This window comes from Heterodontus francisci, chromosome 6 (genome assembly GCF_036365525.1).
Source record: "Heterodontus francisci isolate sHetFra1 chromosome 6, sHetFra1.hap1, whole genome shotgun sequence".
Taxonomy (NCBI): domain Eukaryota; kingdom Metazoa; phylum Chordata; class Chondrichthyes; order Heterodontiformes; family Heterodontidae; genus Heterodontus; species Heterodontus francisci.
In genome coordinates this window covers 137,255,060-137,327,148 of record NC_090376.1, presented here as the reverse complement: position 1 = coordinate 137,327,148, position 72,089 = coordinate 137,255,060, and positions in this window count along the sequence as shown.

The window sequence follows — 72,089 nt, the reverse complement described above, 5'->3', positions numbered from 1 at the left end:
GGAATTGAAAACAATAACCATCACCAGGGAAGGCGTACTGAGAAATTTATTAGAACTAAAAACTGACAAGTCCCCAGGTCCTGATGGACTTCATTCTCGGATTTTAAAAGAAGAGGCTGCTGAGATATGGATGCATTGGATTTAGTTTTCCAAAATTCCCTAGATTCTGGAAAGATCCCTTCAGATTGGATAATAGCAAATGAAACTCGGCTATTCAAGAAAAGAGGAAGACAGAAAACAGGAAACTATAGGCCAGTTAGATAAATATCTGTCATAGGGAAAATGCTGGAATCTATTATTAAGGAGGTTAAAGCAAGTCATTTAGAAAATCTCAATGCAATCAGGCAGAGCCAACATGGTTTTGTGAAAGGGAAATTGTGTTTGACTAATTTATTAGAATTCTTTTTGGAAGGAACAGGCAACGTGGATAAAGGGGAACCTGTGGATGTGGTGTACTTCGATTTCCTGAAGGCATTTGACAAGAAGCCACATCAAAGGTTTCTAAACAAAATAATAGCCCATGGTTTATGGGCTAACATATTAGCATGGATAGAGTTAGCTGAAAGGAAACAGAGATTAGGCATAAATGGGTCGTTTTAGGTTGACAAACTGTAGCTAGTGGAGCGCCACAGGGATCAGTGCTGGGGCCTCGACTATTTACAATCTATATCAATGGCTTGGATGAAGGGACAGAATGTATACTTGCGAACTTTGCTGATGACACAAAGATAGGTATGAGAGTAAATTGTGAAGAAGACACAAGGAGTCTGCAAAGGGATATAGATAGGTTAAGTGCATGGGCAAAGATTTGGCAGATGGAGTATAACGTGGGAAAATATGAACTTGTCCATTTTGTCCTGGTACACGAAACACAAAAAGTTAGTATGCAGGTGCAGCAAGTAATTAGGAAGGCAAATGCTATGTTGCAAAGGGAATGGAATATAAAATTAGAGATGTTTTGCGACAGTTGTACAGAGCATTGGTGAGACCACATCTAGAGTATTATGGACAGTTTTGCTGTCCTTACTTAAGAAAAGATATAATTGCATTGGAAGCAATTCAGAGAAGATTCACTCGACTGATTCCTGGGATGAGAGGGTTATCTTATGAGGAAAGGTTGGACATGTTGGGTCTTATCGGAGTTTAGAAGGATGAGAGGTGATCTTATTGAAACATATATGATCCTGAGGGGACTTGACAGGGTGGAAGTTGAAATGATGTTTCCACTTGTGGGAGAGACTAAAACTAGGGGGCAAAGTTTAAAAATAGGGGGTCTCCCATTTAAGACAGAAATAAGGATAATTTTTTTCTCTCAGAGAGTCGTGAGTCTGTGGAACTCTCTTCCCCAGAGAGCGGCGAAGGCAGGGCTATTGAATGTTTTTATGGCCAAGGTAGACAGATTCTTGACAAACAAGAGAGTTCCAGCACAGCTACAACACTGGCATCTGTGGGAGTAGTTTATAGGCCCACTAACAGTAACCACACTGTAAGACGTGGTGTACAGGAAGAAATAATGGGGACTTGTGAGAAAGGTACGGTGATAATCATGGGTAATTTTAATTTGCAGAAAGATTGGATGAATCAGATTGGCAAAGGTAGCCTGGAAGATGGGTCCCTGGAGTATTTTTGGGACAGTTTCTTAGAGCAGCACATTCTAGAGCCAACCAGAGAGCAGCTACTCTAGATCTGGTAATGTGTAATGAGACAGGATTAATTAATGACCTTAATGTAGAGGTGTCCCCAGGTAGCAGTGATCACAACATGATTGAATTTTGCATTCAGTTTGAAGGTGAGAAGACTGGATCGAAGACTACTGTTTTAAACTTAAATAAGGGTAATTATGAGGGTTTGAGGACAAAGCTGGCTAAAGTAAACTGGGAAATTAAGTTAAGGGATCGGTCATTCAAGATGCAGTGGCAGACATTTAAGGAGATATTTCATAACACTCAGCAAAGATGCATTCCAGTGAAAAAGAAAGACTCTAGGGGAAGGACGCACATCTGTGGCTAATGAAGGAAGTTAAAGACAGTATCAAATTGAAAGAAAAAGCGTACAATTCAATGAAGAATAGTGGCAGCTCAGAAGATGAACAGAATGTAAAAAAAACAGCAAAGAATGACTAAAAGAATAATGAGAGAGAAATTAGAGTACAAGAAAAAGCTAGCTGGAAATATAAAAATGGGTAGTAAGAGCTTCTACAGGTATTTAAAAAGGAAAAGAGTAAGTAAAGTGAGTGTTGATTCTCTAGAGAGTGAGTCTAGGGCATTAATAATGGAAAATAAGGAAATAATGGAGGAATTGAACAGATTTTTTTGCATATGCTTTCACTGTAGAGAATACAAATAACATGCCAGAAATAACTGTGAATCAAGAGTTGAAAGGGAGCGAGGAACTTAAAACAATTGCCATCACTAGAGAAAGGTACTGAGAAAATTATTAGAACTAAAAGCTGACATGTCCCCAGGTCTTGATGGGCTTCATCCTATGGTTTTAAAAGAAGTGGCTGCTGAGATAATGGATGCACTGGTTTTAATTTTCCAAAATTCCATAGATTCTGGAGAAGTCCCATCAGATTGGAAGATAGCAAATGTAACTCAGAAGATAGAAAGCAGAAAACTACAGGTCAGTTAGCTTAACATCTGTCACAGGGAAAATGCTGGCATTTAACATTAAGGAGGTTATATCAGGTCATTTAGAAAATTTCAATGCAATCAGGCAGAGTCAACATGATTTTGTGAAAGGGAAATCATGTTTAACTAATTTATTAGAGTTCTTTGAGGAAGTAGCAAGCAATGTGGATAAAGGGGAACCTGTGAATGTGGGGTACTTGGATTTCCAGAAGGCATTAGACAAGGTGTCATATCAAAGGTTATGAAACAAAATAAGAGCCCATGGTACAGGTGGTAACACATTAGCATGGATAGAGAATTGGTTAGCTAACAGGAAACAGAGAGTTGGCATAAAGGGGTTGTTTTCAGGTTGGCAAGCTGTAACTAGTGAAGTACCCCAGGGATCAGTGCTTGGACCTCAACTATTTACAATCTATATCAATGACTTGGATGAAGGGACAGAATGTATGGTTGCTAAATTTGCTGATGACAAAATGATAGGTAGGAGAGTAAGTTGTGAGGAATCAGCAAAAGGATATAGATAGGTTAAGTGTGTGAGCAAAGATTTTGCAGATAGAGTATAACGTGGGAAAGTGTGAACTTATCCGCTTTGGCCAGAAGAAAAGAAGAGCAACATATTATTTAAATAGAGAAAAATTGCAGAATTCTGAGATGCAGAGGGATCTGGGTGTCCTAGTACACAGAACACAACAAGTTAGTATTCAGGTACAGCACGTGATTAAGAAGGCAAATTTAATGTTGTTGTTTATTGCAAGGTGAATGGAATATAAAAAGAGATGTTTTGCTACAGTTGTACAGGGCCAAATCTAGAGTATTGTGTACAGTTTTGGTCTTCTTACTTAAGAAAGGATATAATTGCATTGGAAGCAATTCAGAGAAGGTCCACTTAACTGATTCCTGAGATGAGAGGATTATCTTACGAGGAAAGGTGGGACATATTGGGTCTGTATTCACTGGAGTTTAGAAGGAGGAGAGGTGATCTTATTGAAACATATAAGATCCTGAGGGACTCTACAGGGTGGATGTTGAAAGGATGTTTCTCCCTATGGGAGAGACTAAAACTAGGGGCACAGTTTAAAAATAAGACAGAGATGAGGAGAATTTTTTTTCTCTCAGAAGGTCGTGAATCTGTGGAACTCTCTTCCCTGGAGACTGAGTAGGCAGGGTCATTGAATGTTTTTAAGGCAGAGGTAGATAGATTCGTGTCAAACAAGGGAGTCAAAGCGTGTCGGGGATAGGCAGGAAAGTGGAGTTGTGTCCATAAACAGATCAGTCATGATCTTATAGAATGGCGGAGCAGGCTCGAGGGGCCGAATAGCCTACTCCTGCTCCTAGTTCATATTCATATGTTTGTAAGGAAGTAGATATAAGTACTCAGTACTTATTGGTATATTTTCCTGTCATGGTTTCAGCCCCCTTAATTGCCACTGTCTTCTTATCTTGTTTTCGCTGATGAATTCCAAGAAACAATGGAGTCAAGGTTCAACTGCAAAACCTACATCAATATCACTCTAATTGAGCGATTAACATATTGTCATTGAGAATCTGCCCTTCCCGAGAGCCTAATGCATTGGTGTGAAATATCGAGGTCAGTGGGTTAGATTAGAGCAGACTTCCTGATATGCGTGCATTTTTCTAGGATTTCTCCTGCCACCTGCACCCAAACCCACACACTCACTCATGTTAACGTTTCCCCCATAGTGGGGGGGGGGGGGGTGTTAACCCCCAAAAACGGATGGATTTGGCTCGGATGTGAGGTTAAAAAGTTAAAAATCTGAAATAGGAACCCAACCCACTTCAATCCCACCATTTCTAGTTCAACCAACAAGGGATAAGAGACAGGCAACTAATCACATCTCAGGAGCCAGGTTGGTCTTTTAAATATTATAATGAAGTTACATGCCTTCATTTTAACTGTCATTCTATTTTTAACCACAGGTCATCAGGTTTCTTATGCCTCAGGAACCCAGCAGGTGCAAGGAGGTGAGAAGAGCTGAATAGATGAGGTAATTGCCTATACAGCACTGCTTGTGGGCCAGCAGCAGCAGAAGTGTTTGCTCCAGGCCCTACAAACATACCAGTAAACCTCACTCCCCCACAATCGGAACCTCCGCAATTGGACTTCCCCGGCAATCAGGCCCCCAAAATTGGACCACCCCCCAATGATTGGACACCCCTCAAGTTCCACCATCCCTCCCCGCACCCATGATCTCTTCAACCCCTCCACTAGACCTATCTGACCTCATACCAGCTCAGCTGTGGCTTTGTGCTGCAGGATTTCCCACCTGACAAGCCTCTAGCCTGTCACTCAGGCTGGCTATGGGCGACAACAAATTTTAAAGATGCTCGGAAAACCTATATTTCTGGGTTTCTGACCTTAAAACAGTACCCAAAAACCTCCACAACTCCAAGCTAATATCCACCCCTTAGTTGCATCTTGCTTCATGCATGTGTCTGCATCCATAGCAGTGATTTTATCCTTACCCATCTGGTGAAAATCGGCCAGGTTACTCACAAACCCTGAAGCCTTCAGGACCAGACCGTTACCAATTTTAACCTCCTCTTCAGAACAGTCAGCAAGGACACCCACCCATTAATCCTTTCATGCATATGCATGTTGGGTCCCAATGGCATCTTAGAGACCTGACTGCAATTTTGATTCGGTGGAAGAGGATCAGATCCAGAAGAAGCCCGAACTGGTAAGATTTTATATTAATTGCTTTGGACTTATGATGCCACCCTTCCCGATCATGTGACCCCCCTCCCCCTCGAGATGGCCCCTGTTGCTGATTCCACCACCTATCTGGTGTTACGGGGCTGCCAGCAGGCTTTGCAATTTTGCACCGCTTCCCGCCTGGAATGGATAGGAAGTTGACTGATGGGATTTAAATGAGGCCTGGAGTTAAAATAGCCCAAAACCTGTCTGCAGTTAAAATCAGGTTCTATGTCTGTATAAAGAGGAAAAATCATGCATAACATTCATGAAAAGAAATATAATATTACAGCAATTACCACGCATCCTGTGAAAAGCAGTGCAAGACCTGTAAAGATTGTGTGAGGGCTATGCATGGGTGAGCAATAAATTTGCATCAAGCTGAAAGGAAATGTTTTCCAGCATGTAGGCTTGGGCTACCTAGCTTGGTGCACAACATTGTTGGATACTTCTATCTTGACATTCCTTAAAGTATACCACCTTCTTCCACTTCTGTTTCCAGCTCCTCAATTATTGTGGACAACATTCAGCCAGGCCAGCACATCTGACCAGTTGTAGTGCACTGCCATCCTCTGGACAGACTGTCCACAGAGTGATGGAAATGACTGACCTCTTAGAACCTACTGCATGAAGCAGTGTTACGACCAATTGAGAAGGGGTCTAAGGCTTCTCTCTCAGCCTCTGCCTGGTTTAACCATAACAGGGTTTAATTTTTAAAACATTGTGTTTTTAGCTTCCCCTCAGTGAGTCCTTGTTCACTGCTTTCCAATTGCAAGGCAAATAAATCAAATCAGACAGGTTTTCATAGATTTAAACAAGAAAGGTGGAAGTTTATTAATCTTAAACTCTAATCCAGTTAATGACTACGAATACGCGACACAACCACACTATCATGCATACGTGATAAACACACACGCAGATAGAGATAGAAAAAGTAGAAAGAATAAAAGGGAAAAGTTTGAGGCAATATCTGGGTTGTAATTACAGTCCTTTGAGTTCGATGTGGAGTCTTTGACTCCGCTAAGTCTTGCCGTTCGTTGTGGTCCAGCGCATGCTTTAACTTGTTTCGATGTAGGAGTCTCTTCTCTCTTGAGGTTTAAGCGATTTCAGTGGATCCGGAGGCTTGTGAGAAAGCGAGAGCCAGTCAGGAGAGAGACTGTCTTGTTCCAGGTTCAGTTACAATCTGCAGTCTCTGCCGTCAAACTGTCCTGTGAGCACAATTCAAAACCAGACCTGGGTCAGCAGGTTAGTCATGTGACTCAGTGATTAAGCAAACTCCTGCATTGGTGGATTTCAAAGCTCTCGGTGGGGGTTGGAGGCAGTGGCTGCGCAGTGTAGTGCTGTCTCTTACCCTGACAAGATGTGGATCACCAATACCCAGCCCAATCTCTGTTAATTGAATCAGTGAGCAGTTCTTTTGTCTCTCCAAGCACTGTCTCTTAGTATGCAAATATTCTCCAGCCAAATGTCTGGTGATCTCTTTAAACCAGTCATTTCTTCACTCCAGCAACAGTTTAAAATTAAAAGTCATATGACAAAATTAATATGCCTCATTCTTGACAGGTGGGGGTCTTCATGACAAGCAGAATGTCCACTTCACCACTCATCAAACAGCAGGATCAGGTGTAGTGCAGCTTTGCCAATTATTCTCTGATTCCATGTTGGGTTTTCCATATTTTCCTTCTCACCTGTCACTCCTTTCCACCACCACCCCTGCCCCTTGTCTGACATCCCCATTAGCCATACAGAAGCTACAAAGCTGAAAATGTAAAATGGCTGCAACAATTGGGGCGGCACAGTGGCGCACTGGTTAGCACTGCAGCCTCACAGCTCCAGGGACCCGGGTTCAGTTCCGGGTACTGCCTGTGCGGAGTTTGCAAGTTCTTCCTGTGACTGCGTGGGTTTTCGCCGGGTGTTCCGGTTTCCTCCCACCGCTAGAGACTTGCAGGTTGATAGGTAAATTGGCCATTGTAAATTGTCCCTAGTGTAGGTAGGTGATAGGGAATATGGGATTACTGCAGGGTTAGTATAAATGGGTGGTTGTTGGTCGGCACAGACCCGGTGAGCCGAAGGGCCTGTTTCAGTGCTGTACCTCTAAATAAATAAATTTTTACCTCCGCGTGCGGTTGTTTAGTTTTAATAAGAGGAGATAAGAAATAGGAGCAGGAGTACACCATTCAGCCCTTCGAGCCTGCTCTGCCATTCAATGAGGTCATGGCTGATCTTCTACTTCAACACCATTTTCCTACACGATCCCTGTATCAGCTGATGTTTTTAATATGTAGAAATCTATTGATTTCTGTCTTGAATATACGCAACGACTGAGCCTCCATAGCCCTCTGGGGCAGAGAATTCCAAAGATTCACCACCCTCAGTGAAGAAATTCCTCCTCATCTCAATCCTAAATGGCCTGCCCCTTGTTCTGAGACTGTGTCCCCTGGTTTTAGCCTCCCTAGCCAGGGAAAACAGGCTTACTGCATCTACCCTGTTAAGTCTTGTAAGACGCGTGATCTTATCTCCTGGATAACACCTCCCTGACGTGTGGCCGTTCAACTCCCCTTTTTAGTTCTTAAGCACTAGAATTACATGATGATACAATTATGCCAGAATTTGGTTTCAAATCTGTTCTCAATTCTCTTTATTGAGTAAAACACAATTGACAGAATTTGCTTACAGTGTTCAGGTATACTCACTGCCACCCGCTGGGTCGGTCTTCCGTCAGTGAAATGGGTTCCGTGGAGTGAGTGAGCAGCCAAACTTCTCTTCCTGTGTCTGTCAGCTGTCTTCTTTCTTCTTCCTTTCTTTTCTCTTTCTCTCCTTCTGGCTTAAAGCTGACAGGTTTTTCTCCCCTTTTTGCCGCAGGGTATTTTTTTTCATGTAAGATTTCGAGTGACCACTGTGATCTAATCAGTTGGTGGGTGACCTCGTCCATTGTGGCCACAGTTCACTGTGATCTAATTAGTTCTGTACTTTTTGGACACAATTCACTGTGATCTAATTACTTCCGTACTTCAGCAACTTTTGTATTTTGATAGAATTTGATTATTTATTATAATAGGGCACAGTAATGGCTGAAACAGAAGAAAATATCAGTGTTGGATAATGCTAAATGGTTTAGCAATACCCTCTTTTTCCGGGGTCAAAGTTCCTTCAGTAGGTTGCTGAGGCCAGCTAAATTGTCCCAGGTCAATGGCCTCTACAACTCCTATACTAAAATCCTTGTAATGAAGGCCAACATACCATTTGCCTTCTTAATTGTTTGCCGTACCTGCATGTTAACTTGCAGTGACTCATGAACAAGGACACCCAAGTTCCTTTGAAGTTCAACACTTCCCAACCGCTCACCATTTAAATACTCTGTATTTCTGTTTTTCCTACCAAAATGGATAACCTCACATTTCTGCACATTGTATTCCATCTGCCAAATTTTTACCCATTCGTTTAGCATCTCCAAATCCCCTTGAAGTGTCTTTGCATCCTCCTCACAACTCACACTTCACCTAGTTTTGCATCTTCTGCAAACTTGGAAATATTACATTAAAACCCTACATCCAAATCATTGATATAGATTATGAATAGATGGGGCCCAAGCACTGATCCTTGTGGTACCCAACTAGTCACAGTCTGCTAACCTGAAAATTGCCCAATTATTCCTATTCTCTGTTTTCTGTCCGTTAACCAGTTCTCAATCCATGCCAGTATTTTCCCTTCAATCCCATGTGCTCTAATTTTGTTTACTAACCTCTTGTGTAGGATGTTATCAAAAACCTTCTGAAAATCTAATATACCACATCCACTGGTTCCATCTTATCGATTTTGCTAGATACATCCTCAAAAAAGCTCCAACAGCTTTATTAAACATGATTTCTCTTTCATAAATCCATGTTGACTCTTCCCAATCCTACCATTATTTTCTAAGTGTCCTGTTATCACATCCTTTATTGTAGATTCTAGCATTTTCCCTACAACTGATGTTAGACCTGCAGGTCTGCAGTTTCCCGTTTTCTCTCTCCCTCCTTTCTTAAATAGTGGAGTTACATTTACTACCTTCCAATCTGCAGGAATCATTTCAGAGTCTATAGAATTTTGAAAGACGACCACCAATGCATCCACCTCTTTTAACATGCTGGGATGTAGATCATCAGGTCTAGGGGACTTTTCTGGCAACTTTATATGCCTCTTCCTTTGATCTGATATAATCCTTGATTTTGTTTTTTTACCCATGGTTGGAACACTTTCCTTGCTCGGTTTTTGTGCATTAAAGGAATGCATTTTTGTTCGAAACTATGTATTAGTTCTTTAAATATTAGCCATTGTCTGTCCACCGTCATACCTTTTAATATGGTTTCCCAATCCACCGTAGCCAATTTGCCCCTCATACCTTCATAGTTCCTTTGATTAGATTTAGGACCCTAGTTTAAGATTGCACTACATCACTTTCAAACTTAAGGTATAATTCTATCATATTATGGTCACTCTTTCCTAAAGGCTTCATTACAAAAGATTATTAATTAGCCCTTTTTCATTGCACAATACTAGATCTAAAATAGCCTGTTCCCTAGTTGGTTTCTCAACGTACTGCTCTAGAAAACCCTTTTGCATACATTTCAAGAATTTGTCCTCCACAACATTAGTACTAATAAAGTTTACCCAGTCTAAATGTAGATTGAAATCCCCCATGATTACTGTTATTACTCTTGTTATACGCACATCTAATTTCCTGACTTATACTGTGATTTACATTACCCCTGCTGTTTGGGGGCCTATAAACAACTCCGACCAATGTTTTTTGTACTTGATATTTCTTAGTTTCACCAAAACTGATTCTACATCTTGATCTTGTCTCACTACGGTACTAATGCCCTCTTTAATTAACAGAGCTACCCCAACACCTCTTCCAAGTTTCCTGTCCTTGCTGAATGTCTCATACCCTTGAATATTCAGGTCCCAGCTTTGTTTTCCTTGTAGCCACATATCTGTAATGGTTATCAGGTCATACATCTGAATTTCTATTTGAGCTGCCAAGTCATCTGTTTTATTGTGAATATTGTGGGCATTCAGATAAAAAAGCCCTTAATTCAGTTTTTTTTTTAAACTGTTTTTTGTAAACTCTGGCACTATCTACTGGCACAATCTTAAGTTTGCAATCACTGTCCCTTCCTGCCAAACACTCATTATCATGACTTTTATTGCTACCTTAATCTATTACCTTATCACTTCCCTTTCATTTACTCAATCTTACCCAACATGATTCCTCCCCCCCTCTATTTAGTTTAAAGCCCTCTCTACTTCCCTAGTTGTATAACTTGCTAGAACACAGGTCCCAGCACAGTTCAGCTCAATTACGTTCCAGTGGTGCAGCTCTTATTTTCCCCAGTACTGGTGCCAGTGCCCCATGAACTGGAACCCACTTTTCCCACACCAGTCTTTGAGCCACGCATTCATCTTTCTAATCTTATTTACCATATGCCATTTTGGATGTGGCTGAGGTAATAATCTAGAGATTATTACCTTTGAGATTTGTATTCAGATAAAAAAGCCCTTAATTCAGTTTTTTTTAAACTGTTTTTTGTAAACTCTGGCACTATCTGCTGACACAATCTTAAGTTTGCCATTACTGTCCCTTCCTGCCATACGCTAATTATCATGACCTTTATTGCTACCTTAATCTATTACCTTATCATTTCCCTTTCATTTACTCGATCTTCCCTGCATGATCTCGTCCCCCCTCTATTTAGTTTAAAGCCCTTTCAACTTCCCTAGTTACATGACTTGCTAGAACACAGGTCCCAGCATGGTTCAGGTGAATTACTTTCCAATGGTACAGCTCTTATTTTCCCACAGTACTGGTATCAGTGCCCCAACAACTGGAACCCAATTCTCCCACACCAGTCTTTGAGCCACGAACCTTATTTACCGTAAGCCAATTTGCACGTGGCAGAGATTATTACCTTTGAGGTTTTGCTTCTTAATTTGGTGCCTAGTTCCTCATACTGACTATGCAGAACCTCTTTCCTTGTCCTGCCTATGTTGCTGGTACCTACGTGGACCACGACTACTGGATCCTCCCCTTCCCACTGTAAGTTCCTCTCCAGCCCTTAGCGGATGTCCTGAACCCTGGCACTGGGCAGGCAACACAGTCTTCTGGACTCTCACCTTTGACTGCATAGAGCTGTGTCTTTCCTCCTGTCCCCTACTACCAATACACTCCTTTTAACTTACTGGTCATAAAAATGTGCTATGCTGAATGATGATTTTTAATTCATTGGTTGGAAACCTAAATTAAACTTTTAAATGGAATGCTGGAATCCTAAGTTCAACTTTTAAAAAGACAGCAGCGAACGTGGCCACTGCAATTTACATTGAAATATCTCACATTCCAAGGTATCGAGGACATGTTTTTGAATAGCTTTCATCGAGAACAATGGCTTGAGCAGTTTAAGTGCTATCTGGTATCGCCTTCGTTGGAAAGACACTCAAAGCAATCTTGGAACATTAACACTAGTGGAGATGAACCTCCAGGGGGTAAACATTGAAACAATAAGGCCTGAGAGAGATTAGAATTTTTAGACTTGGATTTCATTAAACTGCAGAAAGAAAATACACTGGGTTAATCATATGACAGTGTCTACATCTGTGTGCAGACTTGGAATTTCTTTTGGACACATCAGACAAGCTTTGAGTTTTAACCAGTGCAGCACCCCAGTTGTTGGTCTCTCTCTCTCTCTGTTCAGGAAACACCATACGTTTTGAACTCTGGCTGCAGATTACAAAACATCCAAGTCTATCATTGCTGCAGACAGATCTCCAGGGAGAAAGCCATCTAAATCACTGTCTCTGAAAAAACCCTGAACCAGGCAGCCACCTCTACCAACCAAAAACTCCAGGACCACAAATTCATCTGGAAGACCACTGAATTACCAGATACCACAGACTGTATATTCTTTTATTTGTTCTGGACTATAATCCAACTAGCCTATTCTTCATCACACTGTAACCTATTTGTATGTGTGTATATATGTGTGTGTGTGTGTGTGTGTGCATTTGTGTGTGAAAGTTGGAGCTGAGTTTATTATTTTTACTTAGATCAGGTTTTGATTTTAAGTACAATAAACTAACCTCTTTCTGGTTTGAACTCAAGAAACCCTGTCCGATTGATTATTTTATGATCCTAACACCTAAAGGGGTTAAACACTCACTGAATTGGTAAGCAAATTCACTGTTTAAAAGAAATAAACCCTGTTGTGATCAAACCAGCAGAGGGACAACAGGGGATCCTTTTGACCCTTCCTCAGATGAGCATAACATCCCCTCACATAAATGGCTTCCTGTCCCATGGTGCCATGCTCAGTCTGCCCATCCATACGACTGCCCTTGCTCTTGTCCATACAAGCTGCAAGAACCTTGAACTTGTTTCTCAATTGCAAGGGCTGAGGCTCCTCCACTTCTATCTTCTCAATCTCTTTACCTGCCTGACTCGCAGTCACACCCTCCTGTCCCTGACTACTGACCAAATCAGATGACCCTATCCTAAGGGGTGTGACTGCCTTCTGGAACAAAGCATCCAGGTAACTTTCCCCCTCTTTGATGCATCTCAATGTCTGCAGCTCTGCCTCCGGCTCATCAACTCTGAGCCGAATCTCCTCAACTCTGAGCCGAATCTCCTCAAGCCACAGACACTACAGATACATTTGGCATGGATCGCTGTGGTATCCAGGAGCTCCCACATGCTGTATCTGAAACAAATTACCTGTGCTGCCATCTTTATTGTGTTAATTGAATTAAATTTATTTTCTTCATTTAAAGTTCCCCTTCTCACCAAACCCCCTCACTCACCAAACTTCCACCTTCACACTCTGTGCACTCAAGCAGAACTCAGTGCAGACTAAGTCAGAAGTATTTCAGCTTTTGCTGTCACGTGTTACATACCATGAAGCCTTGGGTTCACATGTAAAATTGTCATCCATTTTTCATTAATTTGCATATCTCTCAATACTGATACTAACAAATCTTGGTCTTCTGATTTGGGATTTATACATCAATGAGGTAATAGCTCTTCCTAAACTTCCAGGCACAGAAAATTCCATCATTTAAAATCAGCAAAGAAACAAAATGCAACTACAACTAAGTTACCTTGGTTATGGGAACCAGCAAGTGGTTGTAAGCCTGTAGGTTGGACGTCCCTTATTTAAGTGACTGCATGTCTTTAAATTAATGCTACAATACTTTAAGGTCTACATACTTGTGATATTTTAATTAATCTCCCTGTGCAAATCCTAAGTGAGACAGGTAATGTATTTAAGTTTTTTGTCTGAGCTCACCTTGCAGCATTCAGCAATTTATGCCTTGTGCCTTGGCTCTAATATTTGTTTGCTATTGTGTATTAATATGCTCTATTGCTGTATCTGATTGTACAATTATTATAGCGTTGTTTTACACAGTGTCATAGTGATACAGAGGCACTTATCTCCTCCCTTTACCCAGCTCATATAGGCACTCTTCCCCTTCTCCAGTTCACATTGATGTTCATGCCAGAAAATGGAATGTCCCTTAGGAGTGTGTAAAACACTTGTCCACAGATATTCCCAATAGTATTTACCTGATCTATCAAAAGACATAAAGGCTTGCTGCCAACAAAACATGGCCATTTTAAGCAAGAATTCTAAATCAAAGGGAGTGTTTGGATGTTCTTACAAATGAAACAGATTCTCCATGCGAATAATTTATATTACAGGCAGCACAGTTTTAACTATTTAAATATGCAAAGATTGGAGCAGATGCAATTAGTATGCTGGTGCTATTATTGATGACTTTACCAAGGAAGCTTGTTTATTTTAGTTCAGATTACGGACGTAAACAAATTAGCCTGAATAAAAAAGCACACATCTGCACACCTAATTCTATTTCCAAATCTATTTGTGAATAGTAGTTTGTCTAGCAAGCTAACTGGAATCTTTAGGAGTTAGTGTTGTAATTACAGAGCATTTACAATAGAAAGAGTATACTGATACAGCATTAATAGCAAAATCAAGTTAATCTACTGACAGGAATGGAAAGGAGACTTTTAGACTTTCCCATTGCTAAGGCATGTTGGGAACCATAAAATTTCTGTGTGGAAAGTGCTGAATCTGACAAACAAGATGATATCCCAGATGAAGAAAATCCTCACATTTTGTCATGTTGCCAAGCATAATTAGTGAGTCAGAAGCAGAATATGTTAAAGCTGTGGTGAATATCAATTAGGAAATACTGAAACACTTTTTCCATTATTTTGGGCAGGATTTTATCCTGCCCTTGGAGAATGGAATGGAGGTGGCGGGGGTACACGAAATGGCATGGGGTGGCATCGGGAGGTGTGCCATGTTGTCCTGGCCCCCTGCCATTTCGCCCGGGGGGTGGGGTGGGGGGAAGATTGAAGCCAATTGAGACACTTAAGTGGTCACTTAAAGGTAACCTCCTGCCTCCACTTTGATTTTATTGAAGTTAGAGGAGTCTTCTGCCACATAGAGGCACTGCCAGGTGAGACCTGGCAGCCTCCTAGCAGGCTTCGGAGAGGTCCCTCCTCTAGGGGTAATGCATGACCCTCGGAGCCCCCCCCCCCCCCCACCCCCCCATCTCCCCGTGGCACCCCCTTTTTTTTTATTTACAAAATATACTTTATTCATAAAAATCTGTTAAAAATACATTACCAGTTTCAAACAGCACCAAGTCAAAAAATACAAACAGTGCAAAGGAGGTCCGTTTGCTTCATTACAATCATGAGTTGCCTCACAACCCTTCCATTTCACATTTGTCATGCCAATTACATTTTTACATTTTACAGCAAATGAAAATTTTCCCGATACAGTTCGAGGGGTTTTCCATGGATCCAGCCCCTCAGTTCAGCTTGGTGGAGGGACCTTACACTGTGGTCTTTCCCCATTGAGCCTTTGCTGCGGCTGCCCCAAGCTTTAGTGCGTCCCTCAGCACGTATCCTGGACCTTGGAATGAGCCAGTCTGCAACATTCGGTCGTGGACAACTCTTTGCGCTGGAAGACCAGCAAGTTTCAGGCAGACCAAAGGGCGTCTTTCACCGAATTGATAGTCCTCCAGCAGCAGTTGATGTTTGTCTCGGTGTGCGTCCCTGGGAACAGCCCGTAGAGCACAGACTCCTGTGTTACAGAGCTGCTTGGGATGAACCTCGACAAAAACCACTGCATCTCATTCCACACCTGCTTTGCAAAGACACATTCCAGGAGGAGGTGGGCAACCGTCTCTTCCCCACCACAGCTACCGCGGGGGCATTGTGCGGAGGGGGCGAGACTTTGGGCATGCAGGAAGGATCTGACGGGGAGGGCTCTTCTCACCACCAGCCAAGCTACATCTTGGTGCTTGTTTGAAAGTTCTGGTTATGAGGCATTCCGCCAGATGACTTTGGCAGTCTGCTCGGGGAACCATCCAACAGGATCCACCGTCTCCTTTTCCCGTAGGGCCTTGAGGACATTCCGTGCAGAGCACTGCCTGATGGATCTGTGGTCAAAGGTGTTTTCCCGCAGAAACTGCTCCACGAAGAATAGGTGGTACGGCACGGTCCAACTGCATGGAGCGTTCCATGGCAATGTGACCAGGCCCATCCTTCGCAACACCGGGAACAGATAGAACCTCAGCACGTAGTGACACTTGGGGTTTGCGTACTGGGGGTCTACACACAGCTTGATGCAGCCGCACACGAAGGTGGTCATCAGGATGAGGGCGACGTTGGGTACATTTTTCCCGCCCTTATCCAGAGGTTTGAACATCGTGTCCCTCCGGACCCGGTCCATTTTGGATCCCCAGATGAAGCGGAAAATGGCTCGGGTGACTGCCATGGCGCAGGAGTGGGGTATGTGCCAGACCTGCACCATGTACAGCAACAACGTGAGCGCCTCGCACCTGATGACCAGGTTCTTACTCACAATGGAGAGAGATCGCTGCCCCCACATGCTCAACTTTTGTTGTACCTTGGCTACTCGCTCCTCCCAGGTTTTGGTGCACGCCCCGGCCCTTCCGAACCATATCCCCAGCACCTTCAGATAGTCTGACCTGACGGTGAAGGGGACAGAGGATCGGTCAGCCCAGTTCCCAAAGAACATGGGCTCGCTCTTGCCGTGGTTAACTTTGGCTCCCGAGGCCAGTTCGAACTGATCGCAGATGCTCATCAGTCTGTGCACAGACAGCGGATCCGAGCAGAAAACGGCGACGTCATCCATGTACAGGGAGGTTTTAACCTGAGTGCCACTGCTGCCTGGGATTGTCATCCCTCTTATGCTGGCATCCTTCCTAATAGACTCAGCAAAGTGTTCAATACAGAAAATAAACAAAACCGGGGAGAGAGGACAGCCCTGTTTGACTCCAGATTGGATCGGAATACTTTCCGATTCCCACCCATTGATTGAGACTGCGCTACTGATGTTTGTGTAGAGCAGTTTGATCCAATTGCAGATTCCCTCCTCAAACCCCATTTTGGAAAGCACGTCCATCATGTAGGTGTGCGATATCCTGTCAAAAGCCTTCTCCTGGTCCAGGCTGATGAGGCAGGTGTCCACCCTCCTGTCCCGCATATAGGCGATCTTTTCCGAGTAGTGCGAGACTATCAGAGATCTCCCTGCCGGGTACAGTACTGGTCTGATCAGGGTGAATCACCAACTCCAGAGCAGACTTGACTCGACTGGCTATGACTTTGGACAGAATCTTGTCGTCAACATTAAGCAGTGAGATGGGCTGCCAATTTCTGATTTCTGCCCTCTCCCCCTTCCGCTTGTAAATGAGGGTGATGATGCCTTTCCTCATGGGTACTGACATGCTGCCGGCCAGGAGCATACTCTCATATACTTCCAGCAGGTCCGGGCCGACCCAGTCCCACAGGGCCGAGTACAGCTCGACCGGTAAGCCGTCGCTTCCGGGAGTTTTACTCGTCTTGAAGGACTCGACGGCCTTTGTCAGCTCATCCAGAGTTAGCGGCTTGTCCAGTCTCTCCCTCCTGCTGTCATCTAAGACCTCTGTGATAGATGACAGGAAGGACTGGGAGGCTCTGATGTCAGTGGGCATCGCGTCATACAGCCCAGCATAAAAGGATTTGCTGATCCTTAGTATGTCGGACAGCGAAGTCGTCACCGAGCCATCCTCTTCCTTCAGGCTGCTGATAACAGAGCTCCCTCTGTTTACCTTTTGGAAGAGGTAACGCGAGCACGTCTCATCCTGCTCGATGGAGCGGACTCTGGACCGGAAGATGATCTTGAAGGCCTCCGTGGCAAAGAGCGAGGCCTGCTGGCTCTTCACCCCCGTGGCACCCCCCACCCTCACCAACCACCCCCCACCCTGTCGCCAGCCAGAGTGGCCCCACGACCCCGAGCCATCTTCTGGTGTCCCAGGGTCTCCGACATCTTATTCACTGTAGGCATCTTGCAATACCGGCAGTGACCACTGCTCCCAATGGAACTGCTGGTACCGCTGATTTCCCTGCCCTTCGATTGGCTGGCAGCTGGAGGCGGGAGCTCAAATCTTAAAGGGATGGCATCCCCAATGGTAGGCGGTTAATTGGCTGCCTGCCGTGAAATTGCACAGGGGGTCTGACGGAGGGCCAAAGCGGAGACTCTCCCCACCTTCTAGACCACTGCCAGGACCCCTTTCGCCAGGATAAAATCATGGCCTTTTTTTCACACTGCATATATATGTACATTAAAAAGGAGGTTCATTATCCCTGTTTGCAAAAAATAAGTTCAATTCTTCAAATGACACTGTTATATTATAAAATTATATTATATTATAAATGCTGGTTACATTTTAAGGTTAGTATTGTAACATGAGGCAGCAGGTTCTCATCGTGCACAAAGAAGTTATAAGTTAACTGTCAAATTTTGCTTTATAGTAGTTGGCAGCAAGAAAATGACGTGGTATGAATGTTCTTCCTTTAGGCAGTCTTATACCAAAAGCATTGACTTTAGTCAGCTCGTTCCTAAATTATTCTGATTTGCATTGTTATCAGGACAAAGCGGGGGGGGGGGGTGGGAGGGGGGGTTATTTGGACTTTCTACAACAGCATAAAATGGCTGATAGCAATTCAGCAACCCATTTATGTCTTTCACGATTTTTAATCACACTGACATTAAAATGACAAAATTACCCCCAACTACTTCACACCAATGAAAGTTTAAAAAATTAAAATCTGTAATAAAGCTAATTTATAATCTCTTAACTATTTTCTCATATGAATACCATTCCATCTTCGCCGAAACTTAGTCTGGGGTGGGAAGGCCTGTAAGCAGCCTTCCCACCCCACTGCCAATTGAGGCCCTTAACTGGATAGTTAACAGCTAATTAAAGGTCTCTTCCCGCCTCCGCCAAAATTATCCCACGGGAAGCTGTGGGGGGGAGGGGGGTCCCTCATTCAAAGGCACCACCCCCACCCCACGTGACCCCCCCCCCCCTCCATGACCTACCTTGAGCCTGGTTCCAGCTCTGCTCCTCGGTGTCTGCTGGCTGCAGCTGCAGTGATAGCCACTTCTTCTGCAGAGGCACAGCAGCTGCTGGCCTCTGATTGGCCAGCAGCTCTGCAAGGCCAGGACTTCCGGTGATGGGGTCCTAAATCAAACAGCAGGCCCGCCGCCATCCAGTTAAGTGCCTGATTGGCACTAAATTCGGTGGGCCTTCCGGACAAGAACCGACGCGGGGATCTCGATGTTGGTTTCCCCCGACAGTGAGTCACCTGCCGCCAGCACTAAATTCCATCCTGGGTGTGGGTAACAGGTGAAATCAGGTAAAGGTCTGAGTGTGCCAGAAATCCAGCTCCAACTCACCAATTTCTGCATTTCACTGCTGCATGTTAGGCAGTGTGCAAGCAATCCACTTGAGTGTGGTGGGTGGTGAATTGAGATCTATTAATCACTCACTTAGAGCAAAATTGACATGGATTTTTGCAGTTTAACTTTGGCTCCATGGGTTTCCCATTCTTCCTGGAGCATGCCAGTAAAAATAAGATGAGAAGATGGCAGAAATAGAGTGGGCTGAAGCCAGGACAGGGAAATATGTCAATAAGTACAGCAGTGTATTCAACGCCAAAGCTAGAAATTCTGTTCTAATTAAGTGGCTGCATTAAAATGCCACCCACCGACATGTTGAAAGTTCTTCTGATATTCCAAGCTGATAATGCATCCACCCGCTTCCCTCCAAACATACCTCACAGATATTATCAGGGCCTAAGGTTCGAAATGTCCATGGGATTTTTCTGATCTTCTGCCATGACTTCAGCATGACGGTTGTGAAACCCCCAGAGAAATGGTGGAAATAAAAGTTTGTTAATGTTTACACACTTTCTCCAGCATTCTGCTGATTTTTTGCCAGAGAACACCTGTAGAAATTCCAGACAAAAAAATTCTCTGACTTTAGCACAGTTCAGATTGGAATGGCTGTTGATAGATTTTAGGCAGGCTTATATGGAAGTCCAAAAGCAAAATACTGCAGATGCTGGAAATCTGAAATAAAAACAGAAAAATTTAGAATTACGCAGCAGGTCTGGCAGCATCTGTGGATAGAGAAACAGAGTTAATATTTCTGGTCTGTGACCTTTCAATCAGAAAGTTATATGGAAGTGTGCACCCAATTTTCTGAGATTAGCTCATTTACATAGATTCAGGAACAGATTTGGGTGGATGCAGGGAACGCACTAGTGGTAGGTTTAGTAAAATGGGAGCCAAGTGAAATTTAAATCAAAGAGGATAATTACACTGGAGCCTGAGAATGGGGGGAAAAAATCCTGAAGCCTTTGAAAAGACTTCCGAAGTATCCATTCATGGAATTTTCTTAGCTTCAAGAGGGAAGGGACAAAGAAACAATAGGTAGGCATGAAGGGAAAGGAAACCCAAGACGCTGGCATGAGTCCAGAGACAGTGATCGATCCCAAAGCACTACTTATTGGCTGCTGAAGTGGAAATGATGCTATAGGAAGTGATGGTGAGCAAGGATGACCTCTCTAACACTCCATGGCACTATGCCCACAGTTTAGAATTTCAGCGTGCAAGGAGGAGGAACCAAATTTCCGGTTGAAGATGACTATTGGTGTCACTGGATGTGCTAGTTTTCTGCTGTTTGGTGTCCATTCATGGTACTACATCTGCTCTCTGCTAACCCAGATCCTGTTGGGACAGTTCTCATGGTTATTATCAGCCAATCAAGGTGTGCCAAGGCCTGATTAAATAGTTGGTGGCTTCTTGGTGGGCGCAGCCAATCAATGGTATGATATCAACTATGGCAGTAGCTGATTTCAAGGACATGGGCAAGTATATTGAATCTGCAAAATTACGATCATTGTTTAGTCTTTGTATCAATTCTTAAATTTGTTTTCCTTTCCTTTCCAACACTATTGCTAGCACCAGTGGACTTCTTAGTGAGAATCCCACAATCTGAGATGTTTGGAAGATGAAGAGAAGGCGTGTTATAGAATCATTTATGGCATAGAAGGAGGCCATTCAGCCCTTTGAGTCCATGCTGGCTCTCCACAGAGCAATCCAGTGAGTCCCACTCCCCCGCTCAATCCCCATTGCCCTGCAATTTTATTTCTTTCACGTGCCCATCCAATTTCCTTTTGAAATTACTGATTGTGTCCGATTCCACTGTTCTTGTGGGCAACTAGTTCAGGTCACTACCACTTGCTGCGTAAAAAAAGTTCTTCATCACATCCCCCTGTACCAGGGGAATAGTTTTTCCTTGTCAAACTTATCTAAGCCTGTCATAATCTTGTACACCTCTATCAAATCTCCCCTCAATCTCCTTTGCTCCAGGGAGAACAACCCCAGCTTTTCCTACCTAATCTTGTAACTAAAATTCCCCATCCCTGGAACCATTCTATTAAATCTTCTCAAGGACACTCACCTCCAGCTGAAAGCGTGATGCCAAGAACTGGACGCAATACTCTAGTTGGGGCCTAACTGGAGCTTTATAAAGGTTCAGCATAACTTCCCTGCTTTTGTACTCTATGCCACTTTTTTATGAAGCCCAGGATCCCATATGCTTTGCTAATCACTCTCTCAATATGTCCTGCCACCTTCAAAGATTAATTCACATGCACCCCCTCTGTTCCTGCACACTCTTTAGAACTGTGCCATTAAGTCTATATTGCCTCACCCAATCCTTCTGCCAAAATGCATCACTTCACACTGGTCTCTATTAAATTCCATCTGCCACTTGTCTTCCCATTCAGCTAGCTTATCTATGTCCTGTTGGAGGTGGTTCCTATACCTCCAAGTTCGGTGTTTTCGGCAAATTTTGAAATTCTATTCTGTATTCCAAGATCCAAGTAATTTACATATAGCTAAAAAAGCAGTGGTCCTAGCACTGACCCTTGGGGAACACCACTGTCTACCATCCTCCAGTCTGAAAAACAACTATCTGGACCAGATGACTTATCTACCCTAAGCAGAGCCAGCTTTCCAGTACCTCCTCCCTCTCAACGTTTACTCTATCTATTGTCTTTACTCTCTCTCTCTCTCCTTCTACCAATATTTTGTCAGGTTCCTTTTCCTTAGTAAACATGAATACAAAGTACTCATTTAGTAGTCTAGCCTTTCCCTGTACCTCTAAGCATATATTACCCTCTTTGTCCCTAATAGGCCCCACTCCACTTCCATGTATACCACAACTTCTGGCTCACTGGTTGATAGGTAAATTGGCCATTATAAATTGCCCCTAGTATAGGTAGGTGGTAGGGGAATATAGGGACAGGTGAGGATGTGGTAGGAATATGGGATTAGTGTAGGATTAGTATAAATGGGTGGTTAACGGTCGGCGCAGACTCGGTGGGCCGAAGGTCCTGTTTCAGTGCTGTATCTCTAAATCTAAATCTAAATCATTCCCTTCCCCCTGCAGAATATCTTGCACCATCTCCTTGACTTCTTTTACTCTGACACCAGGGAGGCAACACACCATGTGGGACTCATGATGATGGTTACGGAAATGCCTGTCTGTCCCCCTGACTATGGAATCTCCTATAACAACTGCATTTCTACACTTTGCTGCTTCCTCCTTTACAGTCTCCTTTCCCATTGGCGCCATGGTCGGGACTGCACCCCTTCAGGGTATTGTCAGTCCCAGGAGTCTCCAGTGCTGAGTACCTGTTTGAGAGTGGCACACATCTTGACGACTCCTGCACATCCTGTCTATTCCTAGTCTTCTGGATGGTCACCCATCTAGTATCCTGAACTCTTACTGCCAGGTGGGTGACCACCTCCTGGAAAGTAAGATCCATGAAACTATCCTGCTCCCTCATGCTCCGCAGTGACTCCAGCTGTCCCTCAAGCTCAGAAATCCTCAACTTAAGCTCAAGCAGCTGGAGACACTTTCTAAACATGTGGTCACCCAAGACACGTGAAGTTGCCTCGAGTTCCCGCATGGTGTAGAAATTTCAAGCAACAGGTCACAGCTGCCCATTCATGATCAAAAATACCCTATTCCCACTTTTGCAGTTTAGTTAGTATCTTGTTTAAATTATTAATTTTAATTAATGTCTCTCAACCTGCTTATTAATCCACTTACTGTTATACCTACCCAAATTGAAATTTTTATTTTCCCAGCTCAAAATTTGTACGAATGCCCAAGTTTCAAGAGAAAAACAGAAATACCACCAACCAATCATTTACTTGCTTTCCTGTGACATCACACTTTAATTTTTTTTTAATCCAGTAGGTTCACTCTGAACCCTCCCCAGAGATCTCATTCTCCTGCCACCGGCTTTGCTGTGTTCTCACTTTCTGCCGCTGCTCCCTGCCGCCAGCCTTGCTGTGCTCTCGCTCTCTGTTGCTGCTCTCTTATCCCTGCTGCTGGTCTCACTGTTCTCTCACTCTCTGCCACTGTTCGCTTATCCTCCCCACCGCTAGTCTCGCTGTGCTCTCATTCTCTGACGCTGCTCCCTGCCGTCAGTCCTGCTGTGCTCTCACTCTCTGTCACTGCTCTCTTATCCCTGCCGCTGTCTTGCTGTGCTCTCACTCTCTGCTGCTGCTCTCTTATCCACCCACCACCAGTCCCGCTCTGCTCTCACTCTCTGCCATTGCTCTCTTATTCTGTTGCCATCTGTGATCTCACTCTCTGTCGCTGCTCTCTTATCCATGCCACTGGTCTCACTGTGCTCTCACTCTTTGTGTCTACTGTTTTATCCCTGCTGCCAGTCTCTCTATGCTCTCGTTCTCTGCTGCTGCTCTTTTATCCCTGCTGCCGGTCTCACTGTGCTCTCGCTTTCTGTCACTGCTCTCTTATCCCTGCCGCTGATCTTGCTGTGCTCTCACTCTCTGCTGCTGTTCTCTTATCCTCTGCACTACCGGTTTCACTGTGCTCTCACTCTCTGTCGCTGTTCTCTTATCCCTGCAGCAGGTCTCACTGTGCTCTCACTCTCCGCTGCTGCTCTTTTATCCCTGCCTCTGGTGTTGTTGTGCTCTCACTCTCTGTCGCTGTTCTCTTATCCCTGTCACTGGTCTCAATGTTCTCTCACTCGCTGTTGCTGCTCTCATCATGCCCACTGCTGGTCTCGCTGTGCTCTCACTCTCTGCCACTGTTCTTTTATCCTCCCCACCACAGGTTTCACTGTGCTCTCACTCTCTGTCACTGCTCTTTTATCCCTGCCACTGGTCTCACTATGCTCCCGCTCTCTGTCCCTGTTCTCTTATTCCTGCAGCAGGTCTTGCTGTGCTCTCACTCTCTGTCACTGCTCTCTTATCCCTGCTGCCAGTCTCACTGTGCTCTCACTCTCTGTTGCTGCTCTTTTATCCGTCCTGCTCATCTCGCTGTGTTCTCATTCTCTGCCACTGTTCTCTTATCACTGCTGCCAGTATCACTGATGTCAGAATGCAAGACAGATCGGCCTATAGACGTAGGTGGCCAAACATTGCTTGTCCATATAGGTTCACTAAGCAAAGTACAGCTGTGGACTCCGCATTGTATCACTTTGCTATATGAATAACTGACCAAATACCCAGGGATGCCCATCATTTATAACAAATACATGAATAGGAAGGGAATAGAGGGATATGGGCCCCAGAAGTGCAGAAGGTGTTAGTTTAGGCAGGCATCAAGATCGGCGCAAGCTTGGAGGGCCGAATGGCCTGTTCCTGTGCTGTACTGTTCTTTGTTCTTTTGTTGTTCATTTCTCTTCTGAACCCTTTTCACCTTTGTTGCAATCTGTTTCCCTTTTGTTGTGTTCCTACCCACTGCTACACCAACACCCCCTCACTCCCTCACCCCATTCTCTTTACCCTGGCTATTGAATGTTAGAATGACTGAAGTCCACTGGAGTGAAAGAAGGTACAGTAATACCAAATCCAGGCGATAACTTCCAATAGAGGTAAATTCATTAAGAGCTGAATATTATTTTGATGCACGTGTGACTTGTGGAAATTTTTCTTGCAAAGTTTCAGTCACGGATTGCAAACAAGTCTTTGAAATCATTTCATATCTTGTCACTAGCTTCTCTGTAACATTAACATGTAAAGAAACTGTCTTCCAAAATTGAAAATGCTAACAGTTACATAACTGACTGATACTAAAATTGATTTTGAGTCGAATGATGCAATAATCCATTCATCTGCTGTATGCCTCTAGTGTTTCTAGGTATTTCAACATATGCCATTCGTTTCTTCCTGGATTCCAAATTCAGATATAATCAAGTGCTTTTCTTGTTACATTCTCTGCTGGCAATGCCTTTGGCTCATCCATAGAAATCTCTAAACATACAGCACTTAAATTTGGTGTTTGGTATTCTCATCGTGTGACTGAGATTCTTCACCCAGAACATAATTGTTCAAGGTCTTTTTTACCATCTGCTGTCACTGCCATATTGTCTGAGTACATTAGTGTGTTTATTTGGCAGTCTTCAATATTCAGCTCACTTCTGGATAGATTCATCACATACCCCAGCCCCCTGATGTCAGGGGTCATGGCAGGAGGGCCCGGAAAATACCTCCAGGAGAGGCCCGCCACGGGCCTCGATGCCGGGAAGGCCCCGCCCCATATTACCAGCGGCGGTGAGGCCTCGGGGCAGCCTCCCCGCCGCTCGGTGAAGGGGGCCTAATTACATTATGCTAATTTATGTTAATTTAGGAATTAATACTTACCTTATCACGACGGCCGTCGCACTCTGATATTCTGTCCAGTTGCCGGAACTCCCACGTCTTCAGATCTCTGTTCGGAGATCTGAGGCAGAACACTGGTAAAGGGGAGAGGAGTGAAGTTTTCAGGGTGGGGAGGATGGCAAAAACTAACGTGATTGGTGGAGGGGATGGTGGGAAAGGGTTGAAGGTAAAAGTGAAGAATGTCCGGGTGGGAAAGGTCAGGATTGAAATTTTACATTTTTGGGGGGAAGAGGGCAATTTATAGATTGATTAGTCATTGCAGGGGGCATAGGAGAGGGGATTGAAATTGTTAATAAAGTTTTACATTTATTTTTTACAGATCTGTAACTTTAAAAATTTAAATAGACATGAAGGGCTTGAAGCCTTTTAAAAATGGTGCTGGCACCTGCGCGGTGGCGCTGGACGCCTTTGTCAGGGACGGAATGCCCGCCCCCTCTATGTCAACAGGGGCGGGCATTCTGCCCCCTTCATGTAAATGAGCTGCTTTGCTAAATATTGTGGCGGCTCTGCGGGAAAAATCCCGCGGATGCGCCCGCCGCTTTTGAAGTTCGGCGCTGAGATCGGCAGCGAGCGGGAAAAATCCAGCCCATAATGTGGATTCCTAGCGAGACCTAGTCCTGTTCCTGTGCTCTTTCTGGTACAAAAGATTTTCACAGCTTTGTTTCCAAGAAGGACAATGATGTTAAAGCAGGCAAAATTGGATGGTGACTTCTAGCAGAGGATACATAGATGTTGTAACATCTTGAACAAAATGCATAATTAGAGTAAATATTTTACTATTCACTAGCAATGTGTTCCTCAGTCTGTAAATACTTGATAGTTAAATACAGAAATCTGTTGCTATGCTGAAAATACATATGATCATATTACAATGGAATTTGGGCTAGCAATAAGATGAACGAGTGTGAATGCATACCACACACAATTATAACACTATTTCCTTATTTAATATTCTCTGAGCGTGAAAATACTACTATAATTGAGGTAGTCAGTTATTGAAAATATCTCATGAAGTACTACAAGTGTATGTTTTTGTAAAACAAGCAAAATACTTTCTAATTTTCTTCCTTTTCCTTGGATTGTTCTCAGCTCCCCAATATTGAAGTGTTGCCTCCATGCTTTCATGCACCCTGCAGCTCCTACCCTAATTCACCATTCTAAATGTATCAGTCTTGACAATGAATGTTTCACAGGCAATTCAACCACAGGGAGAATCACACCTGAAGCCAATCTGTCTTTGCTCAATGTCTACATATGACCACTTCTAAGGAAGGTCTCACTCAGTAGGGATTAGGGGAAGGAATGCTGTCCTATTTTCTCTTTCATATCCCAGGGTTGCTGGGACCAGTAATAATGTCTCTCGCCCCACCTCACTACTCTGGTTGAGATAAGCTAACTCAGCACACACTTAAACATCAAACTAACAGCCTTCTATATTAGTAAAGCCTAGCAACCCACCTCCTTAACTAATCTACCGGAGCATTCAGGAGATAAACCAATTTCTTTCAAAGTGCATTTAGATTCATCTCAAAGGCCGTTGGAAATAGTTTGACTTGGCTTCTATGCGAACGGATGCAATTTATTCAATTGGACTGTACAGTTCCTTTTTATAAAGGTTCATGGATGAAGCTAATTATGTTACTGATGTCAGCTCCAATTAAATGAACAACAGTTAGATGAATAAAATGCTTAAATTAAGTCTATATTTATTGATTTAAGTGTTGTCCTGCCTCATGAAAGCCAAGATATTAAGTCCCGTTTGCCAATCAATGTATTTAACCATATACTGGAGTAGCCATACAAATATCATGGTTACAAGAGCAGGTCAGAGACTAGGAATCCTGCAGCAAGTAACTCACCTCCTGACTCCCCAAAGCCTGTCCACCATCTACAAGGCACAAGTCAGGAGTGTGATGGAATACTCTCTACTTGCCTGGATGGGTGCAGCTCCAACACTCAAGAAGCTTGACACCATCCAGGACATTGCAGCTAGCTTGACTGGCTCCACCACCAAAGCACAGTGGCAGCAGTGTGTACCATCTAAGAGATGCACTGCAGCAACAGACCAAGCCTCCTTAAAATGCACCTTCCAAACCTATGGCTTCTACCAAGTAGAAGGACAAGGGCAGCAAATGCATGGGAGCACCACCACCTGTAAGTTCCCCTCCAAGTCATACACCATCCTGACTTGGAACTATATCGCTGTTCCTTCACTGTCCCTGGGTCAAAATCCTGGAACTCCCTTCCTAACAGCACTGCTGGTGTACCTACCCCAAATGGACTGCAGCGGTTCAAGAAGGCAGCTCACCACCACCTTCTCAAGGGCAATTAGGGATGGGCAATAAATGCTGCCATAGCCAGCGATGCCCACATCCCATGAATGAATAAAAAAAATTACAAGCATTTTTGACTAGGAGTGAAAATTAGCTAGTAACAAATTCAGTGGTGTTTTGATCTTTTCCCCTCAGCAGGTGCTGGGTTCAAGCAGTGAATGTGATGACTGCTTTTGTTTAGGTGTGAAACCTGCCTTCCAAAGTGTCAAAGACACTCTCAAGCTCTCTTTGAAGCATGGCAGCATTGACATTGATGACTGGGAGGAGCTAGTTACCAATCGTTCAAAATAGCAACAATATGCTGATCAAGCTACATCACGCTTTGAGTCCAAATGCCTTAATGATGAGGAAAGAGAAGGAAAGAAAAGGAAGCAAATCCTGGACTCCGGATCCCACTCCCTCGTGGGACGTCCTGCCCCATGTGCTTAAAGATCTGCAGGTTGAGAATCAGCCTGTTGAGTCACTGGAAGACCCATGGCAGAACCTTGAGTAGACATCATCCTCAAATTGAGGGACAGCCGATGATGATGAAACCTGCCTGATCAGGTACTAATTCTCAGGCTTTGTGGTGCTTATGACACACATATTCTAGCAGATCGAATGCTTTGGAGACAAATTGTGGCACAAACTCTGGGAGAAATTTTAACATAACCTCCCCATGGAGTAACTGATGGAGTGTAAAAGTAGCATTCCACTGACGCTGTGGGTTTCACGCCTGACAGACTTGATAACCTGCCCCTCTGCGTCTGTGAATAATAGCTATGCACCTTGAAAGAAATGTGTTCTTTCCCTTGCTGATAAGGCATAAATAATTGTATTGGTGAATGGGGTAAACATTTTCCAGATGCCCAGAGTGAAATTGCAAAATCGTTGGCGACACCAAAAGATCTTTTGTGGTGCATTGTAATATGTATGTTGTAATGAAGCAAATGACATTAATAAACTACCAGTTATCCATGACAACTGTTTCACCATTTTTATAATACTGTAATTCTGATCTATTTTACATTCCACTGCTCGCTGCTTGCCAAACTTGTTACAACCATTAAAATGAATGAAAGAATGCAATGTTTAAGTAGATAATATTATTACTCAGTTGATAGTTTTCCTCTGTACTTCAAAACCAGCTGCATTTTACTGTAAAATATAATGGGGGAGATTTTCTGTGGTCTGTGCTTAGGGATTGCTGGGATGCAGTAAATCGCAGAATATTGGAATGCACTTCCTCACATGAAACCATGAATGAAAACCAGGTGGGTTCCTTTCGAGGTGTGTGATTTTCCAGTATGTTTTTCACCGAGTTGATTTGAGTACGCCTGAGCACATATCCAGGAAAATCTCACTCTACTCCTTGGTAACTTTACACAAGTCTAAATGAGCATAGCAACAATGGAAAAGAAATAAAGGTTAGGGCTTTTTAGTGAGATAGTTATGCTTTCACACAGTGACTCGCACTTTACATGTGAGCAAGAGCAGATGCTGGAGGCAGGGACAACAGTGGAGAGTCTGTTTTGGAGGGTGCAGGACTCTTCAAGCTCTGCTCAGTTGGATGCAGATGCTGTACATCTGGGGCCATCAGTAAACAGGATTCTTTTTGGAGCAGCAGCAAAGAATGTGTGCTGTACAGGCAGGCTTTCCAGTTTTTCTGTGCAAGTGTACAGAGAGAGTAGAGGAGACTATCTCAGGCATGAGTGGCATGATGTCGCAGGCCTTTGCTATGCTGTCTCCTTCCATGGAAAGGGTGGCCACCTGAATGGAGCATCAAAAGCAGCAATCACATGGTTACATGCTCCACCAATGTCTTTGCACACTATGGGCTGAATTTAATGGGCCCCCCAGAGATGGGCTGGGAGGCAGGTGGGCCCATAGAATTCCGATGGGCGGCAGAGGGCGGTGTCACTCACCTTCCCATCAGAACATGATAAAGTTGGGAGCAGGAAAGGCCAAAGACAGCCTTCCCGCCCAGAGGCCAATTGAGGCCCTTAAATGGCCTGTTATCAGCCCCTTAAGAGCCACTTCCTGCTGCTGTTGGAATTAGACCAGTGGCAGGGGTGGGGCCTTCCCCACATGGGAGGTCACCCAATGAATCGAGATGACCTCCCTAAAGACTTGTGGGAGGTAGGGCCTCCTCCATGGGCAATCTGTGGCCCACGGACGATGCCTCGACTGGCAAAAAACAATCTCCCTTAATATCCCCTTCCTGCACTCATCGCCCACCCTCCTCCCTCCTCCCTCCACCCTCCACCCTTCTCCCTCCTCTCCCTCCCACATCGCCAGGCCGTGCCAGACTGGCTGAAGCAATCCTGCCTCACTTACTTGAGGTCTGGGTCTCCAGCATTGGGCCTGATTTCAAGGCCTCCTGTAATAATGGCTGTAGTGTTTGATTGATCTGGGGTTGATTGTATGAGTCTGTCCATTGATCAGTGTTCACTGTGCTTGATTGCTTAAGCCTATAGGTAGAGCTTACGGGTTTGAAACTGAAACTAAAAAACAGTACACAGAACTATAATGTTCTGCAGCTAACACTGACTGTTCTGAGAAGACATTATACAGAGATCTTGTAGTGCTGGGATATTTTAAAGTGCTGTAAATAAACCAGTTGGTGATTTAATACAAGTGTGATATCTGCATTCTCTGAGATAAGTCATATATAATATATCCAACAACCCGGTGTAAACATAACACCAGCAGTGGCCACCACTTGCCTTGGCACTGCTGATACTACTGAGCTGCCAGCCCTCTGATTGGCTGCAGCTCTTGGAGGCAGGATCCCTGTCTTTAAAGGGACAGGGATCCCGGTGCAGGGCAGTTAATCACCCCAGTGCCATCGAATCATGCCAGTGGTGCGGGGGGTGGGGGGGGGGGGGTGTTGGTGGGGGGCTCTGAATAGCCTGGTGCTGGGAGCCCCACTGGTACAACTAAATTCAGTCCTATGAATGAAACCGTAGCCTTGGCCTTTTATTGCCTCATTGATCTGTATCAAAACGATCTCCATCACATTGCTCGCAGGAAAGTGTGAACGAGAGATTATGGTGAAAGGGGACCTGAAAATGCAGACTCGGCACAAAGCACTTCCACTTCTCACCCATTTCACCCCCTCACTCAGTACCCCATTTGTTATCTTGTGTCCTGATGACCGAGTCTACCCCTGCACAGCTGCTGGTGGAACAGTCTTTGGCTGGGCCCTCACGGGCTTCAAAACCCAGAGACCGTCAGCCAGGAGCATCTCAGCAGTCAGATCAGAGAGAAGAGTAGCCTGCCTCTTCCTCTTCTGAAGCCACAGGGGTTGCATCCCATTGAAAAGGAAGAGTAAAGATTTGTGGTTGCACAAGGATATCCACGTGGGTGTGTCTTGTATTATTCAATTGGTAAGTTTCTGTTTTATTATTGAATCACAAAAATATTCTTTTACACTATCTTCCTATATTGCTCATTTTTGGTTGCTTGCTGGCAAGTGGCCTTTTCAGTTGTGTGATGATGATTGGGAAGACATGAATAGACGCTGAGCATTGTGAACTGTGAAAGGGAGGCTTGATTGCTTGCAGGACTGTTTTGAAAGGTGGGAATGGGGGACAAGGCAGGTAACAAAGGTAGTTTTTGCATGTGGTTGTTAGAGGAATAGACTGGTGGAACCTAAGGAATCTCACAATAATGGGGACATCCCAGGATGCCTGAGTAGCAATGAGTACTGGTACTCTGCATTGCCTTCTGTCTCTTCCTCTTCCTCTTCCCCTCCCCCACTTTCTCCTCGTAATTGTATGAGGAGAATGTGTGCTGTGTGCCTTAGTCCTTCTTCAGGGTTCAAGCCTTGTTACCGTGCAGTGCTGTGCAGAGCACAGCATATCCTAACCTTTCTGGAGACCCTTGCTGGTGCCTATAGGAGGGCACCTCCACATCTGTATAGGCATCGGGAGCGCATTTTCGATGTTTGATGACATACCTGGTAGTCATATGGCATTCATTGCAAATCTCCTTGGCATCATTCCTCAGGTTTCTGTGAGGCATCATCAGCTTTCAAGTGGGTATCCATTGTCACAGAGAAGCCAGACGGTAACTCAGCTTTGAGGTATGTAGAGATCAGGGAGGATGGACCGCCACAGGAGGAAAGCATCATGGCAACCATCTGGAAATCTTGTGCACACTTGCATAAGCACTTTTTGAGGTTGCACAGTAGTTGCATGTTGGAAGAACTGGAAGCCCTTGTTGGTGACAAATATTCCTGCATGATGTATGGCTGCTGAATTGGCACATGTGTGCAGTTAATGATGTCCTGGACCTGTGGAGCCAGCTCGAGCCACAAACCCGAGCACCTGCTCATTCTGACTGGTGCCATCAAAGTCATCAGTCACCTGTCTTATGCATTTGTTTGCCATCAACTAGGAGATCCTGGTTTCTGGTAGCACCCTGGAACAATCCGGCAACAAAAAAGTTTAAGCCGGTGGCCACTTTCACAGCCATTGCTAATGAGTGGCCACCAGGTCCAGCAGGGAGCAGGTCTTCTTCGAGGAGGCTGCAAATGTCTACAACCATCAGACGTGATAACTCAGCCTCCAGAAGCATTTTTCCTCTGAGTAGTCAAGGAAACTGAGTGTCTGCTGTACACCCCGTTATGCAGATAGTGCCTCCTGTGACCTCAGCCCCTGCTCCCCTCTCTGCTGCTCTCTTCTCTGCTACTTCCCTCTCTGCTGTTCCCTTCTCTGCAATTTCACTCTCTGTTGCTACCAGCTCTGCAGCTTCCCTCTCTGTGAATCCCGTCTCAGCTGTTCCCCTCTTTGCTGACCATCTGCAGGTCTCTCCAAAGCAGGTTGTTGTTGCTGCTGATGGTCATCTTTCTCCTCACTCAAGGTCCAATCGACGGCAGTCATGGTGTAATCCATTCTGATCTTGAGTCTCAATACTTCTAAAGTGCAGAAATTAGCCTCTTAGCACAAGTACTCTGAACAATCCCATTCCCACTGGGAGGGAAGAATGCAACAAAGATCACTGAATATTTATTGTTTTATTTGCCTGACTTAGTTTAGAGATACAGCACTGAAACAGGCCCTTCGGCCCACCGAATCTGTGCCGACCATCAACCACCCATTTATACTAATCCTACACTAATCCCACATTCCTACCACATCCCCACCTGTCCCTATATTTCCCTACCACCTATCTATACTAGGGGCAATTTATAATGGCCAATTTACCGATCAACCTGCAAGTCTTTGGCTTGTGGGAGGAAACCGGAGCACCCGGAGAAAACCCACGCAGACACAGGGAGAACTTGCAAACTCCACAAAGGCAGTACCCAGAATTGAACCCGGGTCACTGGAGCTGTGAGGCTGCGGTGCTAACCACTGCGCCACTGTGCCGCCACTGTGCCGACTTATAATGAGCCCTATGAATTGCCATTCTCTTCACACCTTGATTTCAATGGCGACTTTCAGGAAGCCCAGGAAACCCATGCCTGTGCTGTTCATTTGAAATTGTGGTTAAAATATTGTTGTATTTCATAGACTTACATATTCAAATTACTAACCCACTTGCCCAGATAGGATTATGCACACAGAGGCAAACCTACCTGAGTTAAACCCCAAATTCAGCATGTTAGGAGCAAGCTTCTGGACGCAATAATATTTATTGCAAACTTACAGGATTAAGGCAAGTCCCAAGGCTTTTTATACATATATAAAGAGCAAGAGGGTAACCAGGGAAAGGGTTGGCCCACTCAAGGACAGAGATGGGAATCCATGTGTGGAGCCAGAGGAAATGGGTGAGGTGCTAATTGAGTACTTTGCATCAGTATTCACCAAAGAGAAGGACTTGGTGGATGATGAATCTAGGGAAGGGAGTGCAGATAGTCTCAGTCATCTCATTATCAAAAAGGAGGAGGTGTTGGGTGTCTTGCAAAGCATTAAGGTAGATAAGACCCCAGGGCCTGATGGGATCTACCCTAGAATACTGAGGGAGGCAAGGGAAGAAATTGTTGGGGCCTTGACAGAAATCTTTGCATCCTCATTGGCTACAGGTGAGGTCCCAGAAGACTGGAGAATAGCCAATGTTGTTCCTTTGTTTAAGAAGGGTAGCAAGGATAATCCAGGAAATTACAGGGGGGTGAGCCTTACGTCAGTGGCAGGGAAACTATTAGAGAGGATTATTCGGGACAGGATTTATTCCCATTTGGAAACAAACAAACTTATTAGTGAGAGACAGCATGATTTTGTGAAGGGGAGGTCGTGTCTTACTAATTTGATTGAGTTTTTTGAGGAAGTGACGAAGATGACTGATGAAGGAAGGGCAGTGGATGTTATCTATATGGACTTTAGTAAAGCCTTTGACAAGGTCCTGCGTGGCAGACTGGTACAAAAGGTGAAGTCACACGGGATCAGAGGTGAGCTGGCAAGATGGATACAGTACTGGCTCGGTCATAGAAGACAGAGGGTATCAGTGGATGGGTGTCTTTCTGAATGAAGGGATATGACCAGTGGTGTTCCGCAGGGATCAGTACTGGGACCTTTGCTGTCTGTAGTATATATAAATGATTTGGAGGAAAACGTAGCTGGTCTGATTAGTAAGTTTGTGGATGACACAAAGATTGGTGGAGTTGCGGATAATGATGAGGATTGTCAGAGGATACAGCAGGATATAGATCGGTTGGAGACTTGGGCGGAGAAATGGCAGATGGAGTTTAATCCGGACAAATGTGAGGTAATGCATTTTGGAAGGTCTAATGCAGGTGGGAGGTATGCAGTAAATGGCAGAACCCTTAGGAGTATTGACAGGCAGAGAGATCTGGGCGGACAGGTCCACAGGTCACTGAAAGTGGCAACGCAGGTGGATAAGGTAGTCAAGAAGGCATATGGCATGCTTGCCTTCATCGGTCGGGGTATAGAGTATAAAAATTGGCAAGTCATGTTGCAGCTGTACAGAACCTTAGTTAGGCCACACTTAGAATATTGCGTGCAATTCTGGTCGCCACACTACCAGAAGGACGTGGAGGCTTTGGAGAGGGTACAGAGGAGCTTTACCAGGATATTGCCTGGTCTGGAGGGCATTAGCTATGAGGAGAGGTTGGAAAAACTCAGATAGTTTTCACTGGAACGACGGAGGTGGAGGGGCGACATGATAGAGGTTTACAAAGTTATGAGTGGCATGGACAGAGAGGATAGTCAGAATCTTTTTCCCAGGGTGCAAGAGTCAGTTACTAGGGGACATAGGTTTAAGATGCGAGGGGCAAAGTTTAGAGGGGATGTGCGAGGCAAGTTTTTTTACACAGAGGGTAGTGAGTGCCTGGACCTTGCTGCCAGGGGAGGTGGTGGAAGCAGATATGATTGCGACGTTTAAGAGACATCTTGACAAATACATGAATAGGATGGGAATAGAGGGATACGGTCCCCGAAAGTGCAGAAGGTGTTAGTTTAGGCAGGCATCAAGATTGGCACAGGCTTGGAGGGCCGAATGGCCTGTTCCTGTGCTGTACTGTTCTTTGTTCTTTGTTCTTTAACTCCCCAACCACACCTACACTTGTTGTTCCTCAATGTTCAAGTTCTTCATTAGTTCCTTGTCTTCTTTGAGCTGTAAGCTATTTTTTTTAAACCAGCTGCAAGTGGGTTAGCATGGCATAACAATCAATTCACACTTATGTGCAGGAAATTATGGGAGGACCACCATTGTTCTATCTATTCTGAATAGCAATAATCACACAGACAGGCGATTATATTCAGTTGAGAACTAACTCTTTTATTTACAAGTAAGATGAGAAAACAATAAGGCACACATCGGTTTTCTAATCTTTCTTTCTTTCTCTTTCTTTGGCCTCCTTGTCTCGAGAGACAATGGGAAAGTGCCTGGAGGTGGTCAGTGGATTGTGAAGCAGCGTCTGGAGTGGCTATAAAGGCCAATTCTGGAGTGACAGACTCTTCCACAGGTACTGCAGATAAAATTGATTGTCAGGGCTGTTTCGCAGTTGGATCTCCCCTTGCGCTTCTGTCTTTTTTCCTGCCAACTGCTAAGTCTCTGCGACTCGCCACACTTTAGCCCCGCCTTTATGGCTGCCCGCCAGCTCTGGCGATCGCTGGCAACTGACTCCCATGACTTGTGATCAATGTCACAGGACTTCATGTTGCGTTTGCAGATGCCTTTAAAGCGGAGACATGGACGGCCGGTGGGTCTGATACCGGTGACGAGCTCTCTGTACAATGTGTCTTTGGGGATCCTGCCATCTTCCATGCGGCTCACATGGCCAAGCCATCTCAAACGCCGCTGACTCAGTAGTGTGTATGAACTGGGGATGTTGGCCGCCTCGAGGACTTCTGTGTTGGAGATACGGTCCTGCCACCTGATGCCAAGGATTCTCCGGAGGCAGCGAAGATGGAATGAATTGAGACATCGCTCTTGGCTGACATACGTTGTCCAGGCCTCGCTGCCGAGCAAGATACTGAGGACACAGGCTTGATACACTCGGACTTTTGTGTTCCGTGTCAGTGCGCCATTTTCCCACACTCTCTTGGCCAGTCTGGACATAGCAGTGGAAGCCTTTCCCATGTGCTTGTTGATTTCTGCTTCGAGAGACAGGTTACTGGTGATAGTTGAGCCTAGGTAGGTGAACTCTTGAACTACTTCCAGAGTGTGGTTGCCGAAATTGATGGATGGAGCATTTCTGACGTCCTGTCCCATGATGTTCGTTTTCTTGAGGTTGATGGTTAGGCCAAATTCATTGCAGGCAGCCACAGTCTTGTCGATGAGTCTTTGCAGACACTCTTCAGTGTGAGATGTTAATGCAGCATCGTCAGCAAAGAGGAGTTCCCTGATGAGGACTTTCCGTACTTTGGTCTTCGCTCTTAGACGGGCAAGGTTGAACAACCTGCCACCTGATCTTGTGTAGAGGAAAATTCCTTCTTCTGAAGACTTGAATGTATGTGAGAGCAGCAGAGAGAAGATCCCAAACAGTGTAGGTGCAAGAACACAGCCCTGTTTCACGCCACTCAGGATAGGAAAGGGGTCTGATGAGGCACTGCGATGCTGAATTGTGCCTTTCATATTGTCATGGAATGAGGTGATGATACTTAGTAGCTTTGGTGGACATCCGATCATTTCTAGTAGTCTGAAGAGACCACGTCTGTTGACGAGGCCAAAGGCTTTGGTGAGATCAATGAAAGCAATATAGAGGGGCATCTATTGTTCACTGCATTTCTCCTGTAGCTGGTGAAGGGAGAGCAGCATGTCAATGGTGGATCTCTCTGCTCGAAAGCCACACTGTGCCTCAGGGTAGACACACTCAGCCAGCTTCTGAAGCCTGTTTAAGGTGACTCGAGCGAAGTCTTTCCCCACTATGCTGAGCAGGGAGATTCCACAGTAGTTGTTGCAGTCACCACAGTCACCCTTGTTCTTATCGAGGGTGATGATATTGGCATCATGCATGTCCTGTGGTACTGCTCCCTCGTCCCAGCACAGGCAAAGCAATTCATACAGTGCTGAAAGTATAGCAGGCTTGGCACTCTTGATTATTTCAGGGGTAATGCCGTCCTTCCCAGGGGCTTTTCCGCTGGCTGGAGAATCAATGACATCACTGAGTTCTGATTTTGTTGGCTGTACGTCTAGCTCATCCATGACTGGCAGATACTGGGCTGCATTGAGGGCAGTCTCAGTGACAACTAATCTATAGTCATTTAATGTCAGCACCAGCCCATTTAAACTGAAAGGGCTAATGGCATTAAAATAATACTGATCAGAAAATCGGGGTCCGAGGCAGGGGAGGGGAGCCTGAAGATGGGTCCGGAAGAGGCCTGCCATGGACCTCGATGCCGGGAGGGTCCAGTCCGATCCTTCTGGCGATGGCGAGGCTCCATGGCACCCACCCAGCCTGCCACCCCCAGCAGTTGGGTGACGGGACCCGAATTACAATATTCAAATGAATAAATTTACATAGATTTACCTGCAATCTTGAAGGTGGCCGGCACTCCCACACCTTCAATTGCCTGTCCAGAGAAAGGCAGTATAACACTGGTGGGGAGGAGGAAGGAGATAAGATTTTCAGTGCGGGAGGTGGGGGGATGAGCTCAAATACAGATAATGGGTGCAGGGTATGGTGGGAAAGATGTGTTTTTTGGGGGGTAAGGGCAAATAGTTATTGCAATTTTTATTGGGGGGGTGGGAAAGGTGCATTAGAAATTTATTTATTTAATTTTGGGGTCTATGTCTTTAAAAATTTAAATAGGGCGGCAAGACTGGCTGCCCTTTACAAATGGCACCAGCGCCTGCACACAGGTAGCTGAAGCCATTGCCGGGGACGAACAGCCCGCCCCTCCGCAAGATTGAGGTGTGGGCCACCCCAGCTATTTAAATGAGTTGCTGCGCTTGAGATCGCAGTGGCTTTTTGGCGACCCATTTTTTGAGCTCTCTGCCGGGCTCTTAAAATCCAGTCCATAGAGTCAGAATATCTTTTTACAATGTATTTATTACACAGTCACATAATCTCCGGCTTTTTGCAGGAAACAGTTTCTGTCGATTTTGTAATTCAAAATATATGTGTAATGTGATAATTATTTCAATTTAGAATCCAAATGATTAACTAAACACTTAATTTAACTCGCGCATCATAAAAATTATTCCAGTGAAAATAGTCCCTGGTTGTAAATGAACCAAGTTCAATGGCTCAATTGTTGGAGAAGTTTGAATTACATTCAGATGAGCAAGTTGACTGCTTACCAAGATAAAAGCGAAATACTGCAGATGCTGGAAATCGGAAATAAAAACAAGAAATGCTGGAAATACTCGGCATCTGTGGAGAGAGAAGCAGAGTTAACATTTCAGGTCAGTGACCCTTCATCAGACTGCTTACCAAGCATTGTTTAAATGATGTAACTTTTGAATATATTTCAGGAGTTTAACACATTATGCACATACACTTCAGCCATTTTTTAAAAATTCATTCAATGGGATATGGGCTGGCTAGGCCAGCATTTATTATCCATTCCTAATTGCTCTTGAAGAGATGGTGCTGGTGAGCCACATTCTTGAACAGGGATCGGCACCGACATTTTGCACCACAGAAACTTGACAAAACTATTGACTCAGCCATGGACATGGGGGCAATTAATCTGTATATAAGGTGTACAGCCAGCCTAATGCCATCAAAACACAGTCCTATTTGAAACACATTTCTCCCTGTAAATAAAGCAACTAAGCATACAAACATCAATGGAGCAACCAAGCAAAATAGTATGTGCTGTCAATGTGAATTAGTTTTGATAGAATAGAGCTAGCTACACCATGTCACAGGTGGTAAATGGTAAAGGCCTGCTCAGGTCGGGAAAAAGAACCCGACCCTGACTCAACCCAACCCAAGCCCGAGCCGACCATCCCTTTACTTACCTTTTGACTCGGAACCTCCAGGAAGCTGCAGCGCATGCGTGATAATGCCACAGTGACGTCACTTGCTCACTGCGCAGACTCAGTTTCATCCTAGACTCCCAGCTCAGATAAATCTTAATCCTTACCAGCAGAGCACTTGCCGTGTGTGTCCGGCCTGACCCAACCTGGACTTGACCTGACCCGATCTGAGCCCGAAAGCCGGTCCCGGAAAATGGGCCCGGCCCAACCTGACCCGAATCCAACATGTCGTCAGATCCCATTGGGTTCGGGTCGGGTAGCAGGCCTTTAGTAGATGGAACTTATTGGATGACCTCTGTGGATTGACACCGTGTCAGGAATGCACATTCATCCAATAAACCATAAAAGTCAAGGAGAGGATTGTTACTGTGGCTATTGAGGTGAGGCAGTAGAAAAATCAGCACTGCTGTTGTCACAAGACAGTTTAACTCATGGTTACTGTGCAACTTCTCCATCTGCTTGTAGTATGTGTCTGAAAACAGGGCAGCCAGCAAAAGAGCAGTGATCTCCAACTCATGAGAATTTTATAGGATGGAGTAGATAGTACTTCAGAAGAGTCATGTAAAACAGAAGAGCTGAGTGGGACAGGAAGGGACAAAGAGATTAATGGTAGGTAGCAAAACTAGTTTATACATCTTAGCCTGTTAAACTAGATCCTGGATTCTAAAATACAATGTAATTTGCTCACCAAAGCTAGCGACAAAATTTGCTAAACACTGTTGGCCAGGGGCTGTAAGAAACACAGAATCAGTTACAAACTGCTGGGATTGTTTGACCTGTAGTAACCTGGAGCTCGGACACTGGCCTGTGCTGGTAAAAGCCAGTTTGAACTAGTTACTTTATGAGACAAGACAAAGGATCGATCACAGGAAAAGGGCCTTATTTCGACACGGTGTGATACCGGGGTCTTTGGGCCTGGGTCAATTAAGAGAAGTTGTGAACGAGGTGAGCAAGCTTAAGCCAACCGGAAAGACACAGCTCAGATTTGGAGAGATAAGAGTGAGGATAAGAATAGAGCTTTTTGGACATAGAGCCAGCGAAAACTCCGGAGATCAACCATCGTGGAAGCGGAAGACCCTGCGTGAGCAACGCGGCGACGACGTAGAAGAGAGAGAACAGAACGCCTGGCCAGCGTTAACTCTCCCTTTTTCGGCTAATATCCTTTGTATTCTGTGACTAGGTCAGGGAAAGGTCAGAGGAACCTAGTGGGTGTGCTTATGAATTCTAGCTAGTTTTGTTATTAACTGTATAACTCAGTGGGAGTTTAGTTTAGTTTAGAGATACAGCACTGAAACAGGCCCTTAGGCCCACCGAGTCTGTGCCGACCATCAACCACCCACCTATACTAATCTTACACTCATCCCATATTCCTACCACATCGCCTCTATTTCCCTACCACCTACCTATACTAGTGGCAATTTATAATGGCCAATTTACCTACCAACCTGCAAGTCTTTTGGGCTGTGGGAGGAAACTGGAGCACCCAGAGAAAACCCACGCAGACACAGGGAGAACTTGCAAACTCCACACAGGCAGTACCCAGAAATGAACCCGGGTCGCTGGACCTGTGAGGCTGCGGTGCTAACCACTGTGCTGCCCTAATTGTTGTATGTTTTTGTCTAACTAAGTGTATAAGCCTTATTCTTATATTGTACAACAAGGTGAATAAAGTAAATTGATAGTTAAAGAACGGACTGAGTTTCCTCCTCTTTGTACTAAGCCATTAACTGTCGATGTGGATTAAGCTGGAGGGTGGCTCTCTTGAAACCTGATATCCCAAACACTCAGCCTGAGCCTGAATAAAGAGGATTTCAGTCCCACGTGATGGCCAGGATCAACTGGGTATAGGGAATAAAGGGGACAAAGGGGAATAAAGGTGACATTGAATCAGCGGGAGACTCGAGCCCAACCGAATTGGCAAAGTACAGAGAGAACAGGAACTTAGGGGTTAATTTGTAGCTACTAACATAAGATGACGAAACAAAGGGAATCTCCAAATCTTGGAGACTCGGATTGTTTTGATTGAAAAGGATTCCTCCAAAAATACGTAATAGCGAAGCGGCCGCAATACGGAGAATATACCGGTCACTCTAGCGATAAGGGAAAACCCGTAGGGGAAGCTCTTTGGAAGATTGCACAGGCAAAGGTGTCAGCTAGGAAATTTAAAAAGATACAGAGGTCAGTAGCTATCGGCTGCTTACTTGAGGAATGGATAGAATGCCAACAGCAGGCTAAAAATGAGCAGAAAAGACTATAGGAGGAGAATAATAAACTCCGTGAGGAGGCAGCCCGCCTTAGTGAAAAAGTAACTAATTTGCAGGGACAGAGAAGTGCGGGTTTGATGCATATGAACCAATATCAGTTGCAGTGTGAAAAACTAGTTACGGAAAAAAGTAGGCGAGAGGGAGAAGCCCAAGCAGCTAAAGCTGAGGTGGAGGGATGGAAGCAGCAATGTAGTGATTTAAAAATTGCCATGAATGTGATTCAGAGAGCAGCTCAGGAAAAGAGAAGTAATTCAGGTGATCACACAAAGTGTCAAAAATACATAGCGAGAGTGCAAGAGCAGCTAGCCACGCAGAGAGGTATAATCTGTGCTTTTGCACCCGAAGGAAGTGAGGAGAATGGTGAAGGGGGCATCGATTGGAATGAGTTAGCAGACGAAGCGGTTAGATACGGCCATGATGACGGAGACCCTTTACCCAAGGATCCTCCGCCAGCATATAAGCCAGAGCCAAAGGAGTCGTCGGCCCCCATGGCCCCCCTTGTGACCACTAGGGCAGCGATAGGGGCAGATGGCCAGGTGGCAGCTGGCCCACGTATGACATATTCCACTCCAATGGGGGTACAGCAATTGAGGGATATTGCGAAAGATATCGGGACGTGCGCACCCGGAGATGATCCTAGGGAGCTGTTCCAAGCGGTCAGTCAACAGAGAGGAATACACGGCTTAGATGATGCTGAAGAAAGAAAATTAATTATAATGTGCCTACACCCACACATACACTCCGCCCGACCGGAGGAACAAAAACTCGGTAGAGGCACAAATGAGGATTTAAAAGAACAAGTAATAAATGTCAAGGGTGCTAATAGAGGGGACCCAGTGGAGGCGCTAACAAAATGCTATCAAAGAAAAGGTGAACACCCTGTCGCGTTTGCAGCTCGCATCTGGGCGGTGTTTCAAGGGGTATATGGCGCGAACCTAGATAGAGCAAATCCAACGCCAGAGATTAGAAACCGATGGCTGAGAAGGCTGGTGTCACATGGCACTGAGGAGTCAAGAAGGGCACTAGATCAATTTGATCCCTCTGATGACACGCACACAGAGGCTTTGGTACTCAGGAGGATGGTTAGAGCATGGGAGAAGGAAACAACAAAATTCTCCAAGGCCCCAGGGGGAAAGGCAATGCCTGTAAAAGATCAGACAATAACCTGGAGAAATGAAGGGAGGGGAACTGCACAAGGGGCACCCCACCCAGCCTTTCAGACAGGAGGAAGGGGTAGAGGCATTGGGAGAGGATCCGTCCCAGGAACAGGGAGAACTCCAGGCGGGCCGACCCATTGCTATAATTGTGGCCAGGAGGGACATTTCAAAAGAGAATGCCCAAACCTGAGATGAGAAAATGCAGGTCTGGGAGGAGGCCAGGACAAACGCCAGAGCCTACCCGTGGAAGGACCGAATAGGTCAAATTCTCAATGTGATATAATAGAGATAGCACCGTCTTTGGGGTTGTACCCTGAACTACAATGACGGTCGCAGGCCTCTCCGTTATGGGTGTGTGACATGCGGTGGGATAACACAGGGAGACCCCTAGTGAATGGTAGGGTTGGAGGCCACCCTGTCACGTTCCTTTGGGACACTGGAGGATCCCGAACCACCGTCAACACCACCAATGTTCGTCAAGTAGATTGGAAAATTCAAAGTAAACTTGTTTTAAGTGGATTTACAGGACATTCACAAGTGGGATATGTGAGCGTACCATTGGAAGTCAGTGTGAGGGACGTAGCAATAGAGCACTCAGTGGTTCTCATTAAGTTACCCAGAGAACAAGAACATATATTAGGGTGTGATTACATGGCTAAAGAGGGACTCTGTTTTGACCCTGTTAATTGCGCGATTTGGCAAATGCCCTTGGGCATGGGTTGTATAGAACAACAAAGAACAAAGAAAATTATGGCACAGGAACAGGCCCTTCGGCCCTCCAAGCCTGCGCCGATCCAGATCCTCTATCTAAACCTGTCGCCTATTTTCTAAGGGTCTGTATCTCTTTGCTTCCTGCCCATTCATGTATCTGTCTAGATACATCTTAAAAGATGCTATCGTGCCCGCGTCTACCACCTCCGCTGGCAACGCGTTCCAGGCACCCATCGCCCTCCGCGTAAAGAACCCTCCGCGTAAAGAACTTTCCACATATATCCCCCCTAAACTTTTCCCCTCTCACTTTGAACTCGTGACCCCTAGTAATTGAATCCCCCACTCTGGGAAAAAGCTTCTTGCTATCCACCCTATCTATACCTCTCATGATTTTGTACACCTCAATCAGGTCCCCCATCAACCTCCGTCTTTCTAATGAAAATAATCCTAATCTACTCAACCTCTCTTCATAGCTAGCGCCCTCCATACCAGGCAACATCCTGATGAACCTCCTCTGCACCCTCTCCAAAGCATCTACATCCTTTTGGTGATGTGGCAACCAGAACTGCACGCAGTATTCCAAATGTGGCCGAACCAAAGTCTTATACAACTGTAACATGACCTGCCAACTCTTGTACTCAATACCCCTTCCGATGAAGGAAAGCATGCCGTATGCCTTCTTGACCACTCTATTGACCTGCGTTGCCACCTTCAGGGAACAATGGACCTGAACACCCAAATCTCTCTGGACATCAATTTTCCCCAGGACTTTTCCATTTATTGTATAGTTCACTCTTGAATTGGATCTTCCAAAATGCATCACCTCGCATTTGCCCAGATTGAACTCCATCTGCCATTTCTCTGCCCAACTCTCCAATCTATCTATGTTCTGCTGTATTCTCTGACAGTCTCCTTCACTATCTGCTGCTCCACCAATCTTAGTGTCGTCTGCAAACTTGCTAATCAGACCACCTATACTTTCCTTCAAATCATTTATGTATATCACAAACAACAGTGGTCCCAGCACGGATCCCTGTGGAACACCACTGGTCACACGTCTCCATTTTGAGAAACTCCCTTCCACTGCTACTCTCTGTCTCCTGTTTCCCAGCCAGTTCTTTATCCATCTAGCTAGTACACCCTGGACCCCATGTGACTTCACTTTCTCCATCAACCTACCATGGGGAACCTTATCAAACGCCTTACTGAAGTCCATGTATATGACATCTACAGCCCTTCCCTCATCAATCAACTTTGTCACTTCCTCAAAGAATTCTATTAAGTTGGTAAGACATGACCTTCCCTGCACAAAACCATGTTGCCTATCACTGATAAGCCCATTTTCTTCCAAATGGGAATAGATCCTATCCCTCAGTATCTTCTCCGGCAGCTTCCCTACCACTGACGTCAGGCTCACCGGTCTATAATTACCTGGATTATCCCTGCTACCCTTCTTAAACAAGGGGACAACATTAGCAATTCTCCAGTCCTCCGGGACCTCACCCGTGTTTAAGGATGCTGCAAAGATATCTGTTCAGGCCCCAGCTATTTCCTCTCTCGCTTCCCTCAGTAACCTGGGATAGATCCCATCCGGACCTGGGGACTTGTCCACCTTAATGCCTTTTAGAATACCCAACACTTCCTCCCTCCTTATGCCGACTTGACCTAGAGTAATCAAACATCTATCCCTAACCTCAACATCTGTCATGTCCCTCTCCTCGGTGAATACCGATGCAAAGTACTCGTTTAGAATCTCACCCATTTTCTCTGACTCCACGCATAATTTTCCTCCTTTCTCCTTGAGTGGGCCAATGCTTTCTCTAGTTACCCTCTTGCTCCTTATATATCCTTATAGATCACACATCCGTCCTGGTGGGGGAATACCAGGATAGGATATGCACGTTCGGGGAATTGTGGAGTAGCCCAGAAGAAATGAGTAGCGATCGTGAAGTACAACAAATTATCACACGGAATTCAGTAGTAGTTGCTCAACATAAACATGATTGTGGGAAAATGACCGGGTGTGTGTGTATACAGGGCCCAGACCCCAAACCACAGAAGCAGTATGGTTTTCCGAAACAGGCAGAAGAGGAGGTAGGAAAGGTGATACAGAGTTTGTTGCTACAAGGGATACTAAGACCGGTAGCCTCCACTAACAACTCACCTATTTGGCGGGTGAGGAAACCGGACGGTAGCTGGCGACTAACGATAGACTATCGAGAATTAAATAAGGTTATCCCATTAATGGCCCCTACCATAGCAACTAGCCCAGAGATGGTAGTTAAACAAAATGAGGACGTACAGTGGTTCACGGTTTTAGACATAAGTAACGGTTTTTTGGTCTATTCCACTGGAGACAGAATGCCAATATAAATTTGCGTTTACCTTTCAAGGACAACAATATACATGGACCGCCCTGCCGCAGGGATTTCATAATTCCCCGTCTATATTTCACCAACGTTTAAGGGAAGGGTTAAAAAGGTTCTCAAAGCCTGAATGTCTGGTGCAGTATGTAGATGACTTACTGTTACAAACTGAAACAGAACAGGAACATTATCAGTTGCTAAGTGAATTACTACAATTGTTACATGAATTGGGACTAAAAGTAAACCCTAAAAAAGCGCAGGTTATGAAACAGAAGGTTACTTACTTGGGAATGATCTTGACACCAGGAAAGAGAGAAATTGACCAACAAAGGGTAGCAGCGGTTGTCAGGCTCCCTGTCCCGAGGGATGTAAAAGGGTTGAGATCTTTCCTAGGTTTGGTGGGATATTGCAGGGACCACATTGATGGATTCACTACAAAAGCGGCCCCATTAATGGAACTATTGAGAAAGAATGTGGTGTGGGAGTGGGAAAACTGAACACACACAGGCCATTTCAGATTTAAAGCAGGCACTAGCTGCTGCGCCTGCTCTGAAAACCCCAAATCCAACTGAGCCATTTTCATTGGAGATAGCTACCACAGACATCACCCTCTCGGCAGTTCTGTTAGAGGAGACACATGGGAAATTGAGACCAGTAGCGTATGCCTTGCGTATGTTTTCACTGGTAGAGCAGGGGTATACGACATGCGAGAAACATTTGTTAGCAGTTTTTTGGGCAGTACAGTATTTTACTTACATAGTGGGACTGAATCCACTTATAATACTGACAGAACATACCCTGTACAGTTACTATTAGACGGTAGGATCAAAGACGGGTCAGTAAGTCAGAACCAAACTGTTAGGTGGACACTATTGTTGCAAGGAAGAAACATAAGCGTGAAAGGAGTAAAAACTACCACTATGTTGGCAGACAACCTAGTGTATCAAAGAGAGAAACATGAGTGTCAAGTCATGATAGCAAATGATCCCAAGGGACCATTTGTATCAAAATAAAAAGGAGAGGGTAGGAGTGGATTGGAGAAAGCAATGGGGACAGAAAGTAAAGATGCAAAGGAAAAAGAAGAACCCCACTTAAAAATTTTTGTGGATGGTTCGTCATCAGTACAGGATGGCGAGAGGAGGACTGGGTGCGGGATATATGTAGAAGATGAACACGGTCAGGAAAAGTTTAGTGCAGCCTTAAAATTGCCTAAAACCATGAGTGCGCAGGCAGCAGAATTAGCAGCCGTCGCATATGTGGTTGGCCACCCGGAATACTTCCCGCCTGGATCGGTTATATATTCTGATAGCATGTATGTCTGTAATAGCCTCACGGAACATTTGCCCTTAAGGGAGGCGAGAGGTTTTGTCTCAGCGGATGGGAAGCCCCTTCCATCGGCTCCATTATTACGATACATCTTTGAAGGAGCACAGGGGAAAGGATATGGGATCACGAAGGTAAAAGCTCATTCAAAACTTACTCCAGAAGGGAACAGGAAAGCGGATGAGCTAGCCAAACAAGGTGCTGTTAGTGGGCAGGAATGGCAGCCACCGATTGAGGACATTGGGGAACAGAAAGGGAAACAGGTTAAGCTAATGGATTTAACAGAGGAGCAGAAGAAAGATGGAGAATTGAAAAAAGGAATAGAGTCAGACACATGCAAAGAGTACAAGGGGGTCTATATTCAAGACGGAGTGGTTTTATGTGAAGGAAAATTTGTAGTGCCAGAGGGGAGACGAAACCAAATAATCCACTGGTACCATGACTTATGGGGACATAAAGGGACAGAGAGTACACTGGAAAGGATAAAGGAGGTGTGCTGGTGGCCTGGAATGAAAGGTGACGTGGAACATTACGACAAGAATTGTTTGATCTGTGCACAACACAACCCCGATAGGAATGTCAAGAAAGGGGCCCTCCGACATACTAGACCAGCAGAAGGGCCTCAGACTAATTTACAGATAGACTATGTAGGGTCCTTACCCCCCACTCCAGGAGGGTTTAAGTACATTCTAGTAATAGTAGATACGTTTACCAAATGGGTGGAAGCTTTCCCAACCAGAACAAATACAGCCAAAGTCACCGCGAAAATTCTGTTAGAAAGGGTGTTCACTCGGTGGGGTTTACCCCGAAGCATAGAATCAGATCAGAGAACACATTTTACAGCCCAAGTAATACAAAATGTAATGATCCTCTTTGGGGTTAAACAGAAATTCCACATACCCTATAGACCACAGTCTAGTGGAGTTGTGGAAAGGATGAATCGGACATTGAAAAACATGATAGCTAAAATGGTACAGCAGCACAAGGCGACCTGGCAGGTTGTTTTGCCCTATGTGTTGATGGTAATCAGGAATACTGGAGCTTCATCAACAGGTTATACTCCCTACAAACTCATGACGGGAAGGGACATGAGAGGAATGGAGGGGTTGGTAGGTTTGGACTTGTCCGGACCCGAGGTGGACAGTATTATATCAGAAAAATGGGTACAACAATTAGTAGAAACAGTGAGGGAAGCAAATTACGTAGCAGCTCACCAACAGGGAAAGAAGAGACAGCAAAGTAAGGCTTATTTCGATGCAAAAGCCAGCCCGATAGAGTTGAGCCCTGGACAAAGGGTAATGATCAGAATATACCAGCCCATCTCATTTTTGAGTCCAAAGTTCACCGGTCCCTATGAGATAGTAGATAATGCTAGTCCATCTGTATCCAAAGTATTGACGGCACCAGATAAATGTGGCTGGTATCTCATTAATCAGTTAAAGTTAGTAGGAGAAAAACAAGATAATCACAGTTGGCATGTGATGCTTGATGCTACCGATGTTCCGATTGAAGGTCAGGGAGATCGAGAGCAGGATCAACTGCAGATCCAAGCAGAAGTGTTTGAAAGACAACCTGAAGTTGTACGTCCACATACAGAGAGAAATCGAGGGGAAAAACGAAAGAAAAATAAAGAAAACTGGGAAAGTAAGTGGGCTAGGAGAAATGGACGGTTAGAATCAGTAACAAATTGGGAACAAGATATAGAAAGTCTGGCTCAGTGTATGGAGAGACTGGACTTAAAATAGGATAAGAAAGAAACTGTAAATAAGAGCAGAAATTACACTTGTATATTACAGGTCCAGCCCACAATGAAGAGGGTGAGACAATGCATTGCTGTTGGATTGACCATATTTGGGACTATAGGTGAATCCGCATTGGAGCTATCACGACGAATGAACGCGCCGGAAGCAGTGGTGACGTGGGAAGACTATCCCATGGCCAGAAACAACTTTGCTCGGCCGACCAAGATAGTTTGAACCAACAAAGGAAAACGGGATGATTTAAATTTGTACTATGCGGGAGTGGATGGGTAGGCGTGCGCGGGAAAAACATTGGGTATACCGGAGGGAATAGAAGTTTGACCTTAACTAACAGTGTTAGGTAACTGTGACGAGGATAGAGGAAGATATTATGTTGGGGCAGTGTTTCATATTCCGCGACACGGGAGCAATTTGACCGACCCTTTAAAGAGAGTCCATAACGTGGGCAAATACCAGGAGGGTATTTGGATATCTTTAAGTAATCCACCATCTCATGCCATTGTAATGGATGGTGTTGAGAAAGGGGTAGATTTGTCAAAATGTCATCAAGGGGGGGAATCACTGGGCCTGTCCAGAAGAGACAACGAGACAGAAACTTACAAATTGCGGGCTCAGTACCTATGAAAATTGTTCATTGTCCATTTTGCCTGTTAATAACCAGACCTTTTTACAATATGCCCTTGTGGGGCAAACGTATTACATAGCCACGGCTGCTACAAATTACAACAAGGGATGGAAACAGTGCCCTCTGGGGGGGACACAATGTAGCCATTCACAATGTTACCTCGGACTTGGTTGTTGGTGGACAAATACTGCCGAAGCCAATAAAGAGGATAGTGATAAAGGAGAATCTCACAGTGCAGCGTACTGATACAGATCAAGAGGTACGGGAATATATTGCCACCAAATTACCACCCATCCCACACCTAACAGCAGATTGGGCACAAATAGCAGAAGAGGCAAAAGAGATAATTCATCAATGGAATAAACACACTAAAACAATTAGAACTCATGCCGACAAGGCAAATGAACTGTTGCGTGACCCAGGGTTTTGGAGTAAGTTTTGGAATTGGGGATCTAATGTTCAAATACATCCATGGGTCAGAATTGTATCACATATTGCTGTCATAGTGATTTTATGTGCGCTAATAATTGTTGTATTCAATGTATATCAGCTTAAAAGGTGGAAAAATGAACTTTTGCGAAGATTGGATGATGGGACTATAATGAAACAGAAGGAACGGTTATCAATATAAACAAAAACTGAAAAACACAACTGTATATACTAAGTTTTATAATGTATCTTTTTATGTGTAACAGTATTGCACACTCATTGGGGGACAATGACGTTCTCAGGAATGGTTCACAGGGAAGGGAAACTTGATGATCCTAAGATAAGTATCTTTGGATCATGAGGGGGAGATGTTGGCCAGGGGCTGTAAGAAACACAGAATCAGTTACAAACTGCTGGGATTGTTTGACCTGTAGTAACCTGGAGCTCGGACACTCGCCTGTGCTGGTAAAAACCAGTTTGAACCAGTTACTTTATGAGACAAGACAAAGGATCGATCACAGGAAAAGGGCCTTATTTGGACACGGTGTGATACTGGGGTCTTTGGGCCTGGGCCAATTAAGAGAAGTTGTGAACGAGGTGAGCAAGCTTAAGCCAACCGGAAAGACACAGCTCAGATTTGGAGAGATAAGCAACAGGATAAAAATAGAGCTTTTTGGGCATAGAGCCAGCGAAAACTCCGGAGATCAACCATCGTGGAAGCGGAAGACCCTGCGTGAGCAACGCGACGACGACGACATAGAAGAGAGAGAGAGAACGGAATGCCTGGCCAGCGTTAACTCTCCCTTTTTCGGGTAATATCCTTTGTATTCTGTGACTAGGTCAGGGAAAGGTCAGAGGAACCTAGTAGGTGTGCTTATGAATTCTAGCTAGTTTTGTTATTAACTGTATAACTCAGTGGGAGTTGTATGTTTTTGTCTAACTAAGTGTATAAGCCTTATTCTTACATTGTACAACAAGGTGAATAAAGTAAATTGATAGTTAAAGAACAGACTGAGTTTCCTCCTCTTTGTACTAAGCCAGTAACGGTAGCTGTGGATTAAGCTGGAGGGTGGCTCTCTTGAAACCTGATATCCCAAATACTCAGCCTGAGCCTGAATTAAGAGGATTTCAGTCCCACGTGATAGCCAGGATCAACTGGGTATAGGGAACAAAGGGGACAAGGGGGTGTTGACTCCGCGCCACTGTTTACAACACAATTACAAATAAAGAGTACCCTCCAGTTCCTCCAATAAAGCGATTTTCTTAAATTCACTTATATCTATATCTCAGTCCATCACTTTCAATTCTGGTTCAGCTCTGACAAGACAATTATGAACAAACAGTTTTTCTGCAAAAAGTTGAGCTGTTGTTACTGCATGCATTATCCAATTACAAAATATTTAGTCACTATCTGTAAGATTGTACTCCTGACTAATCAATTTTTGTCCAAGCCAAATCTCTTAACTGTTAGCAAAGGCACATTTATAATGCAATTCATAGCAAAAAAAATTAGCTAATGACAGTTTCTAACATGGTAATTGAAACATAATAAATTTTTACTATGTCCTCCCTAACAGTTGTCAACATGGCAAATGCAGCATGGATTTTGTTAAGGAATCATAGAACAGTTCATCATAGATTAAGGTTTATTAAAGTTATCTGTTACATTCTAATTACTAACTATTGTCTATGGTTCAGCAGCATGCTGTTTTCACCAAAATCACTCAGCTCCAATACATCGCTCTCTTGTATTCATGAGGAACTTACAGTTCTGGTGTTTCCTTGGATTTACTTACCTATTTTTCCCTTAATACAAGTTCTGGAACAATGTGATTCCAAATGGATAGCAGCAGAATTGTGACATTTATATACAAATAAAAGTCCAGTAACTTTCAACATGTCACTGAGCTTGTATCCCAGGTGAATTTAATGCGTGCCAGAGCATAGAAACTGAAACATTCCCCAAGTGACTTTTGCCATTTTAAAATAAGTTTACATAACACAAGATTTTAAACTTGTGTTTTAAAATAACCTAGCTGATAAGATATTTTAAAATACAAGGTTAAAGGCTTGGAGCAGGGGTGTCCACCTTTTTGTGTGAGGGGCCGCATTACAATTTTTGTCTTACATAGGGTACTGGTGAGACAATTTCGGAAAGATAAAGGCATTAAAAATCTATCTTACTATTAATCAAAACAACAACAAATTTGCATTTTTGCAAAGAAGATTTAAATGAGAAGACTTACTTTCGCGTCACTATATTGGACTGATTTAGTGAGATACCTGTCATCTTTTTGCTTGCACAAGTAGTCAATGTCTGCCCGCCACTTGAGTAGTGATGAGGAGTATTCTGGATAGATGTCCATCTGTCAGGAGTTATCTTGATTGCTTTCTCTCTCTCCTCTCTGTCTGTCTGTCTGTCTCTCTCTGTTGCTGTCTCTCCCCCTCCCTTTCTGTGTCCCCTCTCTCTGTGCTCCTCCCCTCTACATTGTCCCCCCCGAGTTGCCCTCCTCTGTGTTGTCCCCCCAGTGTGTTGTACCCCTCTCTGTGTTGCTCCCTCCTCTCTCTGTGTTGCTTCCCCCCATGTCATCCCCCATGTGTCATTCCCACTCTCTCTCTCCCTCCACATCTCTCTGTCTCCCCCACCAACCCCACCACCCCCCACCCCCATCCCCACTGTCTTCCCCACTCTCTCTCTCTCCCCCACTCTCTTTCTTTCACATCTCAGGCTGAAATGAATCACAGTTGAAGTCACAGCTGTAACTTTAACAAAGTTTTAACAAGTGTTTTATTCAGACTTCTGTAAAATTCTTGCTTACTGCTTTCACTGTGGCTACAAAACTATTTGACCGTACAACAACCCCAGGTCAGGTGTTTCCCCAAAGCACAAAGCTACTTTCAGTTTCCCTTTCAAGTACCATATATTCTCTAACACTCAAGCCCACACTTACAAATTATGACACTCTTCCCCCTCCACTCTTTCGCTCTCTGTACCCCTACCCACCTCTGTCCCACTCTCTCTCCCCCACTCTCTCTCTCTCTTTCTCCCACTCTCTTGCTCTCTCAGTCTCTCTCCCCGTCTTGCTTCCTCACTGACCATTGCTGAGAGTGGAACATCTCAGGCTGAAACTTGGGACAGATTCGGGGTTTACCTACGGGTTCCGATTTTTTTTTAGAAGCCCATCGGAAAGCCTCGAATTTGCTCAGAGTTCAGAAGTGCTGCTCCCGTTCTCAGCACCTGTCAGCTGTGAAACTGACACTTGGGGGTTATTTTTTAAAGTCGATCTGAAGAAGCCAATGGGAAATTTCTCATCCGTGAAATTACCAGTCATGGACCCCAAAATTGTTTACCTCGGACATTGGTGTCCATGTATAGACACATTGCCGATCCCTTTTCATGAACCACTGCAATCCATATGGTGGAGGTATGCCCACAGTGTTAATTGATCATGAATTCCAGAATCTTGACTCAGCGATGATGAAGGAACAATGATCTATCTCAAAGTCAGGATGGTGTGTGACTTGGGGATGTTGGTGTTCCCATGCGCTTGTTGCCCTTGTCCTTCTAGGTGGTAGAGGTCGTGGGTTTGAAGGGTGCTGTCGAAAAAGCCATGGTGAGTTGCTGCAGTGCATCGTGAAGATGGTATACACTGTAACCACCATGCGCTGGTGGTGCAGGGAGTAATTTTGTGACTTCCTGTGCCCAGTGGGATATTACCTCGTGGGCTGAATTTTCCAACTAGTAACTAAAAGTAAGTGGAAACCGAGCCCATTGTCTCAAGGACCAACAATTTGATTAATAGAGAGAACTTATCTTCTGCAACATAGCTAATTCAAATAACCAACAACCTGCCTGCACTTTCAGCCTGCCTTTTGTTTCACAAATATAGGTGACTTGATTTAGTTTTTATATTGGCCACTCCCTGAGATGCACACCACGATCAACTAGCTGAAAATTAGTTGATCCCAGCAGCTGAGCAATATAAATGTTGATCCTAAGGCAGTTTCCACCATTCTTTCATATGAGGAGCATAATTGATGGTAGTGTCCAGAAGATTTGACTGCTGCCCATTTCTGTTAAGTACATTTTCCTGCTAAGGGCCAACAATCTGATGGCTCTAGGAAGTATTGCATCGATGTTGCAATCGTGGGTTCAATAAAACTTCAGCCATAGCTAAGCTGGGTCAAAAATCCTGGAACTCCCTTCCTAACAGCACTGTGGGTATACCAACATCAGATGGACTACAGCAGTTCAAGAAGGCAGCTCAGCACCACCTTCTCAAGGGCAATTAGGGATGGGCAACAAATGCTGGCCTTGCCAATGATGCTCACATAAACAAATAAAAAAAACTACATTTCTCTTTGTGTAACCTTACTACACATTGCAAAAATGTAAGTTTACTGTTGTCCTCTTCCTATTCAGGGTAACATGCAAAGAAGGGAATGTTATGGACAGGCGGAGAATGGTATGGGTGACTTCCACTTTTCACGTCTCAACCAACCACAAATAGTGTAAAAAAATAGTGTTTTAGTCCCTGAGTGTTTTAAGGGTCAAATAAACAGACAAAGGACAGGTTTTCTTGTAGGTTTAAAAAAGGAAGATAACTATTTATTAAAACAATACCCAAAAATGTTTGCAATCTCACACACTCATGCATTCACACACATGCACACATACAAGAAAAGATAGAGAATAGAGGGTAGCATGTAAATACAGTTTAATTGTTGTAAAGAGAGCTCACTTTGAAACCTTCTTGGTTTTCCGGGAGGAAGTTTTAACAGCATTACAGGCCTGAATGTTCCTTGTCTTGGAATTGATGAAGTGTCACAGACTCTTTTGGTTAAAACTCAGTTGAAGTGAATGGTGGAAGTCCTGGTTCAATCTCTCAGATGGGAGTTTTCAAGGTCACCTTCCAATCTTTCTGCCTCAGTAGTTTAAAGATGGTGCTGGCAGGTCTCCTTGCTTAGTTGGATCGATGTCACAACTTCTCTGGTTGGAATGGCTTTCTGTCTCACTCTCTCTCTCAGAGAAGTTACTTCTTTTAAGGTAAAAACTTAGCAGACTTGGGTTTCAGTCAGGTGACTCGAGATGCTCCCTGGGGTGTTCATACAATGTCCGAGGATATAGGGACCATTGTTACTTAATGACATCTGAATGTTGGCCCATTTTGATAAATAGCTGTTATTTCACACCTATTATCTTGGCCTTAGCTTCGGAGTCCAGCTGTCTGCAAAAGCCTTTGCTAGCCCAATTTTTCATGATAGGAGCCATTACTATGGAATAGGCTGTTTCACATGTCAATGTGCCTCTTCAAGGCAATTCCTGATGTTAATCATGGTCCCGTCTTCAATAGATGAACATGTTGATTGGCAGAACGGGATCACCTGACCTCTCCCTCCATGTTGCTGGATTGCAAAGTGTCTGTTTTCTTGTAGCTTAGTTCAATTGTTTATTTTCGTTTCATAATTCCTCCAGTTAATTACATATTTCATCACTGTTCCTTTCGTGAGTGTGACAGGAAGAAAGTTAGAAATGACAATTTAAACAAATTCATTGCTTTCTTTTTATGAGTGAAATTTATGCTTACTGGTGCATGTAAGCCATTTACATCTTCATTCATCGTGGTGAAAGGATCTATGCAGGACAACTTACACTGGTATCATTCATTTACTCTTTCATGCCTATCAATTGAAAGGTCTATATCGCTTAGTTTTGGCAGCAATCTAAAGGAATCTTGGCCTGACCTCCTGCCATCTTTTATGTATGGTGTACATATGGTGATGATCTCCTCCCAGGTTTTCCATTTTGCATGTGGATTGGATTGCACACCAGGGCTAAATATCATTGTTTTTCTGGCCAGTACATCTTCCATCTGGTAAAATAACCCTTTCTGGTTCATTTTTTGCATTCTAGCACAAAGGATTTCATTCTGAAAATCTACATTGGAGATGTTTACTTCTGATAAGGATCCAGAGGTCCATTTCTGCTTGGCTAAGATACCAAAATGTGATATAGATTGCTGTGATAAGATTAGTTTAAGAAATTTTGTTAAATGTTGTAGATAGTGCAGGACTGGTGAGAGGAGACTTTAGCATCTATTGTATATATTGCATATATTGATGTATTCGTTTTCCTTTGGTTAACAGCAGGAAATACTTATACAGTTCCAGTATTTTCAACAAGTAATTGATCAATCGTCAGGTAAAATTTTACCCTCATTGTGCTGTTCTTATCACACCTTTCACTTTTTTTCCTGCTAAAATGCATGCTTTACAATTCAGTTCATCTTTCTAATCTATCCTTGTTGCTTGTATTATAGCCATTGTTATGGGGACTTTAAGCAGCCATTCTATTCATTCTTTTTTGAAGTGCATCTTTTGTCTTTTGTTTGATCATATACAATATACTTCCTTTGTATAATTGTGATGAAGGTGAAATTTACAGAATGCAATCTTTAACTGTGAGCAGTCATATTATCATCATATTACTTCTTCCCGGTGGCTTGAATAGTTTATTCCATTAGTACGATACTGTAACACTAGAATAGACAATTAACCTAACTACAAAAAGTGTCTATAGAAAGAAAAAAGGTCATCTAGCTCAAATAGCTCATTCTCCCAAATAAGTTTGTGCTCTCATGGAATCCCCAGCTGTTGTTATTCTCTAAATGCCTATCATTCAAAACCTCAGGACTATTCATCAACATCGTTACCTAGTTTTCAGCACTTTTGTTTAAAAATGTAACACTTACAAAGTCCACATATATTAACATTTTCTTGAGGGTAACACTCCTTTGAGTCTTCCATCTCTGTTGATATGAAGAATTTGCAAGATGAACTATGGTGACGTATCAAGGTTACTTAGACAGAAAATCCTTCTTCTGCAATCTTTACCACTTAGGAAGACAAGAGCGGTAATGTCGTGGGAACTCTATCACCTCCATGTTCCCAATTAAAGCGCATGTCATTCTTATTTGGACATATATCATTGTTTCATCATCGTCATGAAGTCATTATACTGGAATTGGCGACCTAACCATGTTGTGGGATTACTATCACTACCAGAATTGTAACAGTTCAAAGGGAAGGCTCAGGACCATCATCTCAGAGCAACTCTGATGAATAATAAATGTGGCATTGCCAGCATCACTCAAATGCCCAGAACAAATGAAAAGAAAATGCAATGCTATTTTATCAGAAATGCCTACAACAGAAATAAAATGATAACATTTCTTATTTTGGCTAACATGCTGCTGCCAAACTCACCTAGTGATTTAGGGGTACCTTTGTAACTTAGCACTCCTGGCTGGAGACTCAGTCAACAGCAGGGTAAATCAGACAATTGAACATGCAGGTCAGCACATCTGGTTCACAACCATCCAAATTTTCTGCCCAATTGTTCGATTTGCTCCTCCATGCAATGAGGACAAGTCCACAGTCCAAAATGCCGTTATGGGGTACTAATTGGCAACCTCAATTCAAAATGTTACAGGATGATTAATGTGAGAAATGGGAAAATGTCATGTAGTGCAGTGGAGGGTGCTCTTTTGCGGCTCGGGCTGAAGCATATTTTGGGAGTAGAGTGGAGGGAGCTTGCCTCTGTTTTAATGATGTTGTCCCTGTTTTAAGATGATTTGATGCTGAGTCTCTGAAATGTAAAGTACTTACTCCTCAGCATTGACTTCTTTCACATTGAGCCTACTATTCAAGGCTATCTGAAGACTGTCGTGACTGAGATGGACTAGCAATTATCTAAGTAGCAGAGTTCATCCTATCTTCAAGTGGGATGTGCAAAATGTCATGACAGGAGAATGTGATATAATAGACTGTAAATATTAAGAATAGTGGTCATAAAATGCTATGGTTCACAAAAGGTTAAGAGTTCAATCTCTATTGAAAGTGAGTGCATATCTTTTCTGATGATAAGTTTACAGTCAATTTAGAGATGAAAAAATTCAAGGAAAAAGATGTTAATGTCTGCAATCTACACAATGATCCTTTTGTCTCTGAAACTGATGTGAAAGTGAAAGGCAGAAAGATAAGTCTAAAAAGGTCCAGCAATTTGTGAGCAGATGTAAATTGGCTGCTCTGAGCCTCCCAGCAATGCAGGCAATTGATTTGGAACATGTCAGGGAGACCAAAAAATAGTGGCCAAAAATGCAAGCTGATAACTAATAAATCCTGTAGGGAATTCAGGAGAAATATTACCCAGAGAATGGTGAGAATGTGGAACCACTACCACATGGAGTAGTTGAGCCAATAGCATGGATGCATTTAAGGGAAAGTTAAATAAGCACATGAGGGAGAAAGGAATATAAGGATATAGTATATAGGGTGAAAGGAATTAGGGCAGGAGGAGGCTCATGTGGAGCATAAACACCAGTATGGTCCAGTTGAGACAAATAGCTTGTTTCTGTGTTATACATTCTGTATAATTCTATTTAATTTGAGGGAAATAAACCATCTTTCCAGGAGCTGTTCTGAGAATGTTTGAATGGCAGCTTGTGACCGAGCAAAACAGTACTTTAACCTGAAAGATCACCTTTCTTTCCTAAGCTGTTCTTTACAGTTGCACTCAGAATTATCCAGAAAGCCAGAGGCTGCAGAATTCCTAGGGCTGAAGCAAGCACAGAGTGTTTTCTCTCACAAGTCTTCCCCTTCTCCACATCAAGAAGGATTTTCTGGGAGACCTCCAGGATAATATTTTATTTGTGTCCTCATTAAGTTCAGCAGAATGTAACTTCCATTCAGAAAGAAAGAAAAAATAGAAAGAAGGACTTGCATTTTATATAGCACCTATCAGGACCTCATGGCATCTCAAAGCATTTTACAGTTAATTAAGTTCTTTTGAAGTGCAGTCACTGCTGTAATGTAGTAAATATGGGAACAATTTGCTCACAGCAAGGTTCCACTAACAACAATGTGATAATGACCATGTCATCTGTTAGGTGTTGGTTAAGGATAAATATTGGCCAGAATACCAGAGAGTACACCTGTACTCTTCTTCAAAATCATGCCATGGGATCATTTACATCAACTTGAGAGGCCAAACTGGGCCTCATTTTAATGTCTCACTAAAAGGCAGCACATCTGACAATGCAGCATTGCCTCAGTACTACGCTGAAGTGTCGGCTTAGATTTTGTCCTCAATCCCTGGAGTAGGGCTTTACACAACTATTTGACTTGGAAGCGAATTGCTACCAGTGAGCCAGGGCTGGGACCCCAAAATGCATTGCAGGCAAAAGAAAGCTATTCCAAAAGGGATTGTATGGACATAGCATTTATTCCCTTAGCAGAGGACAAAATAGGCAGCATTGCCAGGAAGGCGGAGGTGGCAGTTAAGGAAGAACAAACAAATGCTGAGTGGTTCAGGGTAAGGTGTTTCTCTGCTGCTGTTTGTTTCTCAGTAAGGTCAACAGCCATAGATAAAGAGAATAGCCCTGTTCTCCTAACAATGCTCCTTCCATTGGTTCTCTCCTTCAAACAATGTTATTACTGTGCACAATAAAGGCATCATGGCTGCTGCTTTCTAATAGTTGTCACTGACATATATGATGTTGTTTCCATGATCATACACCGCATGAAGTTTAATTGAGCACAAACCCTTTTTCTTTATACAAGCCATTGGGGTGGTGTGAAGAGCCCTGTAACATGGGCTCAATGTGAGAAACTTTGGACTCAAGGGAGCTGCCACCTGATGAAAGCTGTATTTTGTCCATCTATTAGCTCCTTTCCACAGAAAAAATAAGAAGTTGCCCCTGGCAAAGAATGGCTGTTACTTAATAATAAGTGCAGCTACTTTAGACCACCTGATGAAGCCAATATCTCCTGGGATGGTATGGATGAATTTGGTGGCATGCTGTGTTAACCTTTACTGCCACAGCAAAAGATGTCCTTAATTCTGATCATCATGGTACAAATCTGTGGCAGGCTGTCTTGAGAAGTGGAGTGACAAAGAGAGGAGCCCATTGACATGCTCAGGTGTAGGTTGCAGCATGGAAAAAAATGGAGTCTAGCGCACAACAAAAAAGAAAATAAAGTAAAACTTATCTTGATTTTTTTTTCAGAAACCTTCTTCAGTTGATTGCATCCCTAGAACTCCTGTCTGCCCAATTTTTAATGGGTGAATCTTAAGGTCTGAGTGGAATTATGCCCAAACTGATAAAAAATTTGGTTTTCCAGCTATATAAAAGATTTAAATGTTATATTGAGGTCCCACACGCTGATAGAATGACCTTATTGTCTTTACCCAAATCTCCAATTGCAAGATCAGGTAAAATGGCAAGCAGACTCATGAAATAATAAAATATAAAATGCTGGAAATACTCAGCAGGTCAGGCAGAATGTGTGGAGAGAGAAACAGAGTTCACGAACAAGGATAGAAACGAAAGATGTTTCTAGAGGTGGTGTGAATGACTGAATGATGAGCAGCTGCTGTTTGCAAGCAAAGACATGACAAAAAAAGAGAGCAAAATCAAAACCTGCAAAGAAGAAGGAAACAAAATGTGGGCAGAGATTACAGTCTGAAATTGTTAAACTCAGTGCTGAGTCCAGAAGGCTCAAAAGTGCCTAATCGAAAGATCAGATGCTGTTCCTCAAGCTTACGTTGAGCTTCACAGGAACACTACAGGAAACCGAGGACAGAGAAGTCAACGTGAGAGCAAGATGGAGAATTAAAATGACAGGCAACCAGAAGCTCGGGGATATGCTTGCAGACTGAATGGAGGCATTCCACAAAGCAGCCACTCAATCTGCGTTTAGTTTCCGCATTGTAGGGCAGACCACATTGTGAGCAGCGAATACAGTATACTAAATTTAAAGAAGTACATGTAAATCGCTGGTTCCCATGGAATTACTTTTTTTTTATTCATTCATGGGATGTGGGTGTCGCTGGCCAGGCCATTATTATTGCCCATCCCTAATTGTCCTGGAGAAGGTGGTGGTGAGCTGCCTTCTTGAACCGCTGCAGTCCATGGGAGGCAGGTATACCCATAGTGCTGTTAGGAAGGGAGTTCCAGGATTTTGACCCAGCGACAGTGAAGGAACGGTGATATAGTTCCAAATCAGATGGTGTGCGACTTGGAAGGGAACTTGCAGGTGGTGGTGTTCTCATGCATCTGCTGCCCTCGTCTTTCTAGTTGGTAGAGGTTGCGAGTTTGGAAGGTGCAGTCTAAGGATTCTTGCTGCGTTGCTGCAGTGCATCTTGTAGATGGTACACACTGCTGCCACTGTGCATCGGTGGTGGAGGGAGTGAATGTTTGTGGATGGTGGGTCAATCAAGTGGGCTGCTTTGTCCTGGATGGCGTCGAGCTTCTTGAGTGTTGTTGGAGCTGCACCCATCCAGGAAAGTGGACAGTATTCCATCACACTCCTGACTTGTACCTTGTAGATGGTGGTCAGGCTTTTGGGAGTCAGGAGGTGAGTTACTTGCCGCAGGATTCCTAGCCTCTGACCTGCTCTTGCAGCCATGGTACTTATATGGCTACTCCAGTTCAGTTTCTGGTCAATGGTAGTCCCTATGATGTTGATAGTGGGGGATTCAGTGATGGTAATGCCGTTGAATGTTAAGGGGAGATGGTTAGATTCTCTCTTGTTGGAGATAGTCATTGCCTGGAGCTTGTGTGGTGTGAACGTTACTTGCCACTTATCAGCCTAATACAGACTGCTTCAGTATCTGATCAGCTGCAAATGGTGTTGAACATTGTGCAATCATCAGCAAACATCCCCACTTCTGACCTGATGATTGAAGGAAGATCATTGATGAAGCAGCTGAAGGTGGTAGAGCCGAGGACACTACCCTGAGGAACTCCTGCAGTGATGTCCTGGAGCTCAGATGATTGACCTACAACAACCACCATCTTCCTTTGCGCTAGGTATGACTCCAACTAGCGGAGAGTTTTCCGCTGATTCCCACTGACTTCAGTTTTGCTAGGGCTCCTTGATGCCATACTCGGTCAAATTCTGCCTTGATGTCAAGGGCAGTCACTTTCACCTCACCTCTTGAGTTCAGCTCTTTTGTCCATGTCTGAACCAAGGCTGTAATGAGGTCAGGAGCTGAGTGGCTCTGGCGGAACCCAAACTGAGCATCACTGAGCAGGTTATTGCTAAGCAAGTGCCACTTGATGGCACTGTTGATGACACCTTCCATCACTTTACTGATGATTAAGAGCAGGCTGTTGGACATGTCCTGCTTTTTTGTGTACTTGGGCAATTTTCCACATTGCAGGGTTGATGCCAGTGTTGTAGTTGTACTGGAACAGATTGGCCAGGGGCATGGCATGTTCTGGAGCATGGGTCTTCAGTACCATTTCCGGAATATTGTCAAGGTTCCACAGCCTTTGCAGTATCCAGTGCCTTCAGTCGTTTCTTGAGATCACGCAGAGTGAATTGAATTGGCTGAAATCTGGCATCTGTGATGCTGAGGGCTTCAGGAGGAGGCCGAGATAGATCATCAACTTGGCACTTCTGTATGAAGATTGTTGCAAATTCTTCAGCCTTATCTTTCGCACTGATGTGCTGGGCTCCCCCATCATTGAGGATGGGGATATTTGTGGAGCCACCTCCTCCAGTTAATTGTTTAATTGTCCACCACTATTCATGGCTGGGTGTGGCCGGACTGCAGAGCTAAGATCTGATCCATTGGTTATGGGATCGCTTAGCTTTGTCTATCGCATGCTGCTTAAGCTGTTTGCAATGCAAGTAGTCCTGTGTTGTAGTTTCGCCAGGTTGACACCTCATTTTGAGGTATGCCTGGTGCTGTTCCTGGCATGCCCTCCTGCACTCTTCATTGAACCAGAGTTGGTCTCCTGGCTTGATGGTAATGGTAGAGTGGAGGATATGCTGGGCCATGAGGTTACAGATTGTGGATGAGTACAATTCTGCTGCTGCTGATTGGCCCACAGCACCTCATGGATGCCCAGTTTTACATTCCTAGATCTGTTCGAAATCTATCCCATTTAGCAAGTAGTAGTGCCACACAACATGATGGAGGGTCTCAATGCGAAGGCGGGACTTCGTCTCCACAAGAACTGTGCAGTGGTCACTCCTACCAATACTGGCATAGACAGATGCATCTGCGGCAGGCAGATTGGTGAAGACGAGGTCGGGCATGTTTTTCCCTCTTGTTGGTTCCCTCACCACCTGCCACATACCCAGTCTAGCAGCTATGTCCTTTAGGACTCGGCCAGCTCGGTCAGTAGTGGTGCTACCGAGCCTCTCTTGGTGATGGACATTGAAGTCCCCCACCTAGAGTACATTCTGTGCCCTTGCCACCCTCAGTGCTTCCTCCAAGTGGTGTTCAACATGGACGAGTACTGACTCATCAGCTGAGGGAGGGTGGGTTAGGTGGTAATCAGCAGGAGGTTTCCTTGTCCGTGTTTGACCTGATGCCATGAAACTTCATGGGGTCCAGAGTCGATGTTGAGGACTCCCAGGGCAACTTCCTCCCGACTGTATACCACTGTGCCGCCACCTCTGCTGGGTCTATCCTCCCGGTGGGACAGGACATACCCAGGGATGGTGATGGCAGTGTCTGGGACATTGTCCATCAGATATGATTCCATAAGTTTGACAATGTCAGGCTCTTGCTTGACTAGTCTGTGGGACAGCTCTCCCAACTTTGGCACAAGCCCCCTGATGTTAGTAAGGAGGACTTTGCAAGGTCGACAGGGCTGGATTTGCTGTTGTCGTTTCCGGTGCCTAGGTCAATGTCGATGGTCTGTCCGGTTTCATTCTTTTTTATTAACTTCGTAGCGGTTAGATACAACTGAGTGGCTTGCTAGGCCATTTCAGAGGGCATGTAAGAGTCAACCACATTGCTGTGGGTCTGGTGTCACATGTAGGCTCGACCAGGTAAGCTCAGCAGATTTCTTTCCCTAAAGGACATTAGTGAACAATCAACAATGGTTTCATGGCCATCATTAGACGAGCTTTTTAATTCCAGATTTATTAATTGAATTCAAATTCCACCTTTTGCTGTGGTGGGATTTCAACCCAGGTCCCCAGAGCAATATCCTGGGTCTCTGGGTTACTACTTCAGTGACAATATTACTACACCACTGCCTCCTCTTAGTGCTTTAGGACTTTAGATGGTGAGGAGAGAGGAGGTAAAAGAGATGTTGCATATCCTGCGTTTGCACGTAAATGTGCCACGGGAAGGGGAGAGGTGATTGAAGAGTGGACCAGGTTCCCTTCAGAATGCTGAAAGGGGAGCAGAGGGGAATGTATGTTTGGTGGTAGCATAATGCTGGAGGTAGCAGAAATGGTGGAGGATAATCAGTTGAATAAGGAGCTGGTATGGATGGTGGGGACCAGGGGAACCCTATGATGGTTCTGGGAAAGAGGGAACGGGTGAGAGCAGAAGTGTGGGAAATGGGAAGGACACAGTCAAGGGCCCTATCAACCATGGTCGGGGGTGGGGGGGGGGATTGGTGGGTGGGGGTGGTGGTGGAATACTTGGTTGAGGAAAGAAGAAAACATTTCAGAAAGACAATATGGAAGGTTGCAACATCAGAACAGATGCTACAGTGATGGAGAAACTGGGAGAATGGATACTCATGATTTGCAACGCTGTACTTGGCCAGTGTGAAACAGTTTAAGGTGTTGGAGAGTACATGGAGTATATAATAAAACAAACCAGCTGTGTTTTTGTTGCAATTCTTTCTTCATTTATAATTCATGTAATGTATGATATGCTATTGCTGATTTAAGTCCAGCACTTAATGTTCTTTTAATGTCTTGTAAGGCCCAGCTATTCAAGTTGTAAAACCCAGGGGGTCTTCATATTACAGATTTAACTATAAGACAAATGTCTACTGCACCCATGTACACTGTGTTTTTCTTCCTGATACTGACTCTGTATCTGGATCAAGGTCAGAATCAGGAAGAAAAGTCTTTGCCCTTTGATGCAAGGTGCTTGTACACTTGCTAAAGCTGACAGAATAGAGAATAAAAAAGACTCCTTAAATGTGAAAATGTGACTGCTGACAGAAACAGCCAGTTTAGTACCTGTGGTAGATTGATCATGTATATCAACTGGGTGAAAACCACATGCTGAAATTACACAACATGTCAAAAGCACAGTAACAGTGTTATTATAAAGTTGGGCAATGGGTATTTAAGTCAATGATAAGAGATTGCAGTGCTGGAAAGAGAGGATGTCCTTGAAGGGGCAAGGACAGAATCCATTTGGTTAGAGTTGAGTAGCAAAAAGCTACTCCTGGTATTCTGGTATATATAGTGAGAAAGAGATAGAGGAGCAAATCTGCAGGAAAATTACAGAGATGTGCAAGAAATATAGAGTGGTGAATTGGGGGATATTTCCATATTTAAATGATCACAATGCATACATTTCAATACACTCACCTGCAATCTAACGGTTGGGCCGCAGTCTTTAGAGTGGCAACCGGCTCTACCGCACCTTCACTCTCCTGTTTGGGGAAAGCAGTTACAGCAGTGGTGTGGAAGTGGGGAAACGTAAGATTTTTAGTGTGGGGTGGGGGGGGTGGGGTCAAATTTTCATCATTAGTGATGGTAGAAAGGGGTGACGTGTAAACCTTGTTAATTTGGCAGGGGTGGGGTGGGGACGGGGGAGCTCATATTTGAAAGAAGAGTGTTTTGGGAGTAAAGGGCAAATACTTAATTTTATTGTTATTGGGGAGTGGGAAAGGGGTGATAGATTTTTATTCGGTACATTGTGGGGGTGGTTCCCTTTAAATATTTAAATTAGCCAGTAGGGCTGGCTGCCCTTTAAAAATGGCCCCAGCGCCTGCGCATAGGCAGCTGTTGCCACTGCTGGCATCGGAGAGCATGCCCCCTCCACGTGATTGGGGGACCGGCCCGACCGACGCGTTTAAATGAGCCACGGCGGCATGGCAGCACGTGGCCTGCAATTCATTTCGTCTGCCATCACTGCCGGCAGTGGGCACTTAAAAATCCAGCTCAATGTGTGGCAAACAGTGTGGTGATATGAACTACCTGCTAAAGGACATAGATAGGCTCGCAGAATGGGCAGACAAGTGGCAGAAGGAATTTAGTACTGATAAGTATGAGGTGATGCATTTTGGCAGAAGGAATAGGGAGAGGCAACATATACTTAATGATATAGTTCTAAAGTGTGTGCAGTAACACAGGGACCTGGGGGTGTATGTGCATAGATCTTTGAAGGTGGCAGGACATATTGAGAGAGTGGTTAGTAAAGTATATGGGATCTTGGGTTTCATAAATAGAGGCATTGAGTACAAAAGAAGGGAAGTTATGCAGAACCTTTATAAAGCTCTGGTTAGGTCCCAAGCAGGGTATTGCATCCAGTTCTGGTCACCATATTTCAGGAAGAATGTAAGAGTCCTTGAGAGCATGCAGAGGACATTTACCTGAATGGTTGCAGGGATGGGGGATTTTATTTACAGAGTTAGGTTGGAGAAGCTGGGTTTGTTCTCCTTAGAACAAAGGAGATTGAGGGAATATTTAATAAAAGCGTACAAGATTATGATAGGCTTAGATAGGTTAGACAAGGAAAAACTGTTCCCATTAACAACTAGTACTAGGACTAGGAGACACAGATTGAAAGTTTTGGGCAAGAGATGCAAGGCTAATATGAGGAAGCACTTTTTTTACCCAGTGGATGGTAATGCCCTGGAACCCGGTGCCCACAAGGGCGGTTGAAGCGGAAACAATCAATGACTTCAAGAGGAAGTTGGATGGCCACCGAGAAAAATAGACTTGTAGGCTATGAGCATCAAGCCGGGAGGTAGGAGTTACTGCATAGGTCAGTGGAGAGCTGGCATGGATTCGATAGGCCAAATTGCCTCCTTCTGTGGCATAAATTGCTCTATGTCTCTAAGACTCTATAAGTCAGAAGTTTATTTTAAATTCATGTATGTAGACGTTGCTGTCAGGGTTGGCATTTTTTGCCCATCCCTTGAGAAGTTGGTGGTGGGCCTTCCTCATGAACCGCTGCAGTCCATGTGGTGAAATTGCTCCCACAATGCTGCAAGGTTCCAGAATTGTGGCCCTACAACAACAAAGGAAGAGCAATATATGTCCAAGTTCCCAGTGAATACACTTAGTGGAGGAGATCTCAATAGAGGTCCATGCAGAACAGTAGAACCTGCAATGATGATACCTCTAGGCTACTCTTGAAGTAACTGCTTCATACAGATAGTGCTCATCATGGCTATCATGGAGGTGCATAGCCTCCTAAATTATCACCAAAAAATTGCCATCCAGCTTTCATGGGATCTGAAATGAGGTGGATCAATAGAAATGAAAATCAATTGCAAAAGATTGTCATGTTGATATCTCCCCATCCCAGGAATGTCATCAACAGGAATATAAAAATGTCAATATTTGAAAATAGCATTTAATATCAGCGAAAATGTATGTAAATCTGAAAATAAAGTCATTGTGCACATGTGATGGCAATTTCTCAACAAAATCCAATCTGAACCAATTGAATTCATAGAAGCTGTGATTTTTTTTTCTCTGAATAAATCAAAGTTCATATACTTCAGTCCTCAACTCATCTGAAACTATCTGTATCAGATCAGGTTAATTTTAAATATTTTTTACTGGGAGGAAATGGAGCATTGTATTGGGTTAATAAAATCATGGCATTTATGACATACACAATTTTTAGTCTTCCTTCAAAGAAGATATCAAAGGTAACTTTTTATTCCTCTGTTCTGCAGAATCAAAACCTAGACATTCTGATCGTACATTTGCTCTGGTTTTTCATAAATTCAAACTCTAACATAGACATGGAACCACATCAAATTCTGCACTTCTTTCTGTTTTCCTAATATATTATAGAATCATATCTAGCACTTGGAGTCTATTTTTATTTTGCATTTTTTTCCTCTAATTTGTGTCCCCTTTGTATTAAGTTTACTATCATTTTCATCCTAGGTGAAAAGTATGCCCATGATCCTTAGGACAGGCAGAAGCAGCATCTTCTATTTCTGAGATTTAAAAAAAGACAGAAAACCTGGAAACATTCAGCATGCCAGTCAGCACGTGTGGAAAGGGAAATATAATTAACATTTCAGGTCCATGACTTTTCATTAGAAATGGAAGTTTTTTTAAACAAGTGCAGAGCTAGAACTATTGAAAAGAGGAAAGGCCTGTGACGGGGAGAAGGCAGAAGTGATTACCCGATAAAAGCAAGATGTAGGGAGCTGATAATAGGACAACTAGAAAAGCAAAAGATGGGTCTAAAGGAGATGTAAATAGTCCCAGCAGAATAGCAGAAAGGAAGCAAAGCATGGAAAATCTGCCTAGAATATGACGGTAGAAAAGCAGGTAGACTCCAAGGGCTGAGACCAGATGAGGGTGGTGGTGCCGTACATTACACGTGTGGCCAGCCGACCGTGATCATGCACCGGCCGGCCCATTTGAATTCAGGAGGCATGGGGCCCATCCCATTGGAGGAAAGGGGAGGGCAACGAGACACCAATGGCGTCATCAGCTGAGACTGACGCAGTTGCTGGTGCCATATTTAAAGTGCTGCCAGCCCTGCTTGAACTGCTGCTTCACTTGCTGAGTTTGATGCTAGTTTTCCTTTGTGCTGCTGTGCTGCAGACCGCACCCCCCTCCCCACTGCTGGCTGCAGTCCCTGTCCTGCTGTGCTGCTGACGAAGGCCTCATAAGGCCAGGAGCTGACCGGGAGCCAGGAGGGACCGTGTCAGACAGAAGTCACTGAGTGGCTCCAATGTTTAGCAATGTTTCCCTGTGGATTCTCCTCCAGGCTGTAAGGGAAAGGCGGGAGATCATCTTCTCAAGGTACGGCAAGAAGAGACCTTCCCACCTGATGAAGCAAGTCTGGATGGAGATCGCAGAGGAGGTCAGCAGCCATCTCATCTTTGGGGCTTGCATGTAACCATGCGGGAGGGAGTGTGACATGGTCAGGGAGTGGCTGCATAGGGGGTGACAATGGGCTGAGGCAACAGCAGATCATGTCAGATGTATAGCTGCATCTAGAAGACAGCTGGCCTTCTGTCCTAGCTTGCCCCCAACATGTCTCTTGAGAGCAGAGGTGAGAAGGAGGCATTCGGGAGCCCCATCAGGGGCCAAAGGTTTGTCACCAGATCAAGTGTCCTGCTGGTCTCTGTGGGCTCCATGAGACTAACAGTGTCCCTGTTTCCGCTTGCAGAACAAAAAGACCAACAACACTAGGGAAAGAGGGAAGACTGGAGGTGGGACCCCAGACATCCAAAAACTGATCCTGGCAGAGGAGGAGGCCCTGGAACAAGTGGGCTCCCGGGGTGGTCGTTCCATAGCAGACGGAGAGACTGGAGTATCCACCCAAGAGAGTGAGGGGGTATTGTGTTCATGTGCCCACCTTCTAGAGAACCACATCACACATAGTTGACATGGGAAGATCCATGGAACAGAATCCCTAAATGTTTGTGTTTTCTCATGCAGGTCATGGCAACTTGGAGGGAAGATGATCTGTTGGCACCACTAGGATCCTGTCAGCCTCTGAGGATGAGAAGGAAGAATCCTCAGAGGGTGCACTGCCACACTGTTCCCCTGCACCCTCCACCAGCGCAGATACTATCACGTCATTGGGTATACGCTTGGACTTAAATTCAGGGTCACAAATAGGCAAGAGCAGCACACACGCATCTGCACAGCTGACAGAGGACGTGACAGATGAAGCCACTGACAGTCAGAAGACTGTGGGAGGCATGGCCCATGCTGAGCTCCCGGCTGATGACAAGCCTCTGGTGTCAGCAGCACAGAACATGCTGGAGTTGTAAACCGAGGTAAGGGAGCATCGGGCAGAGCTGCCAGAGGCAATTTGAAGTCATGCACAGATAATGCAGGAGTCCATTCATGCCATGAGTGCTGCCATGTCTCAGGCATGTGAGTGCATGGCTTCCTCCATTGAGATGTTGGTGACCCTCCTGAAGAGCCTGATCACAGAGATGCGTGCAGACCTACATACCGTTGCCTTGGCAACGAGCTCAGCGCAGCAAGGCGAGGTGGGGGAGGTGGGGGGGGGGGGGGTGTTGCCGAGGTGCCCGGAGTCTCTGCCAAATTCTCATCCTTCTATGGTTAGCAGGGAGGTTCATGTGAGCCTTGAAAGGGAGGAGAAGAGGCTGGCCTTCACATCAGGGCACTCTAAGTGTTGATAGTGGCTCCTCAGCCCCTAAGTCAGTGACCCCAGCTGCAATGACTGAGGAGGCTTCTACACCTGTGCAGGAACCCTTCAGGCAGCCAGGGTCCTCCAGGCCTCAGGCAACCAGGGAACACTCACAAAAGTCATCCCAGGTCACAGGGCAGTGTGTTCAGTAGCCTGCCTCCACCTCAGCTACTAGCGCAGGGGGAGCATTTCATAGAAGCTCAAAGAAGCATGTGAAGAAGAGCATCTACACGCACTTGGATTTTGTGCAACTTGGTCTTGTTATTGAGTATTGTGAACTTTTAAATAAATGGACTCCACTTTCATTGCTGAGAATCTCTGATGCTTTCTCTGTTGCCCTGTCAGTTTCAACCTTCACGTGTGCTCCCTCAATGGCCTGCCAATGCAGGGGCAGGCTGTGTATGGTCACCTTCTCAGCTTTATGCATGCGCCGAGTGAAACTGAGCACAAGGAGTGGAAGTGCGATGGGAAAGAGGTGACATGGGGAATACAGTGAGGTGAGTACTTATTCTGTTCACTTGGAACAGGCACGATGGTGGCAGGAACTGAATATACATAAGATTGTCCTGAGACACCATTGCGTGTCTCTCAATGGCTCTCGCCTCCAGTACAAGGGCTTCATCATCCTGTGCTGCCTGCTTTGCATCCGACGTCACATCCTCCTCATCCAATGAGGAGTAGTATTCAATCATGTCCTCTTGATGCAAGGCCTCCCCCCACTGCAGTGCTAGATTATGCAAAGCATAGGTGACCACCACTATATGCAAGACCCTTGCTGAGGTGTACTGCAGGGGTCCACCCGATCGATCCAGGCATCAGAATCTCATCTTCAGCAGCCCAATGGCCTGCTTGTTGATTGCTCGACACCTGCCCGTGGCAGGTGTTGTACCACTCCTCTGCTGCATTGTGAGGGTTCCTCACAGGCGTCAGTAGCCATGTCTTCAATAGGTAGCACAATTCCCGAGAATCCATCCCTGAAGATGAGAGGGGAGCCCGAAAAGGTGTGGCATCTGGGCCTGTTGAACTATGTGGACATCGTGGCTGCTTCCTGGGAAGTAGACACACACCTACAGGATGTGCTTTTGATGGTTGCGGACTAGTTGAACGTTGGTGGAATGGAAACCCTACTGGTCGATGAAGGTGGCTGGTGGTCCATTGGAGCCTTAATGGCCGCATGTGTGCAATTGATGGCACCTTACACCTGGGGGAGTCCAGCGATGGCTCCTAATCCAATGGACCTCTCTGCCTGATTGTGAGGCACAGTCCGGTACCATACATAGTTGCTGGCCCCCTTGAACGAGGAATTGGTCACCTTCTTGATGCAGCAATGGGCTGTTGACTGGGAGATCCCACACATGTCCCCAATGGCTCCCTGGAAAGCTACGGAGGCTTAAAAGTTGAGTGCCACGGTGATCTTCAAGCCAACGGATGTCCACCAAAGCCCATAGGTCACAGCGCATCCTGCATCAAGACTCATAAGTCGCTGACAATTCCACTCAGATATCTGGAGATAGTTGAAGCTAGTCTGATACGCTTTCTGCCATGGGTAGGCCCTGCTTGGTGAAGCCGGTTGCAGTGGCTCCTCTAGGTGATCTTCACCAGCTTGCCCAGCCACTGCTTGGCCCTGCCTCCCTCGGAGTCTCTGCTGCACAGTGTGGGGGTCTACAAACATTGAGTATGTGAGACCCATTCCAGCTGATTGCTCGTCCTCACACACACCATCTCTGGAGCATAGACCTTGCCTTTGGAACCTTCCCCTTGCCACTTCCCTCTGAACATGGGCTAATGCCCCTCAGTGCCCACCCATGCAGAGAGCCCACCATCTGAGACAAAGCCCACCCTTGTTGTGAGGGTTGCAACTCCTCTGCATCCAACCTTGCTGTGAGGGCTGCAACCCGCTCTGTGCTCACCCTTGCCTCGAGAGCTTCACCACAGTTGGGCAATGGCCGCCACACCCGCCCATTTCCCTTCCTGCATTAATCCAAAACTCCCTATGGCTGCTTTCCATGGGCTGCACTGGGACCTCGGTACCGCCACCTTTAACCGGGTGGGGATCAGAAGGCACGTGATTCCCGTTCGCCGTTGATTATATTCAAAGTCCTGCATAAAATGGGAGTGAGGTCCATACAAATG